Genomic DNA, 72,089 nt, shown 5'->3' with positions numbered 1-72,089 from the left:
GACGAAGCATCATTGATGAGTGAGGCGAATTTCTGCCTGGATGTTACAGACGAGCATCGCGGTGGCACAACCAAACGCTCAAATGGCAACACGAGTCCAAGCAAGCAAAAGATTAAATGGACTGGTAGAAAGACGTGTCTGCTCCATGTGTTGTTTTAACCGTAATACATCCAGCGATTTTTCTCGAGATATAAAATTTGCACACAGTAAGACAGGGGTGACATTTGGGTGCAGCATTTGCAATCTCCGACCTCTTTTTCTCGTGCATTATGAAAAGCATTACAGTATGTGCAAAAAAGTTCATTTTCATTGTGCACACAAACTAAAGCTTATAAAAAAACAATCCAAGCGATTTTTTAGAAGACAAAAGAAAATGTCAGTGTACCTGCAATGCTCACTGCTATTTGTAGACGAATGGAACGTTTGCACATGTGTGAAAAGATCGTGATTAACGGTGTTGTTCAGGAAGTTAGCAATACGTTTGCCACAGCTGGACTTCCTACTGATGTGGACCACATAAGGGTAGACCGACTTCGAAAGCAGCACTCTCAAGACCTTCGTATTCATAACTAAAACATCTTGGAAAATTTCTAAAGCATCCTGAAAGTGTTTCCCATGTGAGAAAACCACGCAGAAGTACAGATGATTGGGTGGTTTCTGACTTTATGCGATGGTACCCAGTTTTGCACCCATTCAATTTTTCAAAAGCACAAAAAGAATGTAATTTCGCTTAGCTCTATTAAGATGATTTCGGAATTGCAAATCCTTTTGGAATGACAAAAAGAAAGCATGGGAAATTGAGATGTTTTATTTGATCACTCTGCATTTATCACTTGATGAACGTTCTAAACTAAGCAACGCATTCCTTTTAGAAAGGCGTCAAACAGAGCATATCGAGTACCACAATGACAGGATCAAGCTTTAAGCATAAAATTATTTTAGTTCCTGTTTTCGGCGACCTTCAAGTCACCTTGAACCAAGAGGCGGAACCCTTATCTGGGAATTCAAAGGATAACATCCGGGCGACCAGTCAAAACTTAAGCAACTGCGGTCTCTGGGCCCAGGACTTCGTACAGAAGGGCATTTTATGCGCTAGCTACTGCCCAAACAAGTTAAAATAATATTGCTTCCGAGTTGCTCCTAATGTTTGTTCGCAATATGACTGAAGCTGTTCCTTCTAGTACGCTGAATTTTTATTGGTAATTTCCTATAGCGACGTTCTAAAAGCAGATATAGGTGCACCATAGACTTTGTGATCTTTCGGCGTTGAGACAGGGTTGCCTGTTCAATGCCAGCCGTGCGTGATTTCCGTGGCACGAATTTGGGCTGGCTCGAGAGATGGCGCCAAGCTTCCCGACCAATCCTGCAGCATCCGGCACGCCGCGGATGGCTGTTTGACCGAGAGGACACTTGCAATAAGGTTCAGTTGTAAACAGGTTCGTGTAGTATGATGTGGTGGGGTGGGGTTTGCCGTTACGAGAACCAACTATACACATTTTAAGATTGTAGCTAGTGTCGTCTCCCACCAGTCTGCTTTGGCGATAGCCATTTCATGCGCACATCTACTCTCGATTACGGGAGAGTGCTAATTTTTTCATTACTTCATCTGCACCCAGAAGGTGATCATTAATGAAGGTATTATTCTAGAGACTGAAAGGGGCCAGATAGGTCTTTGTGTAATGACATTAACAGGAGCTGCTTTAACTATTCATTCACTAAGAGGTTTAAGCAGTCATTTGGAACAACAGTGTTACGCGGCTGTCGTACATGTCTTGCGGAGACAACCCATTATGCTCAGTGCACTCACCATGGGCAACGCATCCTCCGCGCAGATAACGAAATGATAGAACGCAGATGAAGCAACTCAAGGAAACCTTGCACATAAATGACCGCAAAAACCTCTCAACGCAGTTTTGCACCAATGGTGACACTGGTGAGCCAGTACGCATTTCTCAATTTATCAAGACATAATATATGACCCCGTGCACGTACTTTTGGGAGGCATTATTCCAAAGAAAATAAACCTATTTCTTAACACTGAAGTCCAAGATAAGCGCTGGTTTTCAAGGATACAACTTAATGATCCAATTTCTTTCTTAGCTTGCACCATGCGGTTAGTAAAAGTGACAGATCAGGGCCCTTTGCAACTGATTTGAGCGCAGTGTCATCCATCACAAAGCGCTTGTGTTGATAGTTTACCTTCCCCATATTCTTGAGTAATTCCTGCCTAATAAATCACAATTTGTAGAATGCCGCGTTCGGCTAGCCACACTCAGTTGTTATTATCCTTAATGTTCAATGCTGAGTCTTCTTTATATTTGGAATAGCTTGTTACAAGCTATCATGAGTTGTTTGTATACTGCTATGATGATATAGCAGTTTTTCCCAAGCTTCACATGCTAGTACACACTGTAGTGCAGTTTAAAACCCATGGACCTGGAAGACATCATGGGACAATGAGGATACAAGCGAGGAAGGCTCTTCCAAAATTGAAGGAACCGTTCAGTTTCAAAAGTGTACCATTTTCAGTCAGTGATTTCATCCAAACCAACATGTCACCTTATCTGTGGAATGATGACGGTATTCCAAGTTGGACCATTCAATTTCCGACATAACACCCTGAACTGGTATCACTTTTGTCCTTGATGAAGGCTTTTGTTACGCAGGATTGGAAACGAATGCTGTGGAAAAGACTGCTTTGCAGTGAAGAAGGTCGTAAAGTATGTAGCTTTCCATATACATGATGTTGTAATTGTTCGTAGTGCTATAGATGAGCCACGCTTTTACAGGGTACTCAGTATTTAAAGGTTTAAATTGTCTTCGTTGTTTAAATACGTTCTGCAATATACGACGGCCTAGATAGTCAAGGTTAATGTTTTTATGGGACAAGATACTTGTCATGATGTTATATTTGCACCTGATTCATTGCTGATTTCTCGCACTGCTTCTTGCTATGCAAAAACTAGCCTGAGCTATCCGATTCCACAGTACATATGCATAACATCGCATGTTAATGAAATGCAGTTATTTCTTGTACATACAACAGCACAGACATATTACTTTGCTTTCTGGTTTTCAATCATACAAGGTTAAAGGTAGTTCATATTTGGTTATATTACGATGCACTAGGTTATATTACGTTGTTTTGTGCACATTCATTAACCTCTAATAACGTGTAGTAATGCCTTGGGCTGTTGTCTTTTTTCTGTAGTAAATGAATGAACAATGTATATTTCAGATATGTGTTCTCAGCTACCCACTTTGTCACAATCTAAGGAACTACAGGGAAAAGACTATTATTCATACAAAAAAAATATGCCAGTAAACGACCGTTTGCACCTTACGTATGGTGAAACTGACATTGAGCTAATAGATCATAAAAATTCAAGGAGTTACGTTTTCCAGCAATATGCTTTGGAACGACCATAATGACATTGTGCTGAACCAGTTATCGTACATTGTGGGTATCACATATAGCTGTAAATAGTCTCTCCATTTACAGCAAAATGTTTACATTGCGAATCATTTTTGTATTAACTGTATTGTTCTTTCGGTATGGGGCTCCACAACTTCTACGTACTTGCAAAAACAATACCTGATGCAAAATAAATACATCAGAATGCTTTTCAACTTATCGCATCATGCCCACACAGTTGAATTGTTTCAGTAGGCTGCAATTTTATCTGTCCATAAGCTCTACACCTGTAAATTAGCAGTAGCGATCACACATAAAGTTAAATAAAGTGGTCCTTTGCTACTTGGCCTTTCTCATCTACAGCAAAACATTATTTCGCTTAATACACAGCATGAAGTTGTGTGGAAAGCGATAACACCAAAAATAAGTTAGTTCAGAGGTAAATTGTCCAACATAATTAATACACTACTGAATAAATATGTGAAAGCTCGTATAAACCTTCGGCACGGTACAGCAATCGGATTGCGAAAACTACATTGGATAGGTTTTTAAATTGGCTCCCTGTTTGCCCTTTTACTCGCCCTTATGTTTTGTCTGTTTTTGAGACTAAGATATCCTTATTTTTTAACAGACTTGCTGTATGTTGCACGTTATTTTAATTGCCGCTGCTGACTGTTTTGGTCAAAGGTAGCTGTGGGCCTTTTGCTATGGCCAGCGTGTGTGCTGCATTTGATAGCAATTGGTCACCGCCAGTAATCAGTGACATCGACAGACAACCTGCATTCATACGCAGTTGTCATGAAGAAAACGTCAGCTGCATGATACTCACACGCCTTTATAGCTGGCGACCACGTGACGACGAGCCAGGCTGTATAAGCGGGCAGCACTTTTCCACCATGTGATCTGGAGCCAGCACAGTAGGTTTGTCAAGAAACTGAAAGGGACAGCGTATGGTGTCGATCAAGACAACTAAGCTGAAAGGCCCGCTATGAGGAAGAAAATATGGAAATATGCTAAAGTTAAAATGGTAGACAAAGCATATAAAGTTAAAAACTAAGTTTGATAAGCTTATCCTAAATGGTAGGGCTTTTCAGTGAAATAAGGAAAAAGAGGAGGGTGTCCCACATTCGATGCAGTGACCCGCAAATAAAATTAAACACCCAGAACGCAACGATCTAGTTGTCGTATTAGTTCACTACAGGAGCATAGTGAATAAAGTGCATGAGCTTATCGATTTGATAGAGTCAGTAAAGGCACATATCGTAGTGGGCACTGAATCTTCGCTCATTCGAACAATTAGTTATGGCGAAGTATTTCCGCGAGGCTATGTAGTCTACCCCAAAGATAGGCCTTGTCTCGGCCGAGGGTTTTTCCTACTTGTTCGTTCGATATTACGCTCTAGCGCTCCGGATATCGGCCGCGACGCTATTGGTAGAGTCTGGTGTAAAATTGTGCTGTCTAGCAGTTCTAGGTTTCCTGTTGGGGAGGTTCATCGAGCGCCAAACTCTGATTCTGGCGCATTGCGGGCTCTGCATGAAGTTGTCTCTGAGGTGTCTGGCGAAGTCATGTTGTTAGGTGCTGATTTGAGTCTGCTAAACCTTTACTGCCATGACAAACATTGCCACGCTCATACTCGTTGCATTGCGAACATTGAAATGAAAAAGGTCGTAGACACGTTTGGTCTATTAAAGCACGTAAACAAAACAAAACGCGGAGGCATTATATTAGATTTCTTGTTTCCGAGCTCACGTAAATTAATAAGTTCTACTACAATTATACCAGGACTTAGTGATCATTCAGCTGTAGTTGCCACAGTTAAAACCAAATTTCAGCGATCGATCTCTTGTGAGAAAGAAAGGTGTTATTCTGTTATAAGGGAGACCATGAAAGTGTAAACAAACTACTTTTTGGTTACCGGCCAGTTTTCGAGTGCCTGACGCAATATATAGTGAACGTACATTATTGCAAACTTAAAAATTGGGAAAGGACTCGGGTGGGGACATCCATCCTACGGTTCATAAAAAAAAAAGCCAGAACAATTTTTAAGCATTACTAGAGAGTAAAGAGTAAGGCTGACTGTCAGAAATTAGCACAGATAACGCATGATTATAGGCTGAATAGCAAAATCGCAAGAGAAAACAACTTCGAAGAACTAAATGGTAGATTGAAAAATATCCTCAGCTTTTTAGAAAGTACATGAAATGGTACGCGCCAGGAGATCTGGGTGTCAAAGAAATCGTATATAATAACCGAATTCTTACACATGACGAAGAAAAAGCGACGTGCCGAAATAAATTATTTCACTTTGTATTTCTTCCAAAACAATAAAACACGTTAACGATCCCTGTTGGCTGCATACCAGTTATGGCACCTTTGGAACTCAGCGTACACGGTATGAAAAAATTGCTAGAACAATCGGATGAAACCAAAGCAGTTTGCCCGGACGCTCACCTCTTTCGCTGAAGCGCTGCGCATCGTCAATGTCCCTTTATCTTTTCGTGATCGTTACGTAGTCACTGCGAGTCGGTGAATTGCCAACGATTGGAAGATTGCACACGTTGTACTAATTCATAAAGGCAGCTGAGAAACGAAGTCTAAAATTATAGGCCAGTTTTACTAACATGTGCTGTATTTAAGGTAATGAGCACATTATTTACGCGGCTATGATAAACCACATTGTAGAGAACAATATCCTGATCAAAGAACAACGTGGCTACCTTAGGGGCCTGTCCAGCACGGCGAAACTTGTGGAATTTTACCGTGATATAGTGTCACAATTTGATGCTGAATGCCAGATCGATTGCTTATATTTAGACTTTATAAAACCTTTCGATACGGTAACCCACTCTCTCCTCATGTACAAACTCAAGCAGATAGGCATAGGTCACGAGGTTGTCAAATGGACTGAGAATTAACTCTCCACTGCCTAGCCGACGTGTCGTGGTGCCGTGGTGTATTTTGTAACGTAGGTGTTACGTAGGACACCTCCAGTGTCCCACATGGCTCTGTACTGGGAGGCATCTTATTTTTGATTTTTATTGACAACGTGCATGTAGGTATTACGTCATCCTCCCGGTTATTTGCAGATGACTGCGTGGCATACCGAAAATCTCCTATGAACAAGACGCGACAGTGCTTCACAGCGATTTGGAAAGAATATATCACTAGTGTACCCAATAGAACATTTGCCCTAAAACTAAAACGATCACCTCCCAAGCACTCCGTAAAGATAGTCAACAAGCAAAGTTGAAACGTGCAGCGCCAGTGATTGCCACTGGGTTAATTCCTGCGGTTAAATAAACGAAGGCTTGTTAGGCTGCCGGATCCTGTTGATCCTGAGCCTGTTCTTGCGCCCGGGCTGCAGCATCGGCACCGGGTAGGTGAGCTCGTTCCCGGTTCTGCTCATGACCTTGCTGATCAAAAGTTGCCTGCTCCTATGGGTACGTATGACGCGTGGCCTACCCATTTCGGAGCTGGAGAGAAACTGCTGCGCTCGCGCTCTGCTGCGATGGATAGCAACGACGCAACTACTGGCGCAGCTAATCGAACAACACCTAGATAGCACAACGCCTTTTCCCTGCTATTCATGAAGGCATGTCACATGGCCCGTCTGCCATAGAACCTAATGGAGATGCTCCCGAGTAGTCAAGAGTAATTTTGACGCCGCCACTTTTATCTCTCCAGCCTTTTCAATGCGAATTTCAGGTCAGATAGCGTGACATCATGGATCGGATTAAACAGGCCTTGTGCTATCTAGGTTGTGTTCGCTAATTGCGCGCCTCTCTGTCTCTCTTTATTTTTCGCGCATGCGCATTGCTTGTGAAGGCCGAGTGTTCGGCGTGCAGACGACCGACAGACGGACGGACAGACGAATAAATCGCCTAGCCATTTACATCTTCACTTGAAATTAGCATACGAATGTGCTTTACTGCGAAAACCACTCGTAAATACCTGCAGTATTAAGAAGGATGCGATTACTACAGTCAATATCTACAAATATTGAAGTATCTTGTTTTCTGCTGATTGTTTATGGAATACACATGTCAATGAAATAGTAGCCAAAGGTTTCATGGCGTTGAACTTTGTTCGGCGCAACTTAGAATGTCGCGAGTGTGAGCTCAAACGGAATGCGTTTACAACATGCGTAAGACCGATATTAGAGTGACCTGTATGGGGAATTCATCGGAACCGTCTTTGATTGCTCAAACAGAAAGTACTCAAAGCAGAGCGACCAGGTTTATCCTTGACAGTTATAGAAGAACAGAGTGCGTTACCAGGATGAAGGAAGAATTGAGTTGGGAATCGGTGTCTTTAAACCGAAGAAAATTCCGGTTGAACCCTTGAACCCATTTTTTTAATCTTCGATCATAACGTTGGAATTATTAAAGACACTTACCAAAAGAAACTGCTTTATATTTCCAAGCACAACGATCATTCCCTAAATACACGCGAATACCGGCCCAGGACGTGCCTGTTCACAAGTTCCTTTTTTTCCAAAGTGCATAGTGCAATGGCACTAGCTTCCTGAAGAGCAAGTACGTTGCCAAAATGTAGAGTTATTTATTCCTCCCCCACTGTTGTAACGCACAAACGCAATGCTGGGTCATTCCTGAATAAAAAAACGCTGCCTCTCTGAAAAGCAGTTTTTACCGACAGCTTCCTTCACCAGTGTGATGAGGCAAAACAAGGATTATTATTATTATTGTTTCAGCATTTAACATCTTTTTGCTAACAAAAGAGCTGACTGGCCATTTTCAACAATGTTGCTGAAGCAATTTCATCAAAAAAGACAATCAACATTCAAGAAAGGCGTCTATATAACACGTGTGAACGTTATCTCAGCGGGACTAGTAAAATCTTGGGGTTATGACATTTTGTTAGAGTTCTTTGAAGCTGATTTTTTAACCACTACATTTATGTCAGATGATAAGCACTTCCTCAGTTTTACGCTATATTTGTCTCACACTTTTGAGAACTTATGATTTGTGAATAGGTAGCGTTTGGCAAGAATTATGACTTCAATAGAAACAGAGAAATATGAAAAAGAGACAGATGGCAGCCCGGTTGTCTGTTCTTTTCTCACGTTCTCTCCCTTTGCTCTGTTCCACTCATCTTCTCATTTCTTTATCCAATAACCTGCAACTATGACATTGAGCTTTGTGCAGAAAATATATTGAAAAACTAAATTGCCATTTTATTTGACACACTGTCTCAAATGTTAAAAGTATGTGATGAGATGTCTACATCTCCTAGTAGCCTCACCTTGCGAGTGTGCGCTCGGTCAAAGACAACCTACCCACATTCTTTTCAGTTGTGCAGCCTTTTTATTAGAATGGACATAGATGAAAATAAATATCGACAGCAATCAAAGCAGCTCTGCTACGAAATTATTCATCTCCTTAAGTAAGTACAACTCGCTTTCCAAAATTCACAAGTTGTTTCGAACGACTGCAGTAGTTATTGTAGACCCCTGTGCAAAGTTAACCTATAATTGCTATTAAATATATTTATAAAGTACACATTAAAATTAGTCGCAGTCACAAGTTTTACTACACTTGTCAAAGCTTATATTTACACGATAATCATAGCTCTTGTAAAGGTAATTATTAGTCGACAGCGTTTAGGCCAATCATCGATCCAGGGCGCAGACTCTCAGCACCAGCGTCGTTTTCCGAGCAAAGCGCAGATGAGGGTTGCCCACTATAGCATTCCGCTTCTTCGCCACAATCAACCACGGGAACGAAAAGGGAGCCGTCGGGCGACCTTAACAGCCTTTCAGTATGAGCGGATCATAGTGCGGCTTCAGGCGTTCAGCGTTGACCATGTGTCGTCCGCCACAGCGCATGACCGAAGACAGTTCAACAGGTTCGACCACGTACTTGACGGCGGTTGCGCGGTCGACGGTACGCTAGGGCCATTCATAATGAGCAATAGATTTGAAGAGAGACCAGGTGCAGCGGAAAACAATCGAAAGCCACACTAGCGCTCCAGGAAGGAACGTGGGAGCACAAGTGGTGTCACCGCGAGTGTTTTGGCTCGCTTGGTCATTGGAGGTTACGCCGCAGGGGCGTCTGCGTCAGCAAACGTCTGGTAGTTTGCGACACTACATGCCCGAGCACACGACGGTTGGACCTTCCCACACCTAGCCGTGGGCGGCTTTGCCGTGTCCACGGAAAGAGGGGTGCCGGGGGTTTAGTCGACGCCGGGTGTTCGGACCTTTAAGTCCTATCGGCAGAGGACAAATACCTCTTTGGTCTCTGATTCGCATACACGCACCCCCGGGCTGGCCCACCCGGGAAAAATCGGTAGTAGCTTTTTCCTGTCCTCATCTTCAATATTCGTCTTTCTCTCTAACGTTTAATCTTTCCTGTCTTCTCTTCATTTCTTTTTGGTTCCGATCTGACCGGCAGCAAGGGTTAACCTTACGCGGAGCAACCAACCTTGGTTGTACATATTTGGTTATAGCCTAAACGTACTTGATGCGGGACGCGTTCTTGGGCTCCATGATGGGAGGCTGCCATTGCTGCCGAAAACTAAACATTTCATATGGATAGTTCCTTTCCAAAACTCCCTGATCCCTCTCAGAAACGAGGGCGCAGCGAAGTGTTCCAGACATTTTGGCCGACACACTGAACACTTCCGACGCCGTCAAGTCATTCACTCTGAGAAACCAGGAAACACAGAAGAATGCTCTCACCTTTCATCGTTTCCAAATGTTTACCTCAGACTATTGTCCCAGGCTATAAGGCATCCACACTATCAACTGGCGACCTCCTCTTGGAACTTCATAACAAAAAGCATTATCACAAACTAAGTAACTTGTGCCGTTTGGGGGCACCCCAGTTTCAGTGACCCTACAACGCACCATCAAGACCATCTGCTGCGTGATTTCGGATGATGACTTGGTGGATCCGACTGAAGCTGAACTATTGATAAATGGAAGGAACAAAATCTTACCGATACAAAACCAATTAGAATGAAGCGCTAGAGAAAAAAATCGACACCAAGCATATAATTTTCACATTGAGTTCCAGTTTACTGCCAGAAACCATAGAAGCAGGTTACATTAAGATCCGAGTAAGGCAGTACATCCCTAATCCTCTCCGTTGCTTCAAATGCCAAGCATTCGGCTATAGTCACAAAACTGCCGAGGTCCTGAGAAATCCCTCTAAAATGTGCAAACTGCGATGGGGAGCACGCCACATACTCGCGGTCCTGTCCAGCCTTGAAGAAAGAGAAACATCGTAATAATTAAGGTAAAAGACAACCTCTCATTCAAGGAAGCACGGAGGTGAGTGTCCTGCCTGCCAAAGAACAGCTTTGCCGAAGTGATGCGTCAGGGGGCCGCATCACAACGGCTTCGTGTGGTTGTCCGTCCCAGGTGTAGTGAGTAGGGTGCGACGCCATTCCCACCCTTGGCGTCTGAAGCCAGTGCTGTGTTGCCATCCAAGAAGAGTCCAAGAAGGGGCCGCAGGGGCCCCGCAGGGGCTTCTGCTTCAGCAAGCATTTGGTGTGTTGCGACACCGCGTACCCGAACACAAGAGAGTTGGACCCTCCTGCGTGTTGCCGTGCGCGGCTTAGCCGTGTATGGGGAAAGCGGGATCCTGGGGGTTGAGCCGATGCTGGGTGTTTGGACTTTTAAGGCCCCCGGGCTAGGCAACACACATCTTTGGCCTCTGCTTCAGATATACGGCACCTCCAGACTGACCCACCTTGAGAAAATCGGCAGTCGCCTTTTCCTGTCTTCCTCTCTAATCTTCGTGTTTTGCACACCTTTTCACCTTCCTGTCTTCTCTTCATTTCTTATTACTTGCGAATTTCCTGGCGGCAAGCGTTAACCGTGTGTAATATATCCAGTCGTCGGTATACATATAGTCATGAGCCTTCAGAATACTCTTGGGGTTTTAAGAAACCGCCGAACAGCGGGCACTTGGAAAGCGCTTCCGTCGGGGTTGGCTCGCAAGCAGGGGAAGAGCGCGGTCTTCTTTGTTCTTTTGGGCTCGACCCACTCTTGCCCTTGACCTACTATCTACATGTGGCATTATCCCCCCTTCCGAACAAGAGCATCGTCTGGACGCTGCAAAATAGGCGTAAGTAATAAAAACAAAACAAACAAGCGAAAATATAACACAAGGCAGACAAAGCGAAAGTACGAAAAAAGAAAATATAAGCTTGCCACTGGCACAGTTAGTAAACAGAGAGGCAAGCTGACGAAGATAAATGAAAAGCAGAAACAAAGAAGGGTGAATGATAGAAAAACTATGAATGCGCAGCGTACGGCTTCATGCGCACAAGATGGATTATGTCCGAGCTCCGTTCTATTCGCGTCCGGGTCCGTGTCTTGGATGTTGTGTCCGGAACCACTTCGTAGTTAACGTCACCGATGTGACGTAGTGCTTTATACAAACCAAAATATCGGCTGAGTAACTTTTCACAAAGGCCACGGCGGCGAACAGGGGTGCACACCCATACTTGGACTCCGGGGTTGTAGGACAGGTCCCTGTGGCGGATGCTGTAACGTCGTGCATCCGTCTGCTGCTGCTGCTGCTCGACGACGTGCAGCCGCACGAGCTGCCGACCGTTCTCGGCACGCTCAGCAAATTTATCGGTGTCAGTTGTCAAGTGGTCGCCTTCTTGACACGGCAGCATAGCATCCAGCATCTTCTGGACTTCGCGACCGTTGAGAAGGCGAAATGGTGTGAATCGCGTCGTCTCTTGCACGATGGTGTTATTCGCGAAGGCCATGTAAGGCAAGGTCCCATCCCATATTTTATGTTGGACGTCGATGTACACGGAAATCATGTCTGTGATCGCCTTATTTAGTCTCTCGGTAAGTCCGTTGGTGTGTGGATGATACGCGGTCGTTGTTCGATGCCTGGTATTGCTTAATTCATAAACTTCATGCAGAATCTGGGCAGTGAATGCTGTCCCTCTGTCTGTCATGACAGGGAAGGGACAGTGTATCAGCGCCTTCGTGCTTACGGTCGGACTTATAAACGATAGTGACGTCAAACTCCTGTAGCCGCGAGCTCCGCCGTGCCAGTTGTCCTGAAGGGTCGCGCATGCTTGCCAGCCAACAGAGGGCATGCTGGTCCGTCACAACTTTGAAGGGACGACCATAGAGGTAGGAGCGAAACTTGATAATCGCCCACACGACTGCGGGGCACTTTCTCCGTAGTCAAATAATTTACCTCGGTGCGGGAGAGTGAGCGTCTGGCATAGGTTATAACTCTTGCCACTCCATCTTGACACCGGACGAGCAGTGCGCCAAGACCAATGCTACTTGCGTCGGTATGCAGCTCTGTATTGGCATCATCGTCAAAATGTGCAAGAACGTTTACTGACTGTAGGCGCTGTCGTAATTCAGTAAACGCTGCCTGTTGCTCAGTATGCCAGACAAATGGCGTGTCGCCCTTTGTAAGGCGAGTCAGAGGCTCCCTTATCTTCGCAAAATCCTTAATAAACTAGCGATAGTAGGCGCAGAAGCGCAGGAAGCGCCGGACCGCCTTCTTATCGGCAGGAGCTGGAAATGCGGCCACAGCGGCAAGCTTGTCTGCATCGGGCTAAACCCCTTTGGCGCTTACTACTTGCCCGAGGAACTTGAGCTATTCGTAACCAAAGTGGCACTTTTCCATTTTAAGTGTGAGGTCTGCCGTTCGGATGGCTTCAAGTGCACTCCGAAGGCGGTGAAGATGCTGCTTGAACGTTTCAGGAAATACGACCACATCATCAAGGTACAAAAGGCAAGTCTACCTCTTCAGTCCAGTGAGGACAGTGTCCATCATTCGCTGCAAAGTAACCGGGGATGAACACAGGCCAAAAGGAAGGACCAGAAATTCGTAGAGACCATCTGGAGTCACAAAGGCTGTTTTCTCGAGGTCTCGTTCGTCTACCCCGATTTGCCAGTAGCCACTTTTTAAATCGAGAGAAGAAAAGTATTGGGCACGCCGTAGCCTATCTAACCAGTCGTCGATACACGGCAGCGGGTACACGTCCTTTTTAGTCACGTCGTTTAAGTTCCGGTAGTCGACACAGAAGCGGAGCGTTCCGACTTTCTTTTTCACAAGAACGACCGGAGACGATCACGGGGTGTTGGAAAGTTCGATGACGCCGTCGTCAAGAATGTCCCGGACCTGCGTACGTATGGTTTCCCGTTCTTTTGGAGACACGCGGTAAGACTGCTGGTGTATCGGGCATGTGTCCTCGAACATGATGATCCTGTATCTAGTGATACAGGATCGCGTACCTTTGAAGAACTGGCGAAGCAGGTCCGGACTTCATGCAAGAGCTTACGCAGAGCTGTCTGGCTATCGGTTGACAGTTCAGATTTGATGTCAATATGGCTCAGAGACGACTCTGCTGTCTCCATTACTTCAGACATTGAAACAGTTCTTAACGTTTGGTACTTCGTCGGCAAACGCTATCGAAGTGCCGCGAGAAACATGTCGGTGGTCGTTGCTAAAATTGGCAATAAGCAATTGCGACTGGCCATCCCGAAGCTGTATAACGGTGCTAGCCACATACACACCTTGCTTCAGCAGGTGTTCCAAATTAGTTTCGGCCACCGCTTCGCCATCGCGTAAGCCACATGTGACGTTGACGAGGACACTGGCTCGAGGAGAAAGCCTTACACTGTATCCAGAAACACGAAGTACATCGGCACCTGCACGTCGATTGCTTGGTCCGCTGAGAATGTGATATGATGCTCTCGAAGAATAATAATAGCACCATACTACCGCAGGAAGTCAACGCCAACAATAACGTGGCTGCCAGCTGTCCGAATATGCTACTTATACCAGGGCGTTGCCATTTTCCCATTTAGTATCGAATAGTCTGTGACGGTGTCCACTAAAGAGCGAACGGCGTAACCGTCAATAGTCACTGCTATATCGAGAGAAAGCCGGTCGTCCTGTTCAACTGTAGGTGCTGTCGGATTGGGGTCTGTCGGTGTCGGCGTCGATCAGGGGTCTTCAGCACTTTGATGGTCAGCGACCTCGCCGCCAAAGATTGCTATAGTTAGTTTTCCGGGGACTGGACGACCGCGCGGTAGAATACCGCAGGGGCGTAGGGGAAAATCGTCTCGGAGACGGTGACCGCGACTGCGGCCCGGCAGGCGGTGGCAAGTGCTTCTGAGAGAGGTAGTCCTCAAGTTCCCAGGGTTGCTGGCCTTATCGGGGCGGCGGCGAGTATGCGGGAAAGCCGCGAAGTCCAACGTGCCGGTATGGGCACTGCCGGTACAGTTGGTCAGCTTCCCCGAAGTGAAAGCACAGAGGCCGGCGATCGGCTGTGCGCCAAACATCCGACTTCCGAGGGGACGTGAGTCTATTGTCGATCTAGTGGACCGGTTGCTCCGGACGATGGGCAACTGGAGCGGCATGACCAGAGGCCGGCGGCATGTACCCAGCTTCGCAGTACGATATCGGCTGCGCCGACTGGAGTGTCACTGTAGGAGGAGTACGGACGAACAGCGGTAGAGAGGAAGCTGGGTGCCTTAAGGCTTCCGCGTAGGCCGCGCGGTGGTATTCAGTAGGTTGTGCCGTATCATTATCAGGTGGCAAGTTATCACGGAGAGCCTGGTGCAGCTAGTACTTGAAGATGCTTGTTAGGGAGCTTACCGTAGGGTGCAGTGTTGGTGTGATGCCCACCTTTTGCAACTCTTCCCTCACAAAAGAGCGGATGAGCTCTCTCAGACAGTCACTGTTGCTTCCGATGGTGGTTAAAATGCCAGCAGCGGACATGCTGTGCACTTGCCGCTCATACTGGTTGCACCGATGCAGGAGCATCTTTTCCATGGTCACGGCCTCGGACAAGAACTCCGCGACCGTCTATGGAGGGCTCCGCATGAGATCGGTAATGAGCTGCTCCATGACCCCGCGCATCAGATGGCGTAACTTCTTCTCCTCCGTTATTCCTGGATCAGCTCGTCTGAAGAGGCGCGTCATGTCTTCGAAGTACGTGGTCACAGTTTCGTTTGACAACTGGACTCGGGACTGAATCGCTCGTTCCGCTCGTTCGTGGCGATAAGCACTGGTGTGGGTCTGCAGAAGCCGACGACATAATTCGTGCCACGATGTCGGTTGCTCCTCACGATTCCGAAACCATGTATGCGCGCAGTCCTCCAGGTAGAAGTAGACGTGTCTCAGTGTTGCCGCATCGTTCGAATTGTTCAAGGCCGCCATGCACTCGAAGTCGGCAATCCAGTCTTCGAACACTGCGCGATGGAACGTTGTCGGAACCCGTGGGTTCTCAAGTGAACATCCTTTCAACATCGTGCGCTCCATACCGGTTGGGGCGGGTGGAGCGGAAGCGCTGGTCATACCGGTGGAAGTGGTGGGGGTAGCGTCGACAACTTCAGGGGATAGTCCTCTGATCCTGTGGCTGGCCCGATGCACCGGAATGTCGACTGGCACTGGATTCGTCGTGTGAATACTTGGATGGGTTTGCAAGTCCGTGAGGGCTACCCCGCACCTCCACCAATTTGTCATAAGCCTTGAGAATACTCTTCAGGGTTGGCTCGCGAGAAGAGGGGGCGCGCGGTCTTCGTTGTTCTTTTGGGCTCGACCCACTCTTGCCCTCGACCCACTAACTACATGTGAGAATATATTAGGCTATAGCGGCGATGCCTGGCTGGCATCTGCAGGTATTATTCCCAACCTAGTAGCGTCCCCTTGTTGGGCTCATTGGCGAATGGCTACCATCACCGCCGAATTTGCCAGGGTTTGCATGGCAAACATTTTCCCCCTCCTAGATAACCCTCAAAGGAGGCCGCACCGAAGCAGCATTCCAGTTCTTTTTCAAACCTAACCAAGATGCCTTCCCAATGTACCATGTCATTCACAGTGAAGGCAAGACAACCGCCAGAAAACTATCACCTTTCCTAGTATCAAAATGCCTATCAAGGATGATTGCACCAGGCTACAAAGCATCAAAGATGGCAAGCGGAGAGCTCTTCCTCGAACTGGCAAATAAAGACCAAGTCTAAAAGATCGCTGAACTCACAAGTATCGGTGACAATAGTCTGACAATCTCTCCACATCTCACGCTCAACACAAGCAGAGGAATAATATCGGAAGAGGATTTATTTATTTATTTATTTACTCTCATACCCACAGCGCCATTTAGGCATTACAGTGGGGGGGTTACATACATCAATGTAAACAGCCTATGGCATCCTATGAACAGCATTAAACTATACAATACATAAAAGAAACGCAAGGGGACAAAAATGGTGCATCAGGATATCAATGTACAGCACGACGAAAAAAGAGGCAGGAAACGGCATCATGCAATAAAGCACTCTGTAATGATAGCAAACTCTACAATTACTATATACTGTAACATAAAGAAGAAAATTTCAAAAAGCATTTGCAAAATGTTCATTATTAAGTATACTAACTACGGCAGCAGGCGGTCGATTCCACTCTAAAATGGTTTTGGGGAAAAAGTGCTTTTGATAAGCTTAGTTCTACAACTGTATTCCCTAACCTTGAGCTCGTGATCTGTTCGTCTGGATATGTAATCTGGCTGAAGAATATACTTATTACGGTCTATTGCAATTTGGCCATAAAATATATTGTGAAAAAGTTTCAAGCGTAATGCCTGCCTTCTCTTTTCTAAGGTGTCCCATTTTAATGTTTCTTTTGCACTAGTAATACTAAAGTTTCTGTTATAGTTGCCGATTACGTACCGTGCTGCTATATTCTGAACTCTCTGAAGTTTATCTCGGTCGGTACACGTAGGAGGGTCCCATACGGTACATCCATATTCTAAAATGGGTCTAACATAGCTTTTATACAGAAGATGACGAGCCTGCTGGGGAAAGAGTTTTGTAATGCGTCGTAGAAATCCTAACACTTTGCATGCCTTTGCGGTAATGAAATGAACGTGCCTGTGTCAACATATGGACGGTGTGAGGAATACACCCAAGTACTTGTACTCGGAAACAATCTGCAATGGGCAACCGGATAGATAATATACGGCTTCTGGCATACACTTTTTAGTAAAGCGCATGTGGACAGTTTTCTGTGTGTTTATTTGCAAATGTGACTCTCTGCACCAGTTTTGTAGTTTAACTAAATCATTTTGCGAAATGACAGTATGGGAAATGCTTGTAATTTCCCTATATATTATCAGATCACCAGCAAACAATCTTACCGAAGAAACAATAGTGTTGAGAAGGTCATTTATAAATATTAGGAAAAGTAAAGGGCCCAATATCGAGCCCTGGGGGACGCCACACGTTACGCGGGCCGCACTAAGTTCTGCGCCATTTACCACAACATGCTGAACCCGAAGAGAAGGGTATTCTTGAATCCATGCAATTACTTGTTCATTGATATTAAACCAACGTGCTTTACATACAAGCAATGTGTGATCCACCAGGTCGAAAGCTTTTCTAAAATATACAAACACCGAGTCAACACAAGAACGAGCATCCAGTGCACCACAAACTTTATGAACGAATTCTGTTAATTGAGTTGTACAGGAAAGCCCTTGCCTGAAACCATGCTGTTTTTGATTCAGGAGGTTATGATTGGTAATGTGTGCAATTATGTTACTGCACAAGACGTGCTCTAATACTTTGCAGACGATACTTGTTAGAGATATCGGTCTGTAATTGCTGACCAGTTCGCGAGGCCCCGATTTATACACTGGCACAAAGCACGCCATCTTGCCTTTGTGTGGTAGGACGCCGGTGTTAAATTACTTCGAGTACAGTATCTTAAGAAAGGGAGGGATGAACGACACACACAATTTGATAAAAGCGCCTGTCAATCCATCAGGCCCCCCTGCTTTGCTGGAATATATACGTTCAAGAAGAGACCGTATTCCACTTTCATCAATAATTATATCATCCATGTTTTCAATGACCTCATTAGCAGACGGATGCGGAATTGCGCTCGAGGCACTGGGTGAGAACATGGAAGCATAAAACTTCTTGAAGCAGTTGGCTTTTACTAAGCTATTTTCCATTTCTACTGCGTCATGCTGAAATGATGAAATACATACTTTGTCTTTTCATTACATTTGACAAGATTCCAGAATAGCTTTTTTGTTGTTTGAAATCGAGAATGCAAAGCGTGAAAGAATTCTTTTTTTGCCTGGCGGATTGTTGTTTGCAGCATTTTGGTTATGGTCGCAAGTTGATCGCAAGTTTCCGAAATGGAGTTTCTTTTAAATTTCCTGTATATCCTATTACTATTACTAGTAAGGCGTCGCAGCACACCATTAAACCATGGCTTAGATTTAGCACGCCGTTTGGTCTGCACCTACGACGGCACATAGATTTCTTGCATCTCAAGCATTTTTGCTTTAAAAAGGACCCATAACTCGTCAACGCCGATTGTTTCAGAAAGTATTTCGAATTCGGGAAGGAATTCCTGTAATGCAAGTCCTATTTTATTTATGTTGCTTGGCTGTAATTATACATCCTTCTGGCTCCCGAGCTTTGCGTCTTTTCGTACATGAACTTCATTTCACAAACCACAGCTTTATGGTCGCTAATACCTGACACCACCAAAACTTTCCTAATCCAATTTGGCTGATTAGTTAAAATTAAGTCTAAGACGTTATTTTCTCTCGTACCTTCCGCTACCACCTGGGCTAAGGAAAAACTGCTATCATCAACAATTCCTTTACCACTGCAGATGCAGCCCTAGTATTCAAAAGGGTGCTTATTCCAAGAAAGCACTGGGATGTTAATGTCCCCGCCAATGACAAGGTAATCTGTATTGACTGTCTCTATCGTCTTTGAAGAATCAGACAAGACAGCAAGAGAGCTTGAAGGAGCCCTATAAAATGAATATACTGATAATGTTTTCCCGTTTGGTAGCCCAATCTTACATCAAATATCATCGCAATTTCCGCTGCCGATATCGAGAGCGGAACAAGAAAGCAATGTGTGGACAAGTATAAAGACCCCACCACGATGACGGTTTCTATCATTCCTAAAGCATGTGTAGCCGTTTGGAAAGACTTCATTGCTTGTTATTTTTTCATCTAGCCATGATTCCGTTCCAAGCAATACAGTTGGTTTGTTCATGCATAGAAGGTCGTGGAAATCATCTACTTTGCTCTTGATACTACGGCAGTTGACAACAAGGAAAGTTACATCTGCTACGGAGCTGCGCATGCGTCATGTCGTTTGCACAACCTGGCCACTACCTTCATCATATACATATGCTTGCCCGTTTATTAACAGCTTATCATATTTTAGGTTTGCGCGAGCACCATCAAGGGCATTCCTATTGCCGAATTCCCAAAGAAACTTTCTTTTTCTGCGCACTGCCTCGGAAAAATCTTCTGATATAATAATATTTTATCGTTTTAGTTTCTTGGCGTTGGCTAGAATTGCCGGTTTATCTTTAAACATTGAAAACATTGCAATGAGCGGCCGAGGTTTACTGGCCTGGGACCGACCAAGTCTGTGCGCCCTTTCAATCTGCACTGGCGTTAGTCCTAAACGTGATACAATTTCTTGTACTTTTTCCTCGGAGACAGCGGGCAGTTCACGACTTTCACTGTCAGGGACACCATAAAATATCAGGTTACATCGCCTGCTGCGGTTTTCCAAGTCGTCTATTTTACGGGATAAGGCCTTCACCGTGGTGTGAGTATCTTCAGTTTTCTTCCTACACTCAGTAACAGCTCCTCTTAGGTTTGCGAACTGTGTCATTGCACTTTCCATAGAATCTAATCGTGACTTAAGCTCTTCTATAGCTATTTGGCCTTGATTCTGCGATGTTTCGATAGCCTGTAATTTGGCCTTTATTTCCCTTTGGCCATCCAAAATTAGGTTCAGTGTTTCAGCAGTAGTTGGGACCGGATTTAGCTCTACGTCCCCGCACAGGAATAAAAACAAAAAAATAGAATGCATATCTTCGCAGTAAAAAGAAACGACGTTTGGCATGACAACGCACAGTACCGTACTTTGAATCCACACTTGAACCACGGGGCGTAACCGGCACCATGAATACGTGAAAGGTGAAACTCTCATTGGAATAATCACCAACCTGCGTTATCAGAAGCAAATGCGTGAGTGGCACAATCATGTTGGTGCCGGCCTAACGCCCCGATGCTGCACTGATCCAGTCCGCCTTTTGTACACCGTAGACACGGCCTTCATCCGCCCAAGGTTAGTTGGCGAATAGTCGGCACTGTCCAAACAAGCTAGCCGGGCACACATCGAAGCCGCTGCCGGCGTAGCTTGCGTGCTCTACCCTGAATGCGGTAGCCATCGATGCACGACCCTCTGCGTCTGCGCTGCCATTGCGATGAGGTGGCTGTGCGTCGGTGCAGCAGATAACCTGCGTTAGCAGAAGAAAATGCGTGAGTAGCACAATCATGTTGGTGCCGGCCTCACGCCCTTGAACTTCAGTGACAGCTCCTTGAGAGATTTCAGGGGCAAAACGTAATCAAAGTATAAAAAACAACACTTTGACGAAACGACTAACAGATCCCCACGAAACAGGAAATTCTCACATTTGGTTCTATTACTGTGCCCAGTCCACTCAATGTAGAATACCTGAAAATCAACGTCCGACCATATATACCGAAACCGAGGCGTTGTTTCAATTGCCAAAAGTACGGGCATGCATCACAATGACGCAGAGGAAACATGCGCGAAGTATAGTGACAACGACCATCAATCTCACAACTACAATGCTCCTCCGCAATTAGTAAATTGCAAGGGCAATCATCCAACTTACTCACAGAGCTGCCCTTGCTGGTAAAGAGAAAAAGAAATCATCGCAATCACTGTAAAGCAAAAGGTATTGTATGAAGCGAGGAAAAGGCTGGGGCTCCTACCTCAAATAAGCTATGCCAGTGTGACCCGGCAGTGGTCAACGCCACACCGGTTTGAGGAGTCTACACGGTCCACGTCCAGTACTCCTGTAGAAACTCCAACCACCGCCTTGGTGGCTGCTGCCATTGCTGCTCCATCATCATCTAAGACGGGCCGGCAGACAGCAGTGCCGCAAGGTCCAAAGTTGAAGCGAAATACATGGCCCGAGACGCACGTCTCGGCGCCTAGCTCTCGATCATGCCGCTCCTCGGAGAAGGAGATGGAAGTCGAGATTAAAACCTCTGCTTCATTTCTTTGATACTCTTGTACAATTCTCAATTCTCTCAATCTCTGTGAGGGGAATAAGCATGTTGTTACGGGAATGTTAGGAGTATAGAAAGAATATTTACAATATATACACAAACAGAGTAAGTGCACTTAAAAATGGCTGACCAGCAACAACACGCAGCAGCCAACGTCTCGCGATGTTCTTCTTCCTTTGGTAGGACTGATTTTGGTGTACGAGAATTGATATGAATAAAAGTACTATCTATCTATCTATCTATCTATCTATCTATCTATCTATCTATCTATCTATCTATCTATCTATCTATCTATCTATCTATCTATCTATCTATCTATCTATCTATCTATCTATCTATCTATCTATCTATCTTCCTCTTCCAGTGTCGACAAGTGCTTGGAGAGCTACGCCGTCTATTTTAACGTCAATTACACTTCTCTTTGTGGACACAGACAGAGGTTTTGCTGCAGTAGTAGGCAATGCAGCACCACCTCCGAGGCCTGCATTTCTTAGTTTTCAGAAAGGATGTGGCCAAAAGCGACAGGGAACGAATGGCGACGTGGCTACGGCGAACGGGAAGATGGGCGACGTGTTTTCGGTGAACGAGACTAGTGTCCACGCGGCGATGGTGAGCGACTGTACCACGTGTTCGTAGCAGTGTTGTCGGCGCTCTTAGACACAGTGGTGGGCGAAACATTGCGGGCACTTCCATCAAAACGGCTCAAGTTAATCGGCGTTTGAGGTGTTGAGGGCTACGAGCTGTGACAGTATTGGGCGGCATGACAAATTCGGCGACAGATGAAACATATTGGCTGGTCATCCACAGTTCCCCACTCAGTCGTTTCCGATAACGTGGAGAGAAGCATCGGGGTGGACCGAAAATAGTAGAAGGGCGCTCGCTGGCTCTGGGGCTGGCGACAACACAGACAGAATGTAAACCAATGTTTTCAAGTTCCTGGCTAATGATGGCTTGTCCGAGGGGAACTGAACAAAGGGTAGCATCAGGGCTACACGTACAGAAATCTGCGGGCGCCATCGCATCTAGTTCACGTCGAACGGTTCGCACCACGTCATCTGATGGCGACGCATGCTGCTGTTCGTGTTGATCTTCCCACGTCAACGTTGGGGCAGCATAGGAAAGTGTGGCAAATAGCTGCAAGAGACGTTGGCTTTTCATCTGCTCGAATGGTTGGCACTCTTTGATAGCATCAACTGTCGAGCAGCCTTTGTACAAGAGACGATTAAAGGCGTTGTCAGTAATGACCTTCAGCACGTGCCCGACCTTCTCAGCTTCTGTACCCCCCCCCCCCCCCCCCCGATGTCGTGATCGGCTTTACAACAAAGCCCCAGCACGTCCTGGATCTACGAGACATGGGACTCCATGAGGTATTCAGCACATGAGGCCAGTTCCTGGTTTGCGGCAATTTTACGGCCGGCTGGTTTGCCAAACAACTCTGTCAACTTTGCATTGGTCCCAGCTAGTTATCTCCTTTTCGCGGTTTTCGTACCACACCTTTGCCGTGCCGCTTACCCAAAACAACATGTTAGCTAGCATAAGCGCAGGGTCCCATCGGTTGATTCTACTCGTGCGTTCTTAATCGCCACCCCCTTCTCAACGTCGGCGCCATCGGTCCCGCAGAAAGTTTCGGTACCCTTGGTTTGCACAACCACAACCGAAGTGGACAGCAATGTAGCTGGCGACGATGACGTTGGAGGCGGGTACGACATTGATGCTGCGTACTCACCGTCATTCGTGGTGGTCACGGTGATGCGACATCCCCTGCGGAGCTCCGTTTCCAGCCGTGGTGCCCAGCACCTCCCCCAATATATTATGGGGCTGTTGGGAGTATATAAATACTCTATTTACAATATACACACAACCAGAATAAGTGTAGTTAAAGATGGCTGACCAGCAACAACACGCAGCAACCAGCGTCTCGCTACTTCCTTGCTTCCTCTTCTTTTATCCTTCCGTAACGATATCCTCCAGATATCTATCGTGCTTCGGTTTTTTAGCAATCCTCGGACAGTCGATCGAATAGGCTGTAGTAAATGATGTGGAATCACGCTCAAAGCACTGCATAATGATTTTTACACAAAACATGCTTCGTCTGTCAGCTTTTAATATCTTTTGCTCAGTCACTAAGACACGAACATGCCAATATGTTGTACTTTCTTGTATCTATGGGATGGTATGCACTGCTCTGGCTTATGTGGACTTTTACCCAATGCACAAACAAATGTTCTCGCTATCATTAAATGCACTGAGACTTCGACTCAGCTGCAGAATAGCCTCGTGGCCAAAAAACGAACATCACAAACGGAGTATGCAGCGACAGCAGGAAATCGTTTGTTTTGTAGTAAATTTTTATATGAAAGAATCAAATGACTCATAGAGCGAAAAAGCAGCTATCTGTAGCAGCAAAACGCTACCTAAATTCCCACTGGCTGCGACGCGAACTCATATGCGGGCTTCTACGCAGCAGAGTGCGCGAACGGGAACACCTGCAGCCGCTCTGGCGTGACAGGTGGGTCGAGAGGGGAGACGGCAGTAAAGCCGCTCGACGGCATCGCCCCGAAACGACGTCACCGTCGCTCTGTCTCTCGGAATCCTGTGCCCTCCGCACGTTCCTTGGTCGCGCAAGCTCTCGCCTGCATTTTAATTCCCCCTGGGTAATAGCTATGAAGACATTATTGCATGAAAATCATAATTTATTCGAAAAGAAAACGTTGCCGGCAGTAAGTTTTGAATCTACGACCCCACCCTCAGAAATTGATTGTTAACTACTGGATTAAATCAGGTGTTGGCCAAGCGTCTCAACGGGCTTGTTTGCCTGCAAGGAGTTGATAAGTCGAAGGACTGCTCAGCGCCGTTCAATTCTACAATAATGCTTTGGCATTCACCGCTCATAAGAAGTGCTTAGGTGTTCTCGGATATATTTTCCCAAGTAATATGAAAAATGAGAATGCGAGATTTGTAGACGCTGGTAGAACGCGTAGGTCTAGAAGGGACGGAGCTGAAGGCTTGGTTAGGTGAGCAAGTGCGAGCGCATGAGGAACGGGCAGCGGAAACATGACGCGAAGAATCTGTAGCACTTGAAGGATGGACGTTACAGTTGCGTCTCAGTGTCGCAGAAGCTGAGGGCAATAGAGGAGAGGCAAGCTAGCGACGCCTTCAAATTGAAGAACGAACATTTCAACGGCGGCTTACAGTTTTCGAGACTGAAGGCGTTAGACAGCAAGCAACGGGTGACAGAGGCTTCGGAAAGAGTGCATCATCCGTTGTGAATTTACACAACTGCATACCTTCGTGTAAAAAGGACCGATGCGGCCTCGACGCATACCCAACACGGTTGAGAGGGTTCCTACGGGCCAAAACTAGCCTTTGCACAAATGGGCTATGGCTCTCAGTTTATGCCTAAGAGAGAAGCTTTCAAAGTCTTTGGTCGCTTGTCTGCTTATGACTCCCTGGAATACGACAAGCTCAGCTTGATATTGCTGGGGCATTTTCACGAATATTAGCACCCGTTAAACTTATTTGGCAAAAGTGCCGTTATACCTTTATGGAAGAATAGGAAAAAGGTAAAACGCTACACGGGTGCGAAACTAAACTGGGCGAGAAATTTGTGGAAAGGAATCCATACGCTTTACTGTTATTATCGAGGAAGGAATTTTTAATCGGTACTATAATATATTTCCTGGTAGAACGTTTTAGCCTGTAGTAGTACCAAAGTCCCGGCGAGGTCATATATTACAATGTGCGCACGAAAGTGCTAGTACCGCAAATCAAGGTACTAAGAAAACTACGGATCCCGTTTTGGGGCATTTTATTGTCCAGGCGTACAAGGCAATATCCCCAGATACGTCAGATCATGGGAAGCCTGTAAACATAGAACACTATTTTATGACACAAGCCTTTGATTGATGAGGCCTTGAAACAGTTCCCGCCGATATTATGGGCTTATTGATACCCACTCCAGCAAGAGTTCACCGGTACATACTCACACTTGTGCACTTTAGAAAGGCTACCCCCGAAGCTGTGTTTCTGTCAGTGATCGACTCCACAACAGCTGGGGAAGGCGTCTTCGAGGCGTTTTCTCGTGTTAGCCTCCAACGTGAAGTTTCAGGCGACCGAGCCTCCTGTTTCACTTCAGATTTCACGAAAGATATTAATGAGCTCTTGGCTACGAAAGATCTCAGGTGCACGCCGTGTTGCTATATCTGTAACGGAATCTTGCGGAAGAGCATTCAAGATCAGTCGAAGTCTGGGGATCGGTTACTATCACCACTTCTGTTAGCATTTCATTACGTCCCCCAAGCGAGCACGGCATTCTTGCCGTTGTACCTCATTTACGGCTGTCATATCAGAGGCATTTTGAGTATAGTGAAGAAGCACTGGACAGAGGAGCATGAAATTTAAGAAATAAGGACGACATACAAGTATGTACTTCATCTAAGGGAACGCGTTGAGTAGACGTTGCCGTTAGCAGGCCACAATTTGAGCCGAGCACAGAAAACCCAAAAGATGTACTGTGACCACACTAGTAAGAAACGACAGCTCAAGGTCGATGATTGGGCCCTGATTTCGCTTCCGACCAGTGACAGGAAGTTACTGATGAATTGGAAAGTGCCATTTCCAGTCACTAATAAGCAAAATGAATATGCTTATCGGCTAAACCTGGTGCACACCAGTAAGTTCTTTAACATTATTATGTCAGACAGTAGGAGGATGTTAGCCGTAGGAATCAGACCTCTTCATCCGTGGTGGTGGAAAAGTCCCAGAAGTCATTGCCAAATTCAACAAATCTGTGGCAATAGTTCGATAACTAGCGGCCATAGCATCAATGAAACCTTTTGAGCATACGTACTCGGCGTTCTGGAAACCTATAAAGATATATTTTCAGAGAAACAAACTTAGTGAAGTGCAGTTTCTAATTGACCACCTCGCCACCAATTATCACCATGCAATTTCTGCTGCAATTTGCCATGAAATAAGTCCTCAGAAAGCAGGCAGAAGTCATGGTAAATGTAGGGATTATAGAACGTTCAGAGTCACCATATAACCGCCCGTTAGTTCTCGATAAGAAGCCAAACAAGAGCTACATAGCATGCGTTGACATCCGAAACATCAATAATGTACTTGCGTCCGACGCCGACCCACTACCCAGAACCGATCAATTGGTCGCCGAAGTGAAAGCAAAAAATGGTTCTCGAAGTCTGATATGACCAAATGATATAGGCAGGTGCCTCTTGTAAAGTAACCGCAACAAAAAACAGCTTTCTCCACGCAGTCAGGGCATTATGATTCTTTGTTATGGCCTACAGCATCAAGACCTCATCGGCCGTGCTCATTCGTGTGAAGACAAGGACACTCGTTGGAGTTCTGAATGATGTCCAGTGCACAGAAAACGTTCTAGTCGCGATCAGAGTCCTAAGAATATATAGGCACGTTGCCACAAATGTTCGGCAGAGTCCGACAAGCAAGGTTGCAGAATAAGCCGCAGAAATGTGAAGCTGGTATAATCTCTGTCATCTTTTCAGGCCATCGATTGGGAGATGACGATATCCGGTTAGAGGAGACCGCACCAGACAATTTCCAGTGCTTCCACAGCCCGATACCGAAGAAGCAGCTTCGCTCATTCCTGCGGTAAGATGATAGTTGCCGCTACGCCATATCCCACTTTGCAGAATAAGAAAAACCCCTCAACTAGACGGCAAGGACGATATACAGGAAAAAAAAACAGCCTGAAACAGCTAAAGAGAAGCAGCGTTTTTAGCGCTTAAAAAAGTCTTAGCTTCGTGACCCATTGTAAAAGCACCTCATTTAATAGGAGGTTTGTGCTCCGGTGTGACACTTTAGATAGACAGAGGCTGTTTTCATGCAAGAGCATGATGGCCTCTTACACCTGTGTCGTATTCCAGACATCAGCCAAACCTCGCGAAGAGAAATACCCTGCAAATTAACATGAATGTATGGCGTTAGTTTGGGCGATCCAGAAATTTCATGTATTCCAGTGGGCAACATTGTTCGTAATACAAACTGATCACGCGTCGCTGCAGTATCTATGCATCGCGAAACACTCGGACACCAGTGTTTTCTGTTGGAGCCTGGTATTGCAGAGTATTCACTCAGGGTTGAGAATAATAAAGGCCTCGAAACTGTGGGCGCCGATAACATGAGCAGGCTGTGAAATGAGGAGTTTATGGCACCTTCCAAGCGAACACTGTGTTTATGCTTCGCACCTTTGTCTGATTGACGTGGCGTAACCAAGATACTTTATTTCCATGCCACAAACATCAACACACTGGCATGAATATTTGTTATACACGTCGCATCTGTATTTGTATCAACAATAAAACTTGTTTACGCGCACGCAACTACTGCTTTTCTTACAGAAACTGTTTCAAAAGGGGGACTATCCTGAAGCGTGTACTGCGCGATAGCAGTTATGTGCAGTGGTTGGGGTGTCCCAAAACCAACGATCGACAGAGGTGAAGACTTTCAAGAAAGTACGGCACAGCCGAAGAAGATTACAATGATGAATAGCTGCCTGGAGCACCACGCACCCTCGGACCCGCTGCGGTAGCTTCGCTGCGACGCTGTTGCGCAGCTAAGGTGGCGAGATCAAATCCCGGCCGCAGATGCCGCATTTCAATGGAGGCGAAATGGAAAAACGCCCGTGTCCCTTGCATGGAGGGCGCATCAAGAACGCCAGGTGGTCCAAATTAATCCGGAGTCCTCCACTACGGCGTGCCTCATGATGTGATGGGGGTTTTGCGTGTTAAGTACAGAATTTATTTCTACCACGAGCCCTGGCTTCACCAATATATATAGAACTACATCCGCATGAAAACCAGGAGTTCACGGCTGAAATTCATACACTAAGATGCAGTGGATGTGGAGGCCACGTGGTATGAACCATACTCTCTGGATGAACCATCCTCTCTTTCCATACCACGTCGCCTCCACATCAACTGCATCTTAGTGTATGAATTTCAGCGGTGAACTTCTGGTTTTCATGCGGATGTAGTTCTTTTTTCTCATTTGTTCAAGACGAGTAGCTGTTTTTTTCCTGTTGTTGAAAATTTGGCCGGTTCTCTTTTTTTAAATGTGAGGGTAAATGCCTCAGGGCATACAGGGACTGAGACTTCATGCACTGAGACTTCGACTCAGCTGTATAGAAGAAACGAACGTTACACTCTCCCAGCATGCCGTCTTGCGCGTCTCTCCTTTCCTATGATAAACGAGAAGAAATGGGGTTAACCCAAGGGCCTGATTTTTATTAGTCATATTATTTATCATTTACCATATCATTTATCCTATCATTCATCATTGATTTCTCGCATATCATTTACCATTTAGTCGTGTTTTATCCTTAATAAAGAAGGCAGCATATAGAATTAGAATGTTAATTAAAGTTCGCAATTTCTTTAATATGAAGACACTCATCTCCCCTCCACTAGGCCTTCATTCACACGCATATTAATTATTGCATATCATTATGAGGAAACGCGTTTCCCACATACTTATTCCCACTACAAGATACCCAAAATCAAGCAATTCGCACCATTACACGTAGCAGTTCCACATCCGAACCATCTCTATTCCTCAGTTTTAATGGTATTTTATCGTTATAGAGTCTAAATAAATACTCACTTGGAATACATGTTTAAAATTTGTTAACGGTTAGCTCCCATTCCCTATAATTGCTAACAGCCAGTATCCACATTCCACTTCAACCCGTTTCGCTTCTGCCAACAGCTCTTTACTAGCAAAACTTGGAAATATTTACAGTACATTTACTACAACTTTTTAAGCCACACTACTGTGGTACTCATTACCGTGTCATATTAAGATATTCTCTCATTTTTACACATTCAAATCAAACCTTAGTAAATTTTTGTACTCAATATAATTTGATCGTTATGATTTATCAATAATTGCTTTGTGTCATTAAATATTCTACAGCATTAGCTAATGACTAACTTAATATGGTGTCTTGTGTGTTTGCTTATAGCTACTTTGTATTTAGATATCCTACTGATTTGTAATGGGAGGTTCCCTGTACAGTCTGTTGACTATGGGACCTCCCTCTGTATGTATGTATAATCCCCATTTGTAACGTTATTATTATACACAATAAGAAGCCAACAAACACTGATACCAAGGACAACGTAGGGGAAATTACTTGTGCTTAATAAATGAAATAAAGAAACGATCAATTAATGGAAATGAAAGCGGGCGAAAAAGCAACTTGCCGCAGGTGGGGAACAATCTCACCGAAGGTTGTGGGATCGTTCACAGGCACGACATTCAGCACATGTCTGCTGGCCTCGGCAGTTGAGTGGCGGAATTGGCATTTTGAGCATCACAGAGGGTTTCGGATATATATGATCTGACCTTTATCTTAGCGTACTTTGCGTAAGTAGCCACAGGAAGCACACTTTATTCGAAAGTAAGTATTACAGGCTTTGTATTGAACTTTTTGCCTCCATTCTCATTCTATTTTATTCCCCCTCTGAGAACATAATGCTCTTCCCACCTTTCAAACAGCTTAGCTTCAGTCAACTCCATTAAGGCATTCGAAACAACACCACTTGTGGTGTTCACCGTATAGGAAGGGGGTACTGTCACTGGGATGTCCCCAAATGAATTCTAGGTTAGGCAGCTTGTCATGTTGTTTCCTATCGCGGACTTCAAAAAGCAGATTACCTCTCGCCATCTTCGTTACTTCATAGCCTGCACCAAGAGCTTGAGTCAGACATTTTGAAAATAAGAAAAGTGACATCATTCTCAGCGTCTTTTCTGGTTAATCCGAATAATAATACGGAACCGGAAAGATAGCTTTACTTTTGATAGTGCGAAAATTGCAAACGTTCGGTGCGCCCTTGTATCTGATGGTGATCAGGGCGTCTAGGGAAAGAGTTATCCATAGTATATCTTCTTATTTCGGCAGTCACGCCAGCCGCCCACCGTGGAGATCAACAAGGGGACGCCCCTACGCTGATAAAGAACAAGTCCTGCGGCCGCCAACCGTACGGTTCTGCTATAACTAAATATGTGCAGACAAGTTTGGTTGTACGACACAAGGTTGAGCCTTGCGGCCTGGAAGACGGGAAGTAAAGGGAAATGAAGAGAAGCCAGGAAAGATTGAACGAAGGTTGGATAGAGAGACAGTAAAAGGCAATTACCTATAAGCTTGGTCTGTTCGGGGTTGCCCTCTACGTGAAGCGGAAGCCCAAATAGCCACATAAATTCTATAGATTGTCTAGTAACCCGTAAGGATTCTTTGGCTCTGCCGTGACTTCATTTTGCTTAGCTTTGCTTACTTTCTTTTCTTGGCTTATGTGCTTCTACCCGTGGCCTTTTCGTTAGCAAAGAATGCTTAGGCTTTATTAGACAATTGTCAGATTTTCTCGCCGCATACGGCCCATCAATGCAATGCTACCAATTGAGCCGGAATCTCGGGCACGAGCGGACCTCGACGTAGCGGATCGGTCGAAAGGGAACAACAGCTGCTGCAGTACCGCGCGAGGCGCATCGTGAGCCGAGAGTGCATCGCCGAGGCGCCATCTAACCCTCGCCGTCGCTCTCGCAAGCACGTGTTACGCGCGCGCGCTCCATGTCCACGCAAGCTGTCGCCTCCGTTCTGACTGGGCCTCGTTAAAGGCTCAGTCACACCGGTAATTTTAGGCGTTCGCGCGACTATTTGCGGCTGGCGACTAAAAATCGACTGAACGCGACCGATGCCCACACCGCCAAGCCCTGACGAGCGCAGCATACAAGTCGCTATCCCGGAGATGATCGTTCTTAGCGAGAACTGTAAGGACCTACGCAGTTCCCACGTAATTCGCTGATTTCGGGTACAGACATCAGCCATGACTTTTGATTCGAGCTAAGATGAAGACGTCGTCACTGTGCTGATGTGTTGTGCCATGTGTGGCGTCAGCTGTGGCAGCGCGGAAGCTTCCGAAGAAAAAGAGACGCCTCACTCTTAAACAAATGTACACCCTACTGGTCGTATCTTGTCACACAACAATAATCGCCATCTGTTTCACTTGCGTTTCCCTTCTTGAAAACGCTTCACTCGCTACTTTCCTGTCGAGAATGCTCTGTCGCGCTGATAACGCACATGCCGTTCGTGACTTGGAAGCACCGGGCTCGAAGCGTTAAACACAGGAAATGCGGACAAGACAGATGATGATTGTTGTGGTGTGGCGAGATACAACCCAAAGGGTGTAATTCTGCCTAAGAGTGTAGTGTGTGCGCCCGTTCCGCTGTTCGCGATAAGTGGCCAGCCCCATAAGCCACCTCCTGCTCGAACTCGAAGCCACCTCGAAGTTGCGATTTCCAATTCGTCTTGCCTAGGAATCGGTGCATAACTTTTGTGCTTTAGTTTGTTGCTCTTTACTTTTCTGCCAATGCTACCGCATGCATTCGACACGTTGTTGGAACTGCTGCGCCCCAGGATCATGAGGCACCGACACCAATTCCATTGCTGTAGTCGAGTATGGTGGCGTAGACTTTCTATTTGGTGCGAGGCAGGAGTACACCGGATCGAAACACATGCTAACATAGCATTCTACGCGCTGCTGGTCGCTTAAGCAGTTTTGCGACCACGGTTGCGCGACTGCAAAATCAAGCTGCGAGCGACTTGCCCAGAATAGTGGCTTTTCAAGAAAAGCAACCAATTCCGACCATTTGCGACGGGTCGCGCGACCGCTGTCAGTCGCCGGTGTTAATGAGCCTTAAGCCCAATGCAAACATAGCAAGCGTCAAAACGCGCTCGCTTGCCCGCGAGCTGTTCATAAATCGAAGGACACTCAGCCGCCTTCAAGTGGACATTGGGCCACGACAATATCTCTTGTTCGCCCACACCCACATTGCAAGCTGTCAAGGTACGCCCAACCGCAAATTTAAAGTTGGCCTAATTGCATATTTCATTTGTGCCAAACCAAAGTTCAGGTTGGCCCATCCCGAAATGCAAGTTGGCCGATCCCCAAACTTCACTTGGCCACTCCCGCCCCCAAACTTCAAGTTGGCCCTCCAAGAAATTTTAATTTGGGCTAACCCGAAATATAAGTTGAGCCACCCTCAAATTTCAAGTTGGCCCACCACCTGATTTGAGTTGGCCTACTCCCAAATTTTAGTTGGGCCACCATCTTTCTTCAAGTTGCCCCACCCCCAAATTTCAGTTGGCTCGCGTTCAAATTTCAAGTTGGCTAACCTCCAAATTTAATTTGGGCCATGTCCAAATTTAGGTTGACCTGCCCCCCAAAATATCAAGTTGTCCCGCGGGCAAATTTCAAGCTGACCCACCTTCAAATTTCAAGTTGGCCAACCCCAGATTTCAAGTTGACCAACCTCTCAATTTTGGTTGGCCCACCCCTACTATAAGCTTCACCATGCATTTTCTAAGGAGCACTGTGTAATCTCTATGGGTATTCACCTCTTATTTTATATTTTATTTTTGCTTTAAATTGTTCCTTAACGCTTAAAATCTAGAAATCATGTACATTTACGCTATCATATCGATTAAATGTCTGCAAATTACGCATTCTGCAAATACAAGGCATTACAATTTTCGCGCGACAGGGCTGGGTAGCTCGGCAAAGAATGCTTCCACATTAAAATGTGTGTTGCCTCCGCCGATGGGCCATAAATGTCCAAACTCCTGGCATCCACTCAAGCCCCAAGAGCCCCTCTTTCCCGGGCACAGCAGATCCACGCGCGGCTACAAGCGAGAGCGGCCAACGGCCTCGTGCTCGGGTCCGTGGTGTGGCAACGCGCCCAACGCCTGCAGAACACGGACGCCCCAGCGTGGCACTCAGAGAGGAAGTAAGAAACACATAGGTGCTTTTGTAGTGGTTGTTGCAAAGAGTGTTAATTATATTACAATACTTCGTGCAGAAATAAAGAGAGTCGCTCTTCTCTGTTGCCTACCACTACTCGCAGTAGCAAGCGTTTTGAAGACGAAGGCATTGGTCACATAGATCGATTTGCGCTGCACGAGATTTGTCTTTCTCGCCACGTTCGTCTGGTGAATTAGATAATTTGAATCCTTCCAGTGCACGTAGCACAGTGAAAGTGGGGTCATATTGACGCTTGGAACAAAAAAAGATTCGATAAGTTACCATACAGACACTTGTACGGGGCAGTAATGCGCAATTAGCGCAAAAGAGCCGAAATGAAACCTAGATGCGCTCGTTCGAACTGCGCGTGCCTAAAACCAGGTTCTAAGTGTGGTTTTACTTAAATCAAATATGAGCCGATACCGCACAAAGTGCGGTCTTTTTAAAAATGTGGGCCAATTCCGAAGGTAGTGTCGTCCTAAAGACGAACCCCATGGTACACTAATGAACCCAAGAAGACCAAGTCTATCGTCGATGTCAGACACTGTTGAGCCATCTTTTTTTTTTTTTGCGCAGGAACAGCTGAGGCCATTTGTGCCAGCTTCAGTGTGTTTCAACAAATTGTTTCAACACGTAAGAGCTTCTTCAAGATGCGCGAAGTAGGGCTAGTTGGTCGAGCAACATTAAAAACAGCAGGAGCTACAGGACTGTTGAAATGATTTAAATCCTTTCAGCGCACGTAGCAAAGCGATAATGGCATCCTAATGACGCTTGGAACAAAAATGACTCGCCAAGTTAGCATACAGACACGTGTCGGGGCAGTAATGCGCAATTAGCGCAAAAGAGCCTAAATGAGACCCAGATGCGCTCGTACATTTTAGACCAGTGCGGTCTAAAAATGTGGGCCGATTCTTAAGGTAGCATCGTCCTAAAGACGAACCCCATGGTACACTAATGCACCCAAGAATACCAAGTCTATGGTCGATGTCAGACACTGTTGAGTCATCTTTTTTTCTTTTTGCACAAGAACAGCTGAGGCCATATTGTGCCATCTTCAGTGTGTTTCAACAAATTGTTTCAACAAAGACAACAAAGCTGCTGGCTATTATAAGCTGACGGCTTATTCACGCGAAATTGATACACTCACAAAAGGCGGGAAGGTATTATTAAAAAAGTGTAACACCATAGCTGCACGTCACCCAAGAAAATACTATAAAGAATGGAACAAGGGTTTGTTTGCAGCAGTTCATTAATTTATAACAGATTTTCATGGCGCAAGGGAAAGTTCTGACCATGCTGGCAACAGTAGTGAATGAATTCAAAACCATTTAATGATGTACGCCTATGCATTCTCACGTGCTCGCTGTTTTCGGTATGAGGGCAGTATTTTGCTGGTTTTCCAAAACTAAAAACAATGTATAGATTACCTCATCAAGTGTCAGGAGCAATAAAACAGCGACGGCCCAATCGCTTCAACTTTATTGTTTCTTCAGCAGGAAAAACAGATTCGTTCATTCCGTGAAAGCAAGAGTGAAAGCCTGGGAAACGCCAATGCACACAAGTGATGATATAGGTTGATCACCGTTTTTCAACTTAAGAAGATAATCCGACAAGTTTTTTTGCGACTTCTACAATTTTTGGAAAAAAGGCTTCAAAATAGGATTGTATAACTTCCGCCACAGAACCCAGGTTCCATGGGCTGTCTGCTCTGCTTGATGCTTCTCCGTTACTGTCCACTTCTGATCCGGGGCGTCCCGATACCATGGCCAGCATGGCTGTAAACAGAAATTGCATCCTGTGTTAAATTGGGCACAAATCAGCTATCGCCGGCCGTGGGAAATTCTAATTTTGTCTGTAACGTATATGCGAATAGAATACCTATGCGCGTTAGGAAACCATTTTTTGTCAGACTCCTAATTTTCACACTATATATATATCACCATAAGGCTTAGGTATATATATTAATATTAGGCAATTATGGTACGCGCGGAAAGAGACTTTAATCGTGTAATCGTTGTTACATTTAACGCAAACACCTTTAGCAAGGCAACCATAACAGATTCTATAGAAACAGCGTTTTTGCTTAGCTGCATGCTAAAAAACCGCTGATTGTCAAAATTAATTTGTAGCTCTGCTCTGCGGCATGCATCAAAATACACAGCGCAGCTCCCGGACGCTAAACCGCATAAATATATTCTAAATAAACAAAGTGGTATCATGGTTTGCATGAACCACCGCCTTCTCTTCTGGTGCGTATGAACTTTGTCGCTTCTAACTCTTCCAATTAATTCACCAAATTCAGACCGACGCAACCTGGATTCATCTGAGCTTTACGCCGGGTAGCTTTATTGACGTAAACTAAATCAACAAACATTTTGACCTGTAATGTGCAAAAGTGTAAGTCATATCCTGGACATTTAGCTCAATTACAGTATGGTATTTCATTTCACTGTTGTGCATTTTTGTTATTTCATACCTCCCTTGCCACATGCCGCGTAAACAAGGGCCTCATATCTAGCCCAGCAAATTACTAGACTTTTGTCTGTAGTCATTCCAAAATCTTGGCATAAGAAAGCGTGATTCTAATGTTTCATAACATAAAGTTTCTTAATATCTATATCGCAGATCCAACTTGTCTGTCAGGTTTACGGTGGGTTTAGGTACCAGAAACGTTCGGATGTGTCGGTATCACGCTTTCGGAGTTTCAATTAAGTCCATCGGCATATTCTAGAGTCAAACCTAACATGGTCATGAGCTACTACATGAAATAATAACTTTCTTTCGGGGCCTCTATGTGAAATTTAGCACAGCGATAGCGGCCTACAAACGACAGGAAGTTCCGTGTCAAAGGCACTTTGCGGGTCACAGCGTTTCTCCTGTGGAGCGATTTACCAGGGGCTGATATTCACGCCAGTGGCACTTTCTTGTTTTTGTAACAAGGTTATTCCAACCTTGCATTGGTCTGCGTTGTCCTTAACAAGAGAAGTATTTATGAAGCGACCAGCGTTGGTATATTTAGGTTACGATAACGTATTCTAAGTCAATTTTCTTTCGCGATTTTCGAAGATGCATAAGAAAGCCGTCATAATGTCGTTATTGTTTCAGAGGCCGCTGAGGCCACCGGGCTAGTCGGAAATGAAACTGTGGCAAGCATAATGCCAACAGAGGAAGCGTTGCGCAATCTAAATCGCTTTGTGGCGCAGGTGAGCCCCCAATACACTTAAGCCTAAAGGGAAATCAGTAGACTTTTGGACAGACAGGAGTAACTTTGTGTTCGTTACCTGCATACTCTGAGAGAATGTACAGAGATTGCTCATAATTTTGAGATGCTCCCCGCCCCCCCTTCCACCCACTTCAAGCTCGACAGAAATCAACATATCAGCAAAGAGGGCGCCCCAATTCACACTTCTGACAAAAGGCTTGTACGCAAGCATTTTAGTGCGTGGGCTAACGCCATTTCAGCACTTCAAAAAAAGAGAAAAAAACACGTCCTTTTGTTTACGTAAAGCCTGACCCCTGAAAGCATGATCTTTTTAACTTCACGCAGAAACTTCTCTGGGAGTTGCGTATGTATGCGTAAACATTCTGCACTTCCTCATCTCCATACAGCCCTATCTCATTATCAATGTTATGAAACATGGTCCGACCAGTATAAACCTTGTGATCATCATCTGTAGCTATCAACCTTATCGAACATCATCAGACCCTTATCAACTCTTATCGGCCCTTATCGACCTGGATGTCCGGCGAAGATATTGCAAAACCACTACATTTGCTAAGAGCTGTATCCAATGCTTTATAGATGGTTCGGATGCTTGTTTTGAGCTTGTTCTTTATTGAAACGTATGCTATTGAAACATATGTTGTGTTTGTTGTATGGAGAGAGAGAGACAAACAAGCTTTAATGACATGCTGAAATGTTGGCCTGGCTGTATGGGTGATCTTAGTGAATTTATGCTCTGTTTGATGAGCATTTGTAACCACTGCCTTACAGGGTATAATGGTTTGTATTTTTTGTTTGCTTACGGAGGTATGAGCAATTGCTTACGGGGTTAGGAGCCACTGTTTTGGGGGTATGAGCCATTGCATTCGGCTTACGTGACGGACGCACATGATTCTCGTTGGGTTCGCATAGAAATGCTCCACATTTAAACCTAAAAGCTCACAGGCCCCGCCTTCATTCTTTTTTCATTTTTTTTTTTCAACGCTACGCACTTCCGTTGACAGTGTCGTACGCGCGCTGTTGTGTGGTTGGAGAGTGCACAATTTTGCGCGCTGTGCACAAGGACGCACGACTAGCGGTATACTACCGTGCTACACGAATACTGACGCATAACAAGAGGATCGCAGAGCATGTTCACGCGCTGGAACACGGTAGAAAATGACATAGCTTCCGTACCTCCGCCCGTGACTGCACGACCATGGGAACAAGCAGACGAAGCGGAAGTACATCTCTCTTGCTTCGGTGCGAAGTAAAACAAAAAAAAAAACACGCAGACACTCCGTTTGTGTGTTTAATTATTTTTCTAAACTTCAGTAAGTCAATTCAAGCAACAGATCACACAAATAACAGATGGTGCCTTGAATAATTATCGAAGTCACATGTCACAACGAGCGACGTCACACTGCGGACCCGAGGACGTAAGCGCAGAGACGCGAGTACGTCACCGTCCGGCTTGTAGCGCAGCGGCCGTGATGAAAAGGGAAAACGGGGTTCGGATTTATATTTCAGGTCTTTCCGCGGCGCTTAACGATGTAATTCTTTGCAAACACGATCGTTGGCGCGCATTGTATGCTCTGCGCTTGTCAGCTTAAAATGGCTACACCTGATGAGGGGCCCTTTAAGAAAGTGAGTATTTTTCACAGTTACAACCATTGCAAGTTTAATAAAAGTTGACAATGTCGTCCTTGATTGACTAATTGTTAGCCTCGATATCTAGGCAGGATCACTTTACAGCCATGTTTCTATGTTATTTTTTTTTTTGCTTTGTCCAGTGTATAGGAGTTTGACCTAAGCAGCCAGAAGACATATCTCCTCTTCTGAGCGTTATTTGTTGCTGCTGTTATTAGCTCTAGGAACGTGGCCGGCCCAACATTATCTTTATCGTAAACGCTGCGGGAATTCTCGTTTTCTATGCACGAATAATGTAGCTAAGAAAGAGTATAGCCTGCATAAACATTATATTTTGGCTCCATATTGGTTGTTTTACGAAGAAGCACATCATTGTATTATCTACACATCCCATGCCTACGTGCATGTTATATGATAGAACAGTAACTGGTTGCTTAGAACTGAAACATGGGTGAGTTCGTATCAATTCATCTTTTCGGTTGCGAGCATAACACACGGATGAGAAGGAAGAAATGGGTGACACGAACGGTTATCATTTGCTAGCAATAACTAACTTCTGTTCTGTCTTTTGGGCATCGTGTTCATGGCTAGATTTCTGCGTCGATAGCTGCATTCGAGCGGTCTGCACGTATTTCCCTCCTTCCTGCATTGTTGTCCTTTCAACTTTGAGCAGTAGTTCATTGTATCTGAAGGTCTCTGTGAGCACATCACTGCTTGACATAATTAGTGCAAATGATAAATCTTATATCATCGATGTCCTGCAGTATTTACGCTAGTTGCATGGAGGCAATGTTAAAAAATAACGGTTCCAGAAAGGAGCCTTGTGGTACCCCGTGGTTCGATGCCAAAGAACCCAGTTCCTGTCAGTCCAAGTGTTTGGAAAAATTACCGGTAGCACGAGAACTAGCGCGCTATTTTTGTCACCTGGAGCAGTAAGTCGGGTTTTTTGAAGTTTCGTAAATATGGTATCGTATAGTACATTATCACATGCTTTGGTTGTGACAGTCGCCACTCCAATTATCCCTAAATTATTTTAAGGTGAGGCATGGAGGAATTGATCTTGCAGTATATCTAGACCACGTTTCGTACCGAAATACGGTCTGAATACGATATGAGAAGGTAATATATATAGATGTGTTTGAGCCACTTGCTGGGAAAGTCCAGTAGCCAGCATTCGCAGAATTTGGAGACTGTTGCTTTTAAAGAGCTGACAGGATCGAGAACTTCGAAGCATGTCGGCGGCCTATAACCTGGTTTAGGTTTGAGCAAGTAATCTGCCACAATTTGCTATTAAACTGAGTCGACGGGAGAATGCACCTTCGAGGCCCATTATTAACATAACGAAAAGTAGTTTCGCGTGCAGCGTTCTGTAACTAAATGGGTGGTTTACTCACCACTTTCTCGTATGCCAAAATAAAGTGTCATGAAGGACAGTCTTTCCACAAGACCCGGCCAATGAAGCAGAGCTAACCAGCATCCCTCACATGAATATGGATGTAATGCTCTGGAGACGTTATGACTGGACGCATGCAGCGCTTGCCCGTTCATGGATAATATAAATCGAGGCAAAGTAGCAGCTTACAATATTCGTGTATGAGTTCGCAATTTTCCTAAGCATGATGACGTTAAACAGTTCTTCCTGTTAAATTCATGTTTGTAACGTCGTGTACAATGCTTTTCACCGGAGTGACGAAGCGACAAGCTGGCTCTATTGGTGAATTTTCGTATAAGTTTACAAATTGTGGGTATTAACCTGCGTCACAAAACGGACACTATTTGTCGTGACGCATTCTTGTGTTACTTATCAGGTAAAGTGCTCCAAAAGGGTTTAGCATTCTGTTCTTTTACTGAAGACGATGACGTCAAAGTCAAGTCACCCATGTCGTCTGGCCATCTCATCCTCGGGTTCTCCTTCGCCATACATCGAAATTAAAAAAAAAATTACAGCCTCTTCAGATTTCTCTTAAGCGATAAACGACGAAAGCCTACTCTTCCTTCTCTTATCTTCCGCCCCTTCTTTTTTTACTCATCTCTTTCTCTTCTTTCATTTAGTCATTACTGCTCGCTATTAAGTATTTTCAGTCATTTGTAATCGATTGTGTTCATGACAAGCCGTCAGCAGACATATTGGTCATATTATTTCACCCATCATGTTTTATTCGTGTACCCTGAAGGCCCTTTTACAGGCATTACATAGGGGGTTACTTCACAATACATACCATATTACTGTAAATAAATAATGAAAACGAGCTCCATTTGCTGAGAACAGAACTTCATAAAATATACTGAAAAAGTAGAACTAAAATGGTAGTGGCAACAATAGAGACTAAGGCCCACACAATGAAACGTTCCTTTCCTTCGAGCGCTTCCTAACCTTACGTGAGGCGTCCTTACAGCGAAGGACCGATGGAGGAAGCAAGCGTACTCTGAAAGCTCCCTTCACCCGTCCTCACGTAAGGAGTGGTTGCCGCATGCCTGGGTTCGAGATTATCTTTTAAAAGCTTCGCGTGAACACCATTATTCAATAAAAAAATGTTGTATTGTCACACAATCTTTAAATTGAAGACCTAATATAGAGAAGCGTGGACGCTTTCTTCTAGTTTTGTTTACTAAACTTAAAGAAGGTACCGCATTACAGTGCAAAACTTGATGTGCTCCAGCAACGCCTAGCAACTCCTAGCAACACTTCCATACCGCACGCGTGACTGAAACGAACATGCCTGGCAAGACGTACCGTGCTCGCGCTTCTCCGCGGGTGAGCGACGGCGCGAATGCGTAAGCAAGCATCACATGGTTAAGCAGTGAGTTGAAGCGCTCGTTCAGGGCCAGGAGCGGCGTAAGGACGCACGAAGGTAGCTTTGGAGCTACCTTATGCTGAGGAAGCACCAAGGAAGCCTTCACCGAGGGCCCCTCAGTTAGGAAGCTTTCAGAGTGACATAAGGTAGCCTCACCGCGATGAAGGCTTCCTTACTGAGGTAAGGAAGATTTCATTATTAAGGGGGGGGGGGGGGGGGCTAAAACAATTCTAAGCAGTCGGCACAATACCATTGTAACAGTCGCCGCGCAATAAGCACTTCAGTTTGCAAACAAAAGCGTCGTGGCTATCGACGGAAATGATTTTCGCAGGCAGCTTATTCCAGTGGTAAACGGCAAGGAACAATGGCGAATGACGCATAAGCTTCGTGCGAGCGATCTTTGGTTATACTTTAAAGCCGTGGTCTAATCGGAGAAAGGTGCGATGGGCCTGTATGATATGAGATTCTGTGAATGGCGCAAGATTGTAATAATGTCAGTGAAAGTAAGATAACAGGGTAACAAGTCTTTTCGTTTCCAGTGAACATAAATTTAGAAACGATTTAATACCAGTAATGCTGGAGTAGCGAGAGTACTTCCGTGTGTGGCGGCCTTATGATTCGAGTTTCCCGGCAAGGTATGCTTGATGCAGGTTCCAGATGATGGCGGCGTATTCTGGTTGGGATGTGACTAAAGTTGTGCATGCTAGTAGTTTGGCTTCCTGATTTGAGGAATGTAAGTGATGCCTAATGAAACCCAGGTTCTTCGACGCTTTGGTGGTGACGTTATCAATGTGTTTATGCCATATCAGGTCTGAATAAATATGAACGCCTAAATATTTTACTGCAGGAACTTCTCACTGGTCACGTTATTGATAGAATACAAGGAGGACACAGTGAGATTAGTTGTGGTAAATGTTACAGCTTTTGTTTTGGAAACATTAATCTCCATCTGCCATTGTTCACACCACTTAGCGATTTCGTCAAGATCAGACTGCGAGGAATTAGTATCAGAAGGGTCAGTCATCTTTCTGTAGATAACACAGTCGTCGGCAAATAGTTTAATAGTGGAAGTAAGGTTGCTGCTTATGCCAATAATATAAAAAAGGAAGAGAATCGGCCCAAGCCCAGCACCTTGCGGCACACCATAGTTTACATGGGTAAGTGCAGAACAAGATCCATTGGCAGAAACAAACTCGTGTCAGTTAGTTAAAAATAACGATCCCGTGTAGGACATTATTAGTCATTACTGGTAATTACTAAGTATTTTGAGCCATTTCTAATGAATTGTAATTGCTACAAGTTGTCCTTAGACATATTGGTTGTTTCATAGTCATAACTAGTCATTACAAGTCATTTCAGTCATTATTAGTCATTACTGCTCACTACTAAACATTTTAAGTCATTTGTAATCAATTGTGGTCATTACAAGCCGTAGTTGGACATGTTGGTCATATCATAATCATTAGTAGTCATTACAAGTCATTTCAGCCACTATTATTTATTACTGGTCATAAGCATTTTTTGTCATTTCTAATCAATTGTAGTCGTTACAATTCGTCGTTAAACATATTACTCATTTGGCAGTCATTAGTGGTCATTACAAGTAATTTCAGTCATTATTAGTCATTACTGGTCATTACTAAGCATTTTTAGTCATTTATAATCAATTGTATTCGTCACAAGTTGCCGTCAGACATATTCGCCATTTCATAGTCATTATTACTCATTAAAAGTCATTTATGTCAATAATAGTCATTACTGCTCACAAGTAAGCATTTTTAGTCATTTGTAATCAATTCTGGCCATGACAAGCCGTCGTTAGACATATTGGTCATCTCGTGGTCATTCGTAGTTATTACAAATCACTAGTAGTCATTTTTGTCATTACTACTTATTACTAGACATTTCTAGTCATTTCTAAAGAATTGTGGTCATTACAAACCTGGTCTTTTCGGAGTATTTAGTAGTCATAACAAGTCATGAGTAATCACTGTGAGTCATTATTACCCTCTGTCAATCTCTATTATAACGTTATCATTCACTAACTCTCACTATCAGCCATTTTTCATTCTTTATTCTGTCTTTAATCTGTCTTCATATGGCGTGATGACGCTTCGGCGGGCACTCCGGCGGTCAGGTCTGCTGACACAAACTTCACCATGAGCCTAGAAAGGCTTTCGCCTTAATACTTGTTTAACACCACCGCAGTTTATTATCGTAGCTTTATGGCAATACGCCTTTAGCTGATAGCTCAATTGCGCAAGTTTGCGTGATTGTAGTTTGGGCTGGTCAGTGTACTTCAGGGGCGCCAACAGGCGGTGTGAAATTGGCCCGTGCAGACGTTGTTGCCATATTAAAAAAATATCAAGCGGGAGTGGCGTTGTGTCCCTGATATATTTCGGCTACTGCAATAAGTGAGATCTAGGTTGCAGGAAACGCTGAAGCACGCAGATCTTAATTCTTTGTCTGTGTTGTTCACGAAAACGTTAGCACTGCCTCAACAAGAGAATGACGTCTTACCAAGCGTGATGACAGCCACGGCAAGTATCTGTATTCTCAGGCAGCAAGGCATTTCTTGCAGTGATCTGTTATAACAAGTCGAGAGAGTAAAGTCACAACCTTGCACCTTTTATATCCTGCATGACTTCGGCTAATGTAATCACTGTTGAATCAAATTACCTAAGGCGCGGCGGGCTCCTCCTTAAAAGATGAATTGGAGGCATACGCCGTGACAACATTGTGCGATGCATACTTCGGCGTGCACTGTCTAAGCAAGCGAGAAAGAAAATGCTGCTACTGCAAATGAACTTCACCGGACACGCCCTTTCTGAGCTTAGTGCAATCCTGGAAATTTTGGCCTATTTATAATGTTCCAGTGCGACCTGGCGCATCTGTAGACAAGTAGAATAAAAGGTTCACGTAACGTAAATCGACAAAACGACATCGAAAATTAATGATATGGTATACCGTGCTGAAACTGCGCCGTGTCATACCGCAGATCTCTTGCCATGTAGCCTTTATTGAGGCAAGAACAACCATGCCTGCGCGTCCGTCACTTAATTGATAATATTAAAACTTATCTACCAGCAACTACCGCCATTAGTTTGCTGTTTACTTCAACAATAAGTTAATCGTAGGAAAAAAAATTGATTTAATTCTAAAAATACTTGTCTTCGTCTTTGTAGCTCCGGATATCAAATAAGATTTCCTTCCATGACATTATTTGAAGGCAAGGGCTCAAATGTATCACATATTTGAGGTTCATTATTTAAAAGCTTGAATAAATGAACTAGGTGTTCGCAACAATCATATAAAGTATGGACGACGGGGAAAGCAAAGGATTGGTTCTCAGAAAAGAGTGATTTTTGGATGTTCCACTACTTAGAGCATGTTACTAGTTTTCAGATCCTTATTATTCATGAACATGTGAACGAATTTACTCCTGTTAGTGCCTGCATCGCGTCCTATGCGCAAGTTTCGCACTCCGTCTGAACGTTGTGAAGCAATGCATCGGTAAAACAGAAGAAAGTTGAACAAGCGATAGTTAAAGAAGAGTACCAAAACTACTATCGTCAATAGATTCTCAGGTTTCACGCGTCATTACCACTAGATTATGAGGCATACCACACTAGGAAACTCCGGCTAAATGTTCACCTCTTCGGCTTTCCTTAAGGTGCACCCAATGCATGGTACTTCAGATATAAACGATTCAAAGGATGAAGAACAGAAGAGAAACGTGGCACACATAGCCACTGGTCGTTGTCTGTGCCACGTATCTCCTCCATCGGTCGTCTTTTGTGTTGTTTATATCTCAAGAATGTTTGCCAACTGACCCAGATCGCAACTCGTCGGTAATGCAACATGGGCGTTTTTGCATACAATTGTCGGTAGAGTCCGTAAAAGAAATAAGGTGACCTGATAGACGAAATAACGCGGTTATAAACCGACAATGGAGCATTACTTTCCTCTTACCGATGAACTGATAGCCGATCGAGATGACTTCTTCAGTAACGGCTCTTTCTGTGTTGAACGCCGTCAGCTAGTTTTATAATGGGTGGCTGACAATTAAGGGTGACGCATTTTCCGACGAACTTTCCTCATACCGAACACGTGTGGGATGCAACATGCTGAAATTACTGCGTTGGTGCTGTGGTGTGCGCAGGTTGGAAATTCCTCTCCCTTAGTCGAGGAGAGAGAGGGGAGGGGGGTTACTGATGCTGTGAAGTAGATAAGGACTTCTAACGAGCGAAGCTAGGGAGGAAGTGCAGCTTTTAGCCGATATTTTTTTAAGCGAAGTTTGTTTCTCCCTCTGTGCGACCCACCGGGGATTCAGCTCATGCGCCATTAGGTGGGCATTTCACCAGACACATGGATATGTATAAAACGCGATAAATGCGCCGGATGCAAGCTCCAACGAACGAGAGTTCTCAATTATTTTTTTTTTGCGAGAGAATTTAGCGACCTAAACATACACAAAAAGAGCGTGCAAACGGAGTCTAAATGACGCAAACTCTTTAGGAGTTACCGAGGTAGCAGCTGCGCCGGATGACAAGCGCATAACCTCGTCACCTGTACCTGTCATCTCTCTGTGTCACGAGGACGTAGGTGAAGTATGCTTGTCGAGCGAAAAATGTATGACACATGCCTTAATGCACTTAAAGCTTCACTCTTACACTTATTCTCAATCCCTCTTTAGAGGGATTGGCCAAGAATCTCACCCCATCCGCTCGTGCATAGGGAAACCTTATTATAAGAGAGAGAATAAACTATTACTTTTGACCAAGAGAAGTGTTCATCGCCCATGGTGGAACCCGTATAAGAATTATATGAAAATTACGGCAGAAATGACGGCCGATGGTAATGCGATTAGCGTTGGAGCAATGTAGCGATACACCGCAGTTATGAAGTTGCGTTCATTTACCATCTGTAGTGCTCGCTATGAGACTACCGTTGCATTGGTATCCCTTCTCATACCACGATGGTACGACAACCGATGCATGATAAGACTTCCTGAAAACGACGCAATGATGAAGATGGCATGACACCAGCGGAATAATCAGGATTGAATGACGACGGCATGATTGCGACAGAATGACGAAGGAATGACGTCAATAGATCGGCGAAGGCAGTATGGCAATGATGACATGACTACAATGCGATTACCTCACTGAATTTATGAGAATGCTAAAAAGACAGCGTGATGACGACGGCATGGCCAGATCCGTACTTAGAAGTTAGAATTAGCACAATTGAACAGTCGTGATCACATCACTGCGATGGCATGACAGCGCATGCATGACGGCGACGCAGCCACCACGATTACATGACAAGGGTATGAAGACGATGAGATCGTGACGCGTCTATGGCAACAATGGCGTTACATTGTGTGAATTACTAAGCCTGTGCGACGACGATGGCTCGACGATGACGACATGACGATATTCACAGGACGAAGCTTGAGTGACCACGTTGAAGCAACCACGACAGCCTCATGACGGCCCGCACGCCCTACCTTGGAGGAAAGCTCCGGTGGGTACAAAGACAAGACGAGCCGAGGTGACTGGTGGCTTTATGTACGCTGTCTTCCTGCGCGCCTGGTGTAGGGTGTCCTGTAATCTCAAGTTTAGGAGATGCGTTCAAGTGAGAGGCAAGCACGAACCTCTCATCTGCCTCCACTCTTCATCACGCCAGAGTTGTGACAGGAAGCGTTCGTGGTCATCGAGTGAGAGCTATTTATTTACCCGTGCGCGCGTGACACCATACTTGTTAATTCAGTAAGTAAGCGAATGTCTACTACAATTTAAATGGCAAATAAACTATGAACCTTACTTCGTTTAGTTGTCTAATACTTTGCCATCAGCATCAACGCTTCTTCGCCTTCCGGGCTAAACGGCCACATTTTTCCGCAACTTATCATTATCATCGTCATAATCTTCACCAGTGTCATAATCATATTCTGTATTTTTATTAGTAATAAATAATATTGAGTAACTCTCATAATAGAATATATGGTTCATCATCATCACGTTGGTCACATTTTTAGACTGCACTTCTTTTTATTTGTATTCCTTTCTCTTCGGGAAATTTCGACGAAAAAATCTAGGAGGTGACGTTACAAACAGAGGTATTCGATAAGAAAAAGCGGCGGTAACTTTAGGAAAGACATGGTCTTGAAAAAGTACGAAACACTTGATATTTTCCCTCGAAGGACTCCCCGATACCACGCGCTGCCAAGCAAAGTTCTGAACAAGCGTCGCCGATCAGCTAGCACGACGCCCTAATTCCTTTGCGAGGCGTCAGAAGGCATCAGCAACCGGAGTGTCTTTGCGCACGAGGATACTTGCGCTTTTGAAGCACTCAATTCCAGACTTTCTGCGAACAAGTGGGAAACTTCGTCGTGCTTCTGGGTCTAGGGCCATGTTCCGCGAAGAATTGAAAACTGCACTCAGACGCCTCATCAGTGGCTGCAAACTTTACATGGTCAGAAGCTACGTTACTGCGTTATTTACACTGAATAATTGGTCCATATAACTATTTATGGAGAAAATTACAACATATTCCGTTTTCGGACCTCTTGCGTACCAAATAATTCAGTCTCGAAAAAAAAAACACATTGTTATCTTCAATGTACAATTTTTAGGATGCTCTGGCGGTCCTGAGTAATTCACTGCAACCACGGAGAGGCTTTTTATTTACAGAATTACCTTTCGACTCAAGAAGCAGAGTTTTGTAGGAATTCTAACTTGAACTTTCACAATGCGCATAACTGGTGTGATACCAAGTCACACCAGTTTGGCCAGCATAAGCAATCAATATGATGGGTAAGCGTGTGGTGCGGCATTTTTCAGGGTCGCGTTCTTAGTTCCTGCTTTATCGATGGAATATCAACACGGAGCGAACACACTGAGCGCGAAAGCACAATTCCAGTTCACAGGCTGAATGCTTAGGCTGCGTTAACACTTGCTGTCGAAGCGGTCGAAAGTGGATAAAACTCCATGATGTCCGCCCACTTTTCCAAGTAAGCTGACGGGAAACTTGGCGACAAACACATCACTCCTCGAACAATTCTTTATCCTCGGCGAAGGCGTTCAAGAACCGCATGAAGCTACTCTGGTATGCGAACACTGAACATGGCGCCCAAAGTGTCAGTGGTGATGCTAACTGACATGATCCAAAAATACTCCGTATGGAACGCTTCCTCCACTTGGGCTTTCAGAACGCTTGGGAAGGGCTTGTCAAGGCACACGAAGTGCGCTAGTTGGAACACTAAGAACTACCAGAAACAGGACGCGCAACTCTCAAGAAGCTGGGACACAGAGAAGGCTTCGAACCAAAAGACACCAACGAAAGAATTCCGGAAGACCTTCGCGAATACATGACCATGTCACCCATTCCGCAAAATTTGCATCCTGCGTAACACAAAGACCGGCAACTGGCAACTGTTCGGGCCCTAACCAAGGCGCACGGAGCAATCCCTGACACCAGATATATTGATGCAGCAAGAAACCTGGGAAGGCAAGCTTCTTCCTGCAGCGTCGTGGATTTCCCTTTTACCGAAATACCGGTGCAACTGTTCAAGGAAATGACATCGACACAGTAGAAGAGTCTGCAATCGTGTCAGCCCTCTCGACATCGACGTGCAAGAGAGGTGCCATCATCCTCACTGACTCCCAATCCGCATGAACAAAACACAATAACAATGTAAACAACTAAAGAACATGGCTGCTGACGGCTTTCTTGTCATCCATTGCCAAAGATGCAAATGCAAACCAAGATTTAAAGCAACAGTCATCATGAGTAGAAGCAGCTGTCAGATGACGCGCTTGATAAAAGAAGCTAAAAACATATCAACATTCGGTGCCACATGCGTCAGTAAGCCTACCATTTCATTATCTACAACAGGGCTCTACTATCTTTGTTCGCGTTGAACCTGTACATGCCTGTCAGTCAGTGCGGTAAAAAAGTGTCTGCGCGTGATTCCCTGTTGTTGTTTTTCCATGTTCACCGAGTTTTTAGACGTTTTATACGACGTTTGAAGGGTATATATGGAGACGAGAACTGGAAATAAACCCATTGTTGAAAGTTAGTGCCGTGTGCGTCAAATGTGCCTTTCTGTTGTCCTTATCGTTCAGCTTGCACCACAACAAAATAAGATGTGCCACACGCAGCAACTACCAAAAGGGAAGAAATGCTGCCATAGCGCTTGAAAGCCTCCGCCATGCCTCAGCACACCAGCTGCGAGACGGCTACATCACATAGATACCGGGACACATCCACCTGGCGGGAAATGAGGCCGCCAACGCCTCAGTCCGAGGACACGCTAACTGGGCACCGCTGCCACGAGTATCTCAGAGAAGCCAGGATCTGCGCAAGACAGATACGGACAACCTACTCCATTACAGACTTCATAGAGGCACATACTCCCCACCGCACCCGAAACTAATCAGAGAAGAAGCGGGCACTCTAAAAAAAAATTCAAACAAAAGTTCACGTCCATGGCACCTTACGACACAGGGTCCCGCACACCTTTCATAGCGCGCATTCTGCAAAGTACCAAACACCCTACCCCAAACGCTTTGGGATTGCAAGAGACCACTGCAAACCATCGACACCTCACCGAACAGCAGTGGCCGGCTACGCTAGTCTGGCTGACCAGCGCAGTGTGATCGACGGGATTCGTTAGACGGCTAGGGTCCACTGCTTGTTGGACTCGGGAGGCTGCGCTTCTAACGCGAAGACTTTTCGCCTACTCTAAATAAAGGTTGATTTCTCTCTCTCTCTCTCTTCTCAGTACGATGTAACTCACAACCAGGGCAAGAACGCCTTTCTTAAGAGCGAGAAGGGGACGAAGATTGCTGAGTAGCTGAAAATACGTCCGCTTTTCAGCTGCTGCTTGCGCACCTCCGAAAGGAACAGGCTAAGTGAAAAAAAGAAACTCGTTCGTTATACTCGTCGTCAAAATCAGTGCGGGTGAAGTTGCTTTTTCTTGCTTATGCATGCCTAACCATCGCTTTTTAGGAGCCAAAGATTGCTTACGCATTACCACACTCAGAATCGGTGCCCCATTATTTTTTTGTTAACCTGTCTACCCTGTTTAGACCACATGATAACTTTCCCAACACAATTACATTCCATATTGTCACGTGGATAAAGATGCTCTTTTTTTGCGTTCTGTACAAGTTTCTTTTTGTTAGTTCTTTATTGAAGCACAACTCGCAGCGCCATTGGCATTATTGCTCAGGGCATAATACAAGGTGCTCAGAGCGAGGTGCTCCGGCAGCAACTGCGCAATTCGTGGCCGGGCGCAAGGGGAACTGACGATCGTAGCTCAATCTCGCGAGCCACATATGGAGCCAAGCGGATAAACAGGACAGGAGGTAGGAGCCTTCGACCCCGCCAAAAAATGCGCACTTTGCACGCCGCCTGCGGTCGCCCGCGCGTTGTCTTGAAAGAGATTTGCAGACTGCTGATACCTTTGTGCGCGCTGTGTTCTCACCGCTCTTGTGTTGAAGCGATTTACAGCACGTAGGTCACTTCGCTCGCTGCTGCTGCTGCGCTTGCTCACAACCGCGTCCGGCGTTTTGCAGTCAGTTCCCGCGCTCATGAAGTGTGACGTGTTCATGTTTGCTTGTGTGCACTAACATCACACCATGCCTTTTAATTAAGGTAGTAAGCAAAGGTTTCCATGTTTATACGGCCGATAAATTTACTTTTCTGACTTCGTACAGCTGCCTACTAATTTGTGATACTTGAGGGTGTGATACGTTTCTCGTTACGGACATATTTTGTGGGGTACTCGCCAAACAATGCTTACGGATTAATAAGGAAGATGGTTCGGCTTGCGGGGCGAACATCTCGAATGCGCAACACGACGCGAACCATTCACGTTTCTTGTAGGTACACGTAGTCTCTCCGCAAATGCTCAGTTCCAGTTTTCCAGAAAAGAAAAAGTAATAAAACTTTTTGTTGCAGAAGTCTTGCACAGAGAAGTCTTGCACGATCTGAAATCTGATGTCCGACACACTCATAAGCCACCACAAAGTGTTGATTGTCAGTAGCTGCGTAACCGCACTAATTAAATCGAAAAATTAGTGCACATGACAAGTGATAAAATTAAAACGCATAACTTCTGAAGTCCACCGTTTCCAATAGGGTTTCTAGAAATTTCTTTTTGTCATGACTGCATGCTCGATATCCAGAAATTTTAGTGAGTCTTTGCAGAACCAGCCGGTAAAATAACGTTTTTGGAGTCTTGGGGATTACTACCACACAACTACCGCATACCATCCGCAAACCAATCGCCTTACAGAATGCTTTAACCGTACGCTTGGCGATATGCTCGCAATGTACATAGCCTCCGACCACACACAATGGGATGCCATTCTGCCCTTCGCAATCTACGCCTATGATACCGCCCTTCAAAAACCACTGGCTTGTCACCCCTTTTCTTAATGTACGGCCGGCATCAGACGCACAAAATCGACACAATCCTTCCGTACGAGCCGGATACATGTGAGTGTGCACATTTTGCTGCCACAGTGAGACATGCTGAAGGGTGTCGATCTCGCGCGGGCCTTTACTTCATATGACCAAGAGCGCTAGAAGAGCGTTCGCGGTGACACCACTTCTGCGCCTAGGTTCCACCCCACAGCGCTTGTGCGGCTCTCGGTCCCTTCCAATGCACCTGGGCTCTTGTCGAAACTACTGCCCGGGTTCGAAAGCCCCTACCGCGTCGTCGAACGCACAGCTCCGGTCAACTACGTGATCGAGCCCGTTCCACCGTCTTCGGAGATGTGCCGTCGCGGACGAGACATTGTCAACGTCAACCGCCTCAAGATCTGCTATTACCCACCCAGGGTGACAACCTGTTAGGTCGCCTGGTGGCTCCATTTTCATTGCCAGGTATAACTGTAGAGAAAGATTGGAACGATATAGTCGGTCACCCTCTCCAGCGTCTTCTAGTGGTTCGACCGCTTAAGCGTTTTTGCTTGTGAATGCCGCTAATGCTGTGTCTCCGTGCTCTGCTCTAGCTGTCGGTCCCAAACGCCGCTGACTAATAAACGCCTTTACAGAATTCATTATTATTTTGCCTCGTGGTCGTTTACCGAACCCCACACTCTCAAAGCTGCTGTGCATAAGAGGCTTTTCTGCTGTTTTCCTGACGCCCAGGCACACCTGCAAGAAACGATTGTCATCAAGATTCCTGCCAAATTATGAAGTTTTAAAAGGAAACGTAATTTTACCAATGGAGTTGTAAAGAGCCGTACATTCCGCAATAAACATACGCAACTGAAATTGCGGCCCTTCTCTTCTGGACGATATTCCGCCTTAAGCAGTAACTTCGATAGGTAAATGTCCTCCCTGTGTGAAATAAGTTCAGCGTATTCTTTTTCTTTTTGTCCCTAACATAAAGTCCTTACAGCTTAACGTTAAGATTTACGTTAATCGATATAGTAATCTTCTGGTAAGCCAGTACGAAAGGCGTATGCAAGATAATTATTGGAACTTGCAGCACAGCGCTGCCACTCCACAGAAATGCTCGCCACTGAAATGAATGGTAGCCATGGAAACCAATGTGTCACATATATTTCTCGTTTTTGCAGAGGAAAGCATCTATTACTCTATTTGCAGCACATTTAGTGCTCCACATGCCAAAAACGCCATATACATGCAGTGCGGCTCATGCAGGTGTACAGCTCTGCCCATGTGAACAACCTGTGGAGTGCACCTGGAATGCTATTAGTGTTTGCGGTACAGCGTCCTAATTTCGATCAATGGGTCAGTAACACGGTATTGCAAAGAGACTGGAAACTCACGAACCTACAATTGCTCTTACTTTAAACAACTGATAGTACCTAGAAGGGAAAAAAGAAATCACATAAAGAGAACGTATCATGTTTGCTTACCTCTGAATCACCTGTGCGAAGGGCGTTTGCCCCTGAAAGTTGCAACAGGTTGATGCGTGCAAATCATGTAGCACAATATTAGCAATAATTTCACAGAATTATCTGTACGCATATCTGTAATTCCTACAATAGGTCAACGGATTTCAGGTAGTGAAAATTAACTCGCAGTCCAGCGCTCTGCAGTTCCTCATATCGCCGTCTTCCTTCAGCAACCTTAAAGAGCCGAGAACTGCACCTTGTCGCAAACGTTTTATGCTCAACGCGTGATTCACAAAGCATTATTTCACAAGATTCTGTAAAAGGGTGTAGCACTGACCTTTGCAAAAGCGGATAAGCTGCTCCTCGAAAACCAGCATGATTACCCATACAACCGATCGTGCTTAGCCCAGCTTTATGATTATAATAACTAATTACCCTTCATAATCCAGCGCACAACTGTTAATATAACAATGCCATAAGCAGATACATTGTAACAACGTGTGACAGAGTGTCTCATAAAAGTTTGAAAGCTACAATTTGATGAAAAAATAAAAAAAACAGCAAGGTGGATTGCATATTTTTAACAAACACGGATCAGACAGTGCGTATAGGTGAACCTAAATCTAAGGTAACCATTGCTCTTTCTCCAGTGCCTAGGGAGTCGATATTGGGTCCAATGTTTATCCTTAATTTATATCAGTAACATAACAATTGAACTAACTTATCTGTCGCTGTTCTTGCAGATGATTGTGCCTAATTAAAGAAAAAATTGAGACATCCACCCAATCGTAGCAATTGCCACAAAGGAGACCTATACCGGTTCCTCGAAAGGAAAGCATCGCAGTGGAAGAAAAATTCTTCCTGGTCTGGGATTAGAAGCCTGGACCACCGCCTTTCGGGGGCAGCTGCTATAGCATCTGAGCTAACAAGGCGGCTAACAGATGGTAGGGCGAAGTCGAATTTGTCAACTCGAGGAAAAGGCAAGAGTTTCACGTAATATTTCAGTGGAAACCCGCAAGGTGGAGATAAGTATTTACGGGAAAATTTCAGATATCCACCCAATACTAGCGATTGCTACAAGGGTTCTCTCCTTCTTGCGGATTTCCGCAGGACTATTACGTCAGACTATTTCCTTTGCTTCGAGTTGTTGACAAATTCTACTTCGCCCTGCTATCTGCTAGCCTCCTGGTTAGCTCAGATGGGAGAGTGGTTGCCCCGGAAAGGCGGTGGCCCTGGGTTCGAGTCACGCACCACCACAAGTTTTTCTTCAACTGGGAGGGTTCCCTTTCGGGGAAGCCGTAGGGCTTCCTTTGTAGCAATTTCTACGATTGGGTGGATGTCGAAAAATTTCCGTTATTTAATTACTTCTCTCCACCTTTTACGTTTCCGCCGAACTATTACGTCAGGCGATTGTGCCCTTTACAAAGAAATCCCTCAAAATTTTGGTATGTTTGTACTGTAGTCTGGTTTAACGAAGCTAAGCCATTGGTACCACTTACGGCAGGTGGAGATAAACATTGAAATAAACAAACATGTTTATTTTTGCACAGTGCACAAGCCCCTTTACCGGCTACTCAAGAGACGACAATTATTTGACAGCATCGACTCAATGAAATACTTAGGCGTGTGGTCTTCAATCTTATCACGAATTATAAATAATGAATACGTGCCAACAGTTGTTGATGATTTCGACTTCGCTCTACCATCTGAATGAATGAATGTTTGATGTTTTATGGCGCAAGGGCCAAGTATGGCCAAAGAGCGCCATGTCCGTGGTGATGAGTTCTATGAAGTTGGTGTGACATGCCTGTAGAAGGGCCTTAAATATGGTCCCGCTAAAGTGCGTAAAATCTGTATAATAAGATTATGGCGATGACTTATGAGGTGTACTATGAACATTAAGATGCATTTAAAGAGAACGATACGATGCGTAAAAATACATCAGGCTATATAATATATGCTAGAGCACTACTGCCTCCTTAGAGCCCTTGAAACACAAGGGCCTGGAGGCATGTGCTATTCAAAACAATTATCGCAGCGGCACATTCTGGAGCGAGGATGCTCTATGAATTTAATGGGCTTATAACGTGTAGAACTACATCCTTTAGTAAGTCGAGGACTGCCTTGGCGTTAAAAAGCGGTTCCTTACCAAGAAACATAGCCGGGCGTAGAGGGATGTAATAACGGTATGCAAGCGGAAAATGTTTCTTTCTTTCAGGTTCGGCTTTCCGACACTCCAAGAGGACATGGAGGACGGTCAGCCTCTCACCGCATCTACCATACCGCAGGTTGCAGGTTCACTTCCAGTAAGTAGAAAATGATGGGTCCGAAATGTGTGTCCTATTCTGAGGCGACAGAATTGGACATCTGTTCGCCGAGATTTTGTTGGGGAGGGCCAAAAACCCAACTGCGGCTTTATAACATGCAGTTTATTATTTATTTCTGCGTCCCACATGCGTTGCAAGTGGTTTCGCAGTTTGTTTTCGTATGTAAGGTTTCAGATCTGTGAGAGGCACCAAAGCAGCATTATTAACAGCAGGGGGTGCAATGGGCATAGCCATCTGGTCTGCCAGAACGTTACCTTCGATTCCCTTGTGGCCAGGTACCCAGCATATAATGATATGCTGGTAAGATAGAAAAGCTTTGCACAGGTCGGAATAGACCTCAGTAAGTACAGGATTTTTCTGTTTGTAGGGTGACATAAGGCCTTCACCACACTTAGGGAATCTGTACATATAACGGCTTTTTGGAGTTTTGATTTCCTTATATGTTTTACAGCCGAACATAATGCGTAGGCCTCTGTAGTAAAGATACTTGTTTCTGGATGTAGTACATCAGATCCCGAGAAGGATGGACCGACGGCTGCATAGGCCACTCCGGCATGTGACTTGGAAGCGTCTGTGTAGAACTCTGTGCACGAGTGCTTGTACTGAAGTTGTAGGAAATGCATTCTTATTTCGACCTCTGGAGCGTGTTTTGTGACTTTTGGAAAGGATACCTCACATTCTATCACCTGCCACTCCCAAGGAGGTGAGAGCTTGGTTAGGTGCATTAGGTGAAGCTCGAGGAGTGGGACATGCATTTCATCGCTAAGCTCCTTCACACGCAGCGAGAAAGGCTGTCTTCTAGACGGACGGTTGCGAAAAAGTGTAGCACACGTCATATCGGTAACGGTATTAAAACATGGGTGTTCAGGATTGAAGTGCACTTTAAGGAAATATGTAAAGCTGATGTATGATCTCTGCAAGTGGAGCGGCCACTCATTCGGTTCGGCATATAAGCTTTCAATCGGGCTTGTTCTGAATGTGCCAGTGGCTAGGCGGATACCTAGATCATGGACAGGATCCAGCATCCTTAGCGCGCTCGGGGCGGCAGAGTTATACACTAGAGCCCCATAATCTAATCGTGACCATTTTAGGCTCTTGTAGATATTCATAGACACTTTCTGTAACTACCCCACGTAGTCTTAGATAGAAGTATCATTAAGTTCATTGTTTAGAGACATTTTTCTTTCAGATATTTGATGTGTGGAATGAAAGTGAGTCTATCGTCAACTATAATACTTCAGAAATGTGTGCTCTTTGTTGATAGGTACTTGTCCACACAGTTCTAAGCAAGGATCCGGGACCAGGCCTCTCTTTCGAGTAAAAAGAACACAAGAACTTTTGTTAGGATTGATTTTAAATCCGTTTTTCTCTGCCCATTTTGATACTTTGTTCAAACGATGCTGTACCTGCCTCTCGCAAACTGCGAGGTTACAGGATTTAAAAGCTATTTGAAGGTCGTCCACATAGATAGAGTAAAAAATGGCCGATGGTAATGAAGCACGAAGCGTCTTCATCTTCACGATAAAGAGCGTGCAGCTAAGCACGCCTCCCTGGGGTACACCAGATTTTTGTGTAAAAGGACGTGACATTACATTGCCGACTTTTACCCGGAGTGTTCCATTGGACAAATAGCTTTCTATTAGGTTTAGCATATTACCATGAATGCCCATTTCTGACAAACCTCTCAAGTTTCCGTAGCGCCACGTTGTGTCGTATGCCTTCTCCATATCGAGGAATATGCATAGGAAAAACTGTTTGTGTACAAATGCGTCACGCATGTTTCCTTCAATACGTACGAGATGATCAGTGGTGGAGCGCCCCTCTCTGAAGCCACACTGATAGGGTTCAAGCATTTTGTTCTGTTCAAGAAAATGAATGAGTCGCCGATTAATCATTTTTTCAAATACCTTACAAGGGCAACTTGTGAGGGCTATCAGGCGGTAACATGCCACTGAGGAAGGCTCTTTGCCTTGTTTCAAAACAGAGACCACAATGGCTTCTTTGCATGCGGTTGGAAGGTATCCTACAGCCCAAATAGTGTTAAAAAGTGCGAGTAGTGTAACTTGCGTGTCACTGTGTAAGTTTTTGATCATTTCATACATTATTCTGTGAGATCCAGGTGTAGAGCTCTTGCATGCGCTCAACGCAGCTCTAAACTCTCCAATACTAAAAGGACGGTTGTATGGTTCATTCTGACGACATTTTCTGATGAAAGGCTTATATTCTTCTATTTGTTTGTATTTGAGAAAGGATTGTGAATAATTTGTAGAACTTGACACGCTCTCAACATGCTCCCCAAGTGAGTCTGCCTGGTCTTGCAGTGTATCGCCCTGTGTGTTTACCAGAGGCAGTGAATATATTTGCCGCCCTCTAATCCTATTAACCCTGTTCCAGGCTTTGGCCTCATCTCTAAACGAGTTAATACTCGATGAAAACTTGTGCCAACGTTCGCTTCTGGCCTGTCGGCGGGTTCACCTGCCTTGGGACTTTACTTTTTTAACGTTGATAAGATTCTTTGCAGTGGGAGAAGCGCGTAGCAACCCCCACGCCTTGTTCTGCTTTTTACGGGCGATCCTAAATTCGCTGTTCCACCACGGTACACGTCGTTTGCATGCCAAACCCCTCACTTCGGATATGCATTTTGATGCGGCATCTATTATGCATGCTGTAAGATACTCCACAGCAGCATCAATTTCAAAAGAAGACATGTCAGCCCATTAGATGCAAGATAGAGTTCGAAATTTCTCCCAGTCAGCTGTATCTATCTTTCACTTAGGAACTTGTGGAGGATATTTGTTTTCTTTAGATGTTCTTAGCAGTATGGGGAAGTGGTCGCTCTCGTAAGCATTGTTCGTAACTTCCCATTCGAGTTCGGGCAGTATAGACGGGGAAACTATACTAAGATCTATTGAAGAAAAGGTTCTATTTGCTAGAGAGTAATATGTGGGTTCCTTCTTATTCAGCAAGCAGGCACCTGAAGAAAAGAGGAACTGTTGAACAAGACGACCTCGCGTGTCTATACGAGAGTCGCCCCACAGGCAGCTGCGCGCACTGAAATCGCCAACAACATAAGGTTCTGGCAATTCGTCTATAAGTGACTGAAATTCATGTTTGTTTAATTTGTAGTATGGGCGTACGTAAAGCGAGCAAATGGTGACGAGTTTATTTAGAAGAACAACTCGAACAGCCACTGCTTCAAAGGGCGTTTGTAGCTGTGAACGCTGACACGAAATACTTTTATGAATAAAAATGGTAACACCGCCTGATGATACGACAGCATCATCGCGATCTTTGAGAAACGTGACATACGGTCGGAGAAAGTTTGTGTGTAGTGGTTTTAGGTGTGTTTCCTGTAGACACAGCACTTTTGGATTGTGTTTTCGGATAAGCTCTTGCACATCATCAAGGTTCCTGAGAAGACCTCTGACGTTCCATTGAAATATTTGTGTATCCATATTGGAAGTAAATAGGTGCTGTGTATACGGAAACAGAAGTATTGATTACGGAGATTTCAGAGATTAGATTACAGAGCTCTTTCGAGGCCCTGTAACCGGGGTTTTGCCCCTTCTCAAGCGTTCGAGGGAGCCTCGCCGTTCCTTAGGCGCTTGGTGCGCCTTCAGGATAGGTGTAGTGTCCATTGCCTCTTGTGAGGCGCCGGACACGTGCTCTTGCGAGCGAGAAGTTTCCCGAGAGAGTCCCGCCTTGGAGCGCAAGACCCCTGCGCCCACCAACCCTGAGGTCGATGGGGCTCCCTGAGGGATTTGGCTGCGCCGGCTGTTGCCAGCGCTGGAAGAGGCCGGGGAGGTTGGGGCAGTCTTGGCTGCGCCCACCTTCGGTGTTGATGGTCCCTTCTGCTCGGTTGGCGGAGCAGCGCGAGCTGCAACCACCGTGGGGGCAGATGGCGTAACTGCCGACTCACTGCTTGTGGGTCGGAAAGCCGCCGGAGGCGGTTGTGACGCTGCCCCCTGGCGCGCCACTTCGGCAAAGTTTTTCTTTGGCAGGGATGCTACCCGCCTGCGGGCCTCTTTGAACGATATATTCTCTTTTACTTTTATCGTTACGATTTCTTTTTCCTTCTTCCAGGAGGGGCACGACCTCAAGTATGCGGCGTGATCCCCGTCACAGTTTACACAGTGGAGAGAGTTCTTACAAGCTTCAGTGGCATGTTCATGGACACTGCATTTCGCACCTGTTTGGCGGCCCCGGCAGCTCTGGCCGAAACGCTGGAATTTGAAACATCTTAGGGGATTTCGCACATATGGTCTGACACGAAGCTTGATGTACCCGGCCTCTACAGACTCGGGCAGAATACTTGAACCAAATTTGAGTATTAGGTGCTTCGTTTGAATTTCTTTACCATCCCTTCTGATCTTAATTCTTCGGACATTGACAACATACTGCTCACTGAAGCCCTGCAAGAGCTCAGCCTCTGTCAGCTGGAGCAAATCATCATCCGAGACAACGCCGCGGGTGGTGTTCAGAGTGCGATGTGGAGTTACTGTCAATGGAACATCCCCAAATTATACTAGACTGGGCAACTTTTCGCATTGTTTCTGATCATGCAACTCTAACAGGAGATCACCACTTGCCAGCATTGATACCTTGTAGCCTGGACCAAGGACATCAGTTAAGGACTTGGAAACTAGAAAAGGTGAAATGTTTCGTACTTGTTTATCGGATTTTTCTGAATGGATCGCATGGTACCGTGGGAAGTTCGAGCTATGGCGTCCAAAGAACTGGAAAACATCTTCGGTGCGCCCTCTTTTCTGAGGGCGATCGGGAAGGCGAGGAAAGGAACTAGCCACAGACAAATTTAAATTTCGGCAATAACGCCAGCCACCCGCGTAGAGCCCTACAAGGGAACGCTACAGGGACTGTATGAACAGGTCCTGTAAACGCCAGCTGTACGTCATCACTATAACCAAATATGAAATACCTAGGTTGGCTATTCACACAAGGTTAACCCTTGCTGCCTCGAAAAAGTCGAAGTAATCGGAAGCTAGGAGAAGATAGGAAAGATGAAAAGTAAGAGAAAGACGAAGGCTGGAGGGAGAGAGAGACGGGAAAAGGCAACTACCGATTTCCCCCGGGTGGGTCAGTCCGGGGGTGCTGTCTACGTGAAGCAGAGGCCAAAGAGGTGTGTTGCCCCTGCCGGGGGGCCTTACAAGTCCGAACACCCGGCATCGGCTCAACCCCCAGGATCCCCCTTTCCCTGAACACGGCTAAGCCGCGCACGGCTACACGCGGGAGGGTGCAACCCTCGTATGCTCGAGTACGTGGTGTCGCAACGCACCAAACTCCTGCTTACGCAGACGCCCCTGCGGGGGCTCTACCATCTGCAAGCCGCCTTGTTAGTTCGGATGGTGGAGCGGCGGCCCCGAAAAGGCGGTGGCCCCGGCTTGAGACCCGGACCAGGACGACTTTTTCTTCAACTCCGAAGCCTTTTATTTCGAGCAACCTGTATGGGTTTCCTTTGTAGCAATTGCTACGGTTGGGTGGATGTCTTATTTTCCCTTTAATAATTACTTACCTCCACCTAACTGGCTTCCGCAAATCTGTTACATCAAACTCTTGCCTTTGCTTCAGAGGTATTGATGAATTCGACTTCGCCCTACCATTTGCTAGCCGCCTGGTTATCTCAGACGTATATTTACCCTGCTGCAATCCACAACTTGCACCTCTGAGTTAACCAGGTGGCTAGCAGATGGCAGGGTTACAAGATAGAGGTTTATTTGTTCCTTGGGGTACTCATTGTTTATAATGACAAAAGCCAGAGACAATTGAGCATGTATGTTTATATTGCTGGGTTGGCGTGTTTTTCTGAGACATCATACAGGGAACTTTGAAAAAAGAGTTGTCATTAAGTCCGCGTGGAATCCGTTATTTCACGGTCGAAAACGACGATCGTGTGCCTTTTGATCTGGTTATGCTCCTGGGCCTGCACAGTATATGGCGAACTGGGACTACTGTACACAACGCGGAAATATAGACCAGATATATATATATATATATATATATATATATATATATATATATATATATATATATATAATTTGTTGAAGTGCAGACGGTGCAGACGTATGTACCCGAGTGGGTTCCGAGATTCTAAATGTTGTTGCACATGCCCAAATACTGATGACTGGTAGTCAGCAAACAGCTGATGATTCTCGCTACTATGATCTTGTTATTCTTTTCTACTGAGCTCGTAAACTCTGTGTCAAGCGAGTCAATAAAGGGAAAGAAAAAAAGCATTGTTAGCTCAGATGCTAGAGCTGCTGCTCTGTAAAGGCGGTGGCACAGGGTTCGGGTGCCAGACCAAGACGTATTCTTCTTCAACTGCGAAGCTTTTACATTTGAGGAACCGCTATGGATTTCCTTTGAGCAATTGCTACGATTGAGGTGATGCTTCATTTGCCCTTTAATTAGTACTTCCCTCCTCCTTGCTGGTTTCCGCGGAACTATTACGTCCAACTCTTGCCAATGCTTCAGAGTTGTTGATGAGTTCGACTTCACCCTCCCATCTGCTAACCGACTAGTTAGCTCAGATGGTGGAGCGGCTGCCCCGGAAAGGCAATGGTCTCGGCTTCGAGTCCCACGCCAGGACGAATTTCTCTCCAACTGTGAAGCTTTTTCTTTCGAGGAATCTGTATGGGTTTTCTTTGTAGCAATTGCTACGATTGGGTGGATGTTTCATTTTCCCTTTAATAATTACTTCTCTCTACCTTGCGGGTTCCCACAGAGCTATTAAAAAAAATTAAATTATGAGGTTTAACGTGCCAAAACCACTTTCCGATTATGAGGCATGCCGTAGTAGAGGACTACGGAAATTTCGACCACCTGGGGATCTTTAACGTGCGCCTAAACCTAAGTACACGGGGGTTCTCGCATTTCGCCCCCATCGAAATGCGGCCGCCGTGGCCGGGATTCGATCCCGCGACCTCGTGCTCAGCAGCCCAACACCATAGCCACTGAGCAACCACGGCGGGTCAGAATTATTACGTCGTAGTTATATTGAATCGAACCCTAATTTAATTCCCCTTAATGATAGGCTTAAATCTCGTCTATAATAAGGTAGCGCGTTTTACTACATCACTTTATTTGCATTGACAGAGTGTTTAGCAACTCAAATAAAATCAGTTAATGGTGAGTAACGTTCAACGTGCAAAAAATTTCAACGCCTCACGTTTTTCTCAGTGTTTTTAATACGCTGACGCCTTTTTTTCCGTAGCCATATTTTCTTTCGGTGCGTCAGACTTAGGGTGCGATCTCAATTAAATTATGGGGTTTTACGTGCCAAAACCACTTTCTGATTATGAGGCACACCGCAGTGGAGGACTCCGGAAATTTCGACCACCTGGGGATCTTTAACGTGGACCTAAATCTAAGTAAGTACTGGATTCCAAGGGTGTTCCAAGGGATTCCAAGGGATTCCAAGTACATGGGTGTTTTCGCATTTCGCCCTCATCGAAATGCGGCCGCCGTAGCCGGGATTCGATCCCGCGACCTCGTGCTCAGCAGCCCAACACAGGGTGCGATCTTGTACGCGTTCCAAAATAGAACGGAGGCGGTCCGTTCCACCGAGCCGCACGCGATTGGTCAAGTTGAACCGTGACGGACGCCATGACGTCAATTTTCACCTGAGCCGTAACGTCTTGCTGCTGTCAATCATTCCATGTCGTCTGCCATCGGACGAACGCCACGGAACAGACGCAGAGTCCGTCCGATTCGATAGAACTGATTAGAACGGCTACCAGATGGCTTGGATTGGATTAAAACGCAAGCGCGTTGGACAATTAGCATCTTTCGTATCCGGTTCAATCCAATTCCGCGCTGCCAACAGTGGGAGAACATGGCGTTTGCTTTCTCTGCCGTGCCTTTTCGTGTCGCCTCTGCGGCTGCTGCAGTCGCGCAGAGACGACGACCCGAGGTAGATGATGCATTTGAAGAGTTTACGGAAGCACAGTTCCGGCAACATTTTCGTCTGTCCGAACGAATTGTGCGTAGCTCGTGCGACGAGATTGACCCTTTAATTGGATGCCAGCGAGCAAGTGCCCCCCCATTGCAACACCCTGTGCACGCCTATGGCTGAACGTGTGTGCTACTTGTACCAGCGTACATGTATGTATTCTTTTCTGCATATGAATGGCAAAAGAGATTTCGAGCATATCTGCAGCGCTATTTTGTATTGCTCCCTATTACAGCTGTGCAACGCGGAACTTCGCAGTCTTGTTGTGGACCCCCGGTTCCCTGGTTCGTGCCAAGACTCTTGGATGTGGCAGCATAATCCACTGCGTGCACACCTAGCCGCACAACTGCAGCCTGACGAGTATCTGCTTGGTTAGTATTCGTAATGCGTACCCCTTACTAGGGCAGAGCACGCAGCTGTCATATTTCCGTAACGGGAGACTCAGGATATCCCCTCGAGCCATGGCTGCTTGTTCCAGTACCTGGCAGTCAAGCCGGCACCACCTCTGAAGGCCACTACAACCGGGAGCACGCTTCCATGCGCAATTTTGTGGAGGGATGTATCGGGGTGTTGAAAAGCAAGTTCCGCGCCTTGCAGCACTTTGTACACTGCCATACAGCCCCGATAGAGCAGCGCAAATCATTTATGCATGCTTTGCTTTCCATAAAATTGCCTTGGACGCGGGCGACTAGACATTGGACGATTATGGTGCGGAAGTGCCACCAGCTGAGGAGCCAGAGGAGCCAGGAGACATCCAGGTGCTGGCACCGCATCACGTGTTTCTCAGAGGAAGGCAGCAGTGCAGCGCCGTTGTCAACATTTCTGAAGGACACAGGAATAGTGAGTTTTCATAATACATAATTTATTAATACAAATTTCAGTGCCCCTAGGCTATCATAGGGCTGTGTTTCTACAGCGGAAACGACATTTAAAAATTTGTATACACATCAAGTGCACCTCTATACGGATGGTCAATGTTCCAAATCCGCACATCTGACAGATTCTGATAATTTAAACCCAAGGAAGTAAAGTTATGCAAAGAATCCTTTAAAAAGAATGCCGCAGTCGCGGACTCAGAAAGAATTGTACCCTCTTCACTGTGCAAGGGTCTCCAAGGCTGCCACTTATTAACAGTAGTACTCGTGACGCAGTCTTAAAGCAATGCTTCATGCCCCTTTATCTGTGAAGAACTGCATTTGCTGCTGCTCTCAAACTAGCATTGTTATGTGCAACCTGCACATCACAAAATGCTTCTTTCCTCGTGAAACATTACAAATACGATGCTACAACAGCTTGTATGCGTTGTGTGCATCCTGTGATATGCCACTTTCTGTACATGTAGATGCAGCAGTTGTTACTTTCTACTCATGTCCAAACATGTGTTTGTTTTGCCATCGTTGGTGGTTACAGTTATGGGAAATTGGCACAAAGTACGTCTTTCCTAGTGCAACACGAAACATGGTAGCAACGTGAAAGTGTAGCCTTTTCTTTAAATATCACATTAAATATGAAACGGAAACATCCCTTGACCCATCATAGCCATGACAGACTTGATGGAAGCAGTACATCTGATCGGCACTCTGTGCTCATGGTCACCATAAGAAAAACATTCGCAGAATTTTCATAAAACACCCCAGTATGACCACAACCGCCGCATCCTGTGCATTTGGACGCTCGGTGTACATTGGCAGGAACGAGGCAACATGCTTGGTAGCCACATTTTGTGCTTGGTGTATCAAATCTTCCGTGCAAGCATGAACACGCAGACGAGGTAAGCAAGTAAAGCGTAATGAACGCGGATTGAAACACAAACAAAACGTAATGCTGAGTGCCGTGACAACAATACACTCGTCGCATCATGTCCAAATGGGTAGACGTAAATTAACGTAAAAGTGCAAAAAATAGACAGATCACCTTTATTACACGCTATGATGACAATTACATCACAAACCTTGTAGTAAAACATGCTACAAGTAGCAAGGCATGTGAGAACATTGCAACATCAGCATCACACAATTCGTTTTCACCACGGTACATAAAACTTGCATTTACATTTACGTCACCTTGGAAGAAAGTATGACTTTGACAGGTATGTCCGTTTCCTTGTCAGTGTTATGAGTCACTGACTAGAAGCATTCATTTCTCGACAGCAATTGTAGTGCGATGCTAAACAACAGGTGAATCATAATTGTAAAAAGGTGAGTGCACTTGCCAGCTGTGATGAAACATGTTACATATCACATGAATATTTGGCTCTACAGTTTCAAAGCACCCAGAACATGTCACACGTGAAACTTATTCTTGCAATGACTCACTTGAAACGAAGACTGGCGGAAATCAGTCATCGGCGTGGTGCGATGATGATGGCCACTTTCATTTGTGAAACTATGCAACTTAAAGAATGACTAGTTTGGTGCTCTGAAAAAAGACCACAATGTAGTTGTTGCACCTTAGCCTCAGTGTGCCGAAATGAAAATGTTACAGTGCAAACACTATGCGGTAACGCTTCATAATGAGTGCAGTAAGCTACAACACATAGTGAAGCAACATTAATATCACAGTACAAAACCCATACACAGAAATCGACAGCTATCTGTAATGATTCCAGTGTGAATGACTAGGCGCCTTTGAAATGTGTAAATAAACAAGCACGCTGGCGTTGCAGCTGGATAAGCATAAATAGAAAGAGGCAAATACTACAGAACAAAAATGAGTGCATGCATTACGCCTTTGTCAAAAAAAATCCTCCTGTATTACTCATACAAGGAAACTTAAACACTAGAACTCAAACAATAAATAAATCAAATAAACGGAACCCATAAAACACAATAAGTGAATAAAATGATATTCAAAGAGAGAAACACGATAAATTAATTTCTTTCTTGTTTCAGGTGCGCAGCGATGTCTTGCGCTATGGTGCGCACCTGCTCCCGGATCCCCTCCCGAGCCGCCGCCGTCCTCTCTGCCGCGGCAGCGAGGCGGGTGGTAGACGCTTCGATCCTCTGCAGCACCTGGAATGAATAATCGTGGTGGAACTGTTCGCATGAGTTGCTGATTACCCGAAACCAGCTCATGGCTGGAAGCTGTTGTCAAGAACTGCAACGTGCACGATTCTCTTTCTGTTGAAGACCCACTGGCCTGATGGCATCCTTTCGCTGTGTCAAGCGTCGTGTATAAGCTATGCCCTCTTCGTTTGGACAGACAAAGACCTGCTGGAACTACTCTTCCGTCATCTACTCAAATGCATCTCTCACCAACAAACAGCCCTTTTCAGGGCTAACCAACCTTTTGCTCGACGGCTGATCGTTGGCAAAATACGATACCGAGCCCTCAATACAACGCACATTTCTTGTTTACATCCCAAGTTGGTTTGTTATTCAGATTCATGATTTACTTATGATAACAGAGCATAAGGAACATTTATATCGTTCATGTAAAATGACACCAAAGGATCTACCAACCTGCAGCATCTCGTCGCCCTGTTCCACGCTGCGGGCGCACTGCGACGACATGGTCGTGAGGGTGTCCACGCGTCGAGGGTCGCTGTCGACGTGGTGGCCGAACAGGTCGCTGCAACACTGAAAGCATGCAGCATTTTCTACAATGCACTGCATTTTATGGTATGCATAAAAGTGGCTACGGCCATGTTATGGCTTAATGGGCTAGTTCAATAAAATACGAGAGTTTATTTTCTTTAACGGCTTGAGGATTAATAACTTACCAGGTGCAGCGGTCACCCTTTCTGTAAGTGACGCAAAGCGCAGTGGATCGTCTGCCGCTGTAGAGTAAACACATTAAATGTTTACGAACTGCACACACATTTGGTGATAATTAAAACACTCATTCCTCTGATGCTTACGTGTCGCTGTGCTCTGCACGCCCGCAGCCTTGTCCGTCCCTTCCACGATTACTTCCGATTCCACTTCCATTCCAGTAGTGGGAACGTCAGCCTGCTGGAAAGTGTCATAAGCGTGTCCCTTCACTACGTTCCTATTCGTTACAATGCCTATGTTACAACTTTTCGTACTACACATTTGCGAAAATATTCTGCATTTATTGAGTGCTTAATGATCCCATGTATTACCATCCTCGTGCACTTCCCTGAAGGCATTTTATTTCTTGGATGATCACTTAATCCCCCTATTCCCAAAGCGTAGCCAACTGAGATTCTAGTCGATTAACTTACCTGCTTTTCCATTCTCTCCTACGCTATTTTTCTGTTCACCAACAGTGTCGCAGTCCGCTACACGTACCACTTACAGATAATGGCAAACTCTAAGCCGGCACCGTTCAGGAACCCATGATTATACGGCGGCAGTGTGCTTACCTCTCGGTAGGGAAGGTCGGTGACGCCATGTAGACGGGCCGTCCCGGTCAACTGGAGGACTCGGCCACGGAAGCCGGGTAGCCGCCCCCCTCCTGCGCTTCTGGAAATACACGCCAATGTCGAAGGACAAATCGCCGAGACCATTCGACGGTCACTCACCTTTGCTCTTGGGCGATTGCGGCAGCGTCGTGGCGGGCCTCATACACTTGTTTTCTCCAACACTCCTGCCATTGTTCTGTCGTTTTCACGACAGGACCTTCTCTGTTGAGTGTGTCGGTCAGCTGCTGCCACAGCCATCGGCGGTCGCCAACAGTGAAGCGCGGCCCCAGCTCGTTCGATCTTAAAGCCAAGATGGGATGCTGCTCCATGAAAGCGACCACCGTCTCCCGCTGTCCCTCCGACACAAGCTGACCCTTAACGGGTGAGTGAGTGAGTGAGTGAAATAACTTTATTTCGGTCCAGAGAAAACGCAGGGAAGACCCCGCGCCACCCGGCTAGTCCCACGTAGGGACCGCCAAGCCGGGCTTGACGGCCCGATCGCGGGCACTATGGACGGCCAGGGTTTGGTCGTTGAGTTCGGGGCTGCCCAAGAGCGCAGCCCACCTATCCTCGCTGAAGGAGAAGCCGATGGCTTCACACTCCCACAACACATGGTCCAATGTTGCCCTCAGTCCACAGGCAGGGCAGTCCGCACTGGGATATCTTTCAGGGTATATGGCATGAAGAAGTTAGGGTACGAACGGGCTTGTAGAAGTCGAAGGGTAACCGCCCGCGCCCTGCATAAGGCGGGGTGCGGGAGGGGGAATACCCGTCTTGACAGATAGTACTGTGTGGTGATTTCATTAAACGTAAGCAAGGGTTCCCCGCGGGGCTGGGGTGCTGCTGAGGCAGCGCGGTCAGTGAGTCCTCGCGCGGCCTCGTGTGCGCCCTCGTTAGGGTTAGAGGGAGAACCCTCAATCGACCCCAAGTGAGCGGGAAACCAAATGAGAGAATGCGGAGAGATACTTTTGGCGCTTTGGAGAATGCGGAGGGCCTGGGGGGAGACCATACCGGTTTGGTAGGCCTTAATGGCTGCCTTTGAATCACTATATATTGCCTCTCTGCGACCATCGAGCACAGCTAGCGCGATTGCAACCTGTTCGGCTGCCACGGGCCTCGAAGTGCGTACCGTAGCGCAGCAAGTAAGCCTTGAATTGGAGTCTACGATGGAGACGGTGAATGCCTCTTGTTGGACATATGCGGCGGCATCCACGAAGCTTGCTTCAATGTGGTTATTGCGGACATGCTCGAGTAGAGCTGTACCCCTGGCCCGACGTCTGCCGACGTTGTTTGCGGGGTGCATATTGCGGGGAAGGGGCGCGATGTGCAGGTGAGACCTGATGTCGCTGGGAATCCGCACGGCGTCGGGGCACTGGTCGACAGGATTGAGGCCCATCTCGCCGAGTAACTTGCGGCCCGTCGGGGTGCCGGATAGCTTGAGCAGCTGTGAGTGCTCTTGTGCCTCGATAATTTCTTCGAGCGTGTTGTGGACTCCGAGCTTCAACAGGTTTTCGGTTTGGGTGCTTGGAGGTAAGCCGAGGGCGAGCTTAAAGACCTTTCTGATGAGTGAATTGAGCTTGTTCCTCTCTGCAACATGCCAATTATGCATCGCCGCCGAGTATGAAAGGTGGCAGAGAACAAAAGCGTGTATAATGCGGATGAGGTTGTCTTCCTTGATTCCCCGGTGCCTGTTGGCGATCCTCCGAATGAGGCCGAGAGCACTCTCCGTCTTGGCGGTGATCTTTCTGAGTGCGGTTCCATTGGCACCGTTAGACTTGATATACATCCCCAATATGCGGAGCGAGTCGACTCTGGGCACCGGAGACCCGTCACCAGTGAAAAGCCGTATTTCGCGGGTGCTGCCACGTTTTGTGCCATGGCTTCCCGCAGGCAAGTGCTCGACTGAACCAACCGCTTCAAACTTCGTGCCGTTTGCTTGAAACGGGGTGCTGGCTAGCGCTACCACTAAACGTTTCGCAAAACTGCGACACCACCTAGCGCCATTTGAAGACATTAACCACAATATTTCGTTTCAGTCGTTCCGCATTCCAAGTTGAATCTTTGAAAAGCAACCCCAACACATTTTGCCACTCAGTCATAATGGTAAAATATTTCTCAAAATGTTGGAAACGCTTCTCAATATATTATACGGTCCCCAAGCAGACGTCAAAAGCGCGACGCAGGCTTCCACTTCGCTCATTGGCTGTTAGCTTTCTCTCGTTCTCGCGAACATTGCAGACCGCCTATTTCGTAACGTACAGAACGGACCGCCTCCGCTCTATTTTGGAATGCGTACCAGATCGCACCCTTAATCTCCCACTGATCATGCAGATAGTCTAGGTTGTCTTTGCGAAAACAGAAATTGCCGAATTGTCCACTTGCAGGCTAGATTTCCGAGCAATAGTAAGTACCATCAAACATAGCCACGATAACGAATTCAGTTGTTCTTTCAACGTTACTGTAAGCACCTTAGAAAGTGACTTTTGCTAGCTACCCTTTCTTGTATACCTTTTTTCGTCTTTCTACGTATATTGCCCGATTTCTATGCGTGAGGCCGACTAGTTTTCTTAGTCATTTTGCATATATGTCATGTTCTCTTTAGTATATTAGCTTTTGCCTATTTAAACCTTTATTCTCTTGTATTTCCATTAGCCACCCCCTCCCCCCCCGCCGCTCTTAGGCACTGCTTTTCACTTGGTCCTTGGGGTAACTAAATAAAGAGAAATGCTGCGAGGTCACGGTGAAAGGCGGCGAGCTTGGCTTTCTGCGGATGAACTTCTTAATCGTTGCCTGAAAGCAACAGCCCCCAATAAGCAACATTTTTCTCCTGCCCTGCGCCATATAAAATCTTGCCCTGATACAACGAAAAGTGGGTTCGTCTCGCTATGTCAGAAGGTCAATATATTTGTACTTGCCCTCAAACCTAATGATTAATACCGAACAGGGTTCAAAAAGGACGCTTGATACCGACAAAGCTGGAACACTGAACTTTTTCGTTGAAATGCGCGGTAGAAGTTCCTTTGGTAGTGTTGACCCGACAATGGAACTTTACTAGTTTATCAGGCCACCGATGGCATGGTTAAGTCAAACCCATTTTTCTCTTCTTGTGCAGGTGGTGTGAAGATTAAAGAAGGCGATATTTAGGCCATCGGAAACACATTTGGGGGCTCTGTGGCATCATTTCACTTCATTTATTTACTTTCAGGGCAATTTAGGGGTCACAGCAAGCAATGGGTAGAATACACACACAAAATCAAAATTTATCAGAGGGAAAGCAGTTGATTAAAGCTTATAAAACTGAGGAATAGCGTGACAATAGGAAAATCTCGAAACTAACCTATGCTGACCTGTGCTTAGGTAGGGTTGAGCGATTGCATAGTGCGGACTAGAACATGGAGGCATGCTGTATGGTGACGATGGCGCTACTTTTTTATTTACTACTCTAGGGAACACAAGACTTGGTGTTACGCAGTATTCTTCTAGAAACGGACACGGACCTTTTTACTGTGGTGAATGCGTCATTTTAAGTAATTAGGAGCAACAAAAAAGAACTCTTTAAGTCTGTGATTGAAATGTTATGTCTTGTGAAATGTGCATAAACAGGAAGCACCGCAACGCACACCATGGCATGGCATGGCAAGAACTTTATTTTGGTCCAGAGAAACTAGGGCCCGAGGGCAAAAGCCCCCAGGTTTAAGTGGGTGGCTCCGCCCACATAGGCACCGGTAGGCCAAGGGCTTTCCCGATGTCGTGAGCTCTACGGACGGCCAGGAGTTGATCTTGGAGGACTTCACTGGATATGCGCCGACTCCAGTCCTCCTCACTGTTGAGATCCGAAGCCCTTTGGTTGGGGCACAGCCAGAACATATGATCAAATAGACATGGAGTGTCTCCACAACTTTTACATTCCGCGGGAAAATCCCGGTGAATTTTGTTAAGCACAAAAGGTGTGGGATAAGATTTAGTTTTAATCATTCTTAATGTGACTGCCTGAGCTCGGTTTAGCTTCTGATGGGGGGGAGGAAAGAACCTCCTGCCGTCCTGATAGTGTGAGTTGATCTCGCGAAAAGTGGTAAGTGGCTCTTCGTAGGAGCCGCAGTCATCCTGGAGCAGTTCCTGATGTGATGCGTGGCATGTGAGATATCGCACAGCAGAGCGAGCTTGCTCGTTACGATTGCAGCCATTGGGGCTAACCGAGTGGCCCTGATGAGCCGGAAACCAGACTAGGTGTGAGCTATCCAGTTGTTCGTTATTATGAGTATTAAAACAGTGTGTAAGTAACTTGTGTACTTCCATTGAGACGAAACCGGCTGAGTAGTTCCTAAGAGCGGTATGGGAATCGGAGAAAATCGTGGAGCCTCTCCTAATTGTAACTGCAAGTGCTATGCTTGCTTCTTCGGCGGCATGAATGGAGTTCGTTCTTAGTGACGCCGCGCTTATTAATTTGCCGCTCTCATCGACCACGGCAATAGCGTAGCGGTTGCCCGATCCATAACTATTTGCATCGACAAAAAAAGCTGAGCTTTGTTGTTAGTGCAGTT

At 45.6% G+C, this 72,089-nt stretch overlaps 1 long non-coding RNA gene across 1 annotated transcript; it reads right to left on the bottom strand.

Annotated features, from left to right (window-relative positions):
* Positions 1-34,795: 34,795 nt before the first annotated feature.
* Positions 34,796-45,029, bottom strand: LOC126526212 (uncharacterized). The gene is made up of 3 exons (XR_007598475.2): positions 44,977-45,029; positions 43,525-43,589; positions 34,796-35,132 (listed from the first exon to the last, which is right to left on the bottom strand). It is a non-coding gene; the product is annotated as an uncharacterized lncRNA (long non-coding RNA).
* Between the last annotated feature and the right edge of the window lie 27,060 nt (positions 45,030-72,089).

The sequence above is a fragment of the Dermacentor andersoni genome, chromosome 8, assembly GCF_023375885.2.
Source record: "Dermacentor andersoni chromosome 8, qqDerAnde1_hic_scaffold, whole genome shotgun sequence".
Classification (NCBI taxonomy): Eukaryota; Metazoa; Arthropoda; class Arachnida; order Ixodida; family Ixodidae; genus Dermacentor; species Dermacentor andersoni.
Note: the sequence above shows the minus strand (reverse complement) of the source record. Positions and strands in the feature narration are given on the sequence as shown.